The following is a 72089-nucleotide window of genomic DNA, read 5'->3' as shown; positions in this document are numbered from 1 at the left end:
ATATTTTTTTTTTTTACCATATATCGAATATTTGTGTGATATTTTTGATATATGGCGTCGCATATGAAAAACAAGCGCTATGATGCTTTTGAGTACCAAATACTGGAGCCTAGCAGTTTTTTTTGTATTTAAATAAAAAATTACTTGTTTTTTGGGTCGGATTATAAATTTATTGTGGGGAAAAAGTTTAAAAAAATCGATTTATCGATATTTTAAAAAATATCAAATTGATATTTTTAAAAACTTAAAATATCTTCGATACGATACTTTAAAAATATTGGACAACCCCAACCCGTAAGATTCTCTAATCGTAGAGTTTGTGTGGGGACTAGAATTTTCGTGGCAATAAGCATACGGACGCTATAAGCGGAGTCGCTATAGCCGGACATACATATATGTACATACAGTAGAATACATATAATAATAATATATTGTATAAGCAGCTGCTGCTCATATTTTTCGTCTTGATGAACCAACTCATAAAGCTTCGTAAGCTTCGACTTCTATGACTATTGCAATTGCTATGATATCAAATCAGTTCTAAATATTTATTTCTAGATATATGTATATTACTTACTTTTAAGAGTATTCAAAAGTCGTCAACGTCAATGCAAATGCTTCACACACTTTTTTTGCCTCCCCACATGTATGTAGATGCTTGTTGGCTTACAAATGTAACTGAATGGTCCTAACAAGCCACTGCACACACACCCACACACACACGCCCACACAGACACAGATAGGTACTCAGGTTGGACAAGTGCATATCAATTTGTTGCTGTCATTTGTGACGCGTTTCTCGAGCATCACTCGGCCGCACAAAGAGCTAAGTCCACTCATTAGGCTCCGGGGCGATGGCTGCTCATGCACACATTATTATTAATTTAATGTTAAGTATTTGTTGGAGTATTTGCCTGACATTGTCGAGCAACTGGCACACACACACGCACACACACAGAGCCAGCTCAGTTGGATTTAAATGCGCTAATTGTTTACGCATTTGAGCAGGCAAGGCTGGCCGAGGCGAAAGGCGAAAAATTCTAAATGAAATTTCAACATGCTTTTTGCCCAGATCTCGTTCAGCTGTTCGCTCTTGCGGCACTTGGCTATCTGTCTAGCTCACTTGCTATTGCCGTCTCTGTCTTGTTTTCTGGCCATTCATTCGCTTGGCCTCCATAATATAACAATAAACTGTAACAATAGCAATTAAAAATCGCTGAAAGCGGATGTCCTGATAAAGTTGCCAGACCCTGGCACCGTACCGCCTAGCACCCTAGCACTCTCCGCTCTCTCCACTCCCCACTGCCCACTCCTCGCTCTTCACTCTCTCGTCCTGCCACTTGGCAGCTCTATCACCCCGTTGGGCAGGCTTCATTTTGGTGGCTCGTCCTTGGCTCTGGCTCTGGCTCCGGCTCTGGTTCTGGCCCATTGTTGTAATTATGCATTATGCTTTCGCTTCTGCGACCATTTTGCCTCAAATCCTTCGGCTCCCGCTCGTTTGTGGATTGCATTGCCCAAATGAAATGCCATTTGCCGGAAGGCGTCCGCCCGTGGGCGTGCCAGACAGACAAAAATGAATGGAGCATTTCGTTATTCCTTGCGTGGCCCAAGTGCCACAGTCGCCCTACACAGAGCAGACCGCTCTGTCCGACCTGCTCGGGCTCAATGTCTTCCTTTGCCCAGATTGCTTGCTTGCTGCCCTGCAAATGTTGCAGTGTCACCTTTACGGGGCAGCTCGCACGGACGGACATTGATTAACGACAAGCGTCGCAGTGCCTGAACTTTTATTTTTGGAGCATATGATGTCAACATCTTCGCAGCTCAAGGACGATAAGTGCCATGGATTTAAGCTAGCAATTGGGGCTTCAAATAATTTCATTTTGCTCGAGTTGACTATCTCAATAAATAACTAGTATAAAGAGGGGGAGAAAGGGTGTACGAAGTAGAGAGACATATAGCGGATGCTTTGAAAATCCATACTTGATTTTATGAGAATCGCATATAAAGGTAATGTATACAAATGGGGTTAGTATAACTATGAATATATTAAAACATATATTCATACATTCATACATTCATTCATTCATACATTCATACATTTATACACTCATACATTCATTCATTTGTTCATTCTTTCATTCATTCATTCATACATGTATTCATACATTCACACTCATACATTCATTCATACATTCATTCATTCATACATTGATACATTCACACACATTCATACATTCATTCATTCATGCATTTATTCATTCATTCATTCATACATTCATATACCCATACATTAATACATTCATTCATTCATTCAAACATTCATACATTCATCCATTCATACATTCACACACTCACACACTCACACATACATACATACATTCATACATTCCTACATTCATACACTCATACACTTATATATTCATACATTCATACACTCATACATTCATACATTCATTCATTCATTCATACATTCATTCATTCTTTCATTCATGCATTCATACATTCACACACATTAATACATTCATTCATTCATGCATTTATTCATTCATTCATTCATACATTCATACACTCATACACTCATACACTTATATATTCATACATTCATACACTCATACATTCACACATTCATTCATTCATTCATACATTCATTCATTCATTCATGCATTTATTCATTCATTCATTCATACATTCATTCATACACCCATATATTAATACATTCATTCATACATTCTCACATGCATACATTCACACACTCACACATACATACATACATTCATACATTCCCACATTCATACACTCATACATTCATATTTGTGTACATTTATGCATTCATTCTCACACATTCATAAATACAGCCCTATGTGCCCTGCACCTACATAAATGTAAATACATTCTATATAGACATTCACATATTTTCTAACACACCCACACTCAGACTCATATTTGATTGTTCAATAATAAATTTGGCATTCTGGTTTCTGGCGGATGCTGTGCTCTCCCCTGAGCTGCGATACTTGTCTCTGGCACTTGATACGCCATCGAGCTTATTGCTGCATACTTTTAGGCATTCGCCATTTGCATATTGTGGCCGAGGTGGATGCGAGATGGGAGTAAATACTTGAGCAGCTGAGCGAAGCTAGTCGATTATTTAGCTATGTGTGTGTGTCTCGCATCGGATGTCACCTGTCAACTGTCCGGAGTGGTACGTACCGAGCATATGTCATTTCGAGCAATTCTTAAACAATTTGAATTTGTGATTTCAGACTTCATATTTGAGATTTGAGCTTTCGGATTTCGCATCTCGCATACCAAGAATCGGGACTCGTTTCAATGGGCACGAAAATTGATTAGACTACACATGATCAAACGGTCTATAAATCAAAACACTGTGGAGGGGCGCACATGGGCGTGCCACATATGCAAATTGGCAAGCATGTTTGTGCCACGCACACACACACACACACACATACACTCATACATCTGCTGTGCTCACTTGATGCCCGCAAATGTAATGCAGTCAATAAAATCGGGCCAACCATGTTGCATGTCCAACTGTCCAAATGTCCCATTGTGCACGTGTGTGTGTGTGACATTTGTTTATAATAATGCGCAGCAGTGTGTTAAACAATTACATTAGACTGAGTGCTGGCCACATACGACTTGGCATGCCAAATGCCAATTTAATTGACAGTTATGAAGATTGTCAAACATACAATTATAACACTCGCTGACTATCTGCCCACATTGATCTGACCAACACTGTGTGTGTGTGCGGGTGTGTGTGTGTGTGTGTGGCTGCATTCATATTGTGGTTACACACATACACACACACACACATACTTGGAGTGAGGCACGTCCACACATATTATTAACATGTTAATCCAAATGTAATGAGCACAAGGATAACTCATGCCGATGCCATGTTTATGGTCGGAGACAGCTCGAAGATGTCAGCATATTTATATATATGTGTGTCTGTGTGTATGTGTGCAGCTACAGCACAGGCCATATTAATGGGCTTGCTTTAAATGCAATTAATAAACATGTTCAATTAGCACAATTTGATGAAATATTTCACTTTTTATTGCACATTTGCAAAGCAGCTCAGCATTTTCCTCGCATTGCCAATAAATGTCAGCGCATGAAATTAATATGTGCATACGCTCTAATATGGCGACTCAATTATTGTCATTAAATGAAAAATGATTAAACCACATGACAAACTTTGATTTGCGTACACATTTAAAAGTTATCAAACTAATTTTATGTGACACCTGAAGCTATTAAGCTACCGGAAAGATTTACGTATATAGGCCAAGCATGGCCAGAGAGGCAGAAGAAACAAACAATGAGATATCTATTTATAAGCCATACAATTTATATGAAACTTTCATCGTTAGGTGAAAAGACTTTCATAGAAATTGGATTTATCCAAGCGCCAATTTGCTATCACTGTGATTTCTCTCTCTCTCTATCACTCTCACTTTCTCTCTCTCTTTGTCATCGCTCTCCTTGTCATCATTCCCCTCGTGCTTGCTTTCTTTGTTATATCTCTTTCTTTGAGCGTCCCCTCTGTGATCTCTCGCTCTGTCATCGTTCTCCCTGTAATCGCTATCCATGAAATCGCTCTCACTGTCATCGCTCTCTCTCTCTCTCTCTCTCTCTCTCTCTCTTGCTTTGTCATCTGTCCCTCTCTCTCTTTCTGATATCTTTCTCTCTCTCCCTCTCTCTCTTTCTCTGTGTCATCGCTCTCCCGTTGATCATTCTCTCTATGATATCCCCCTTTGTGATCGTTCTCCCTGTCGTTCTTTCTGTCATCGCTCTCTCTCTCTCTCTCTTTCTCTCTCTCTCTCTCTCTCTCCCATCACTCTTCTTCTTTCTTTTTCTACTGAATTTTCGGAGCACTTACGTCCCAAATAATGACTTCGATTAACTAAAGGCAATTAGAGGAAGACCGACGCTTATTGCTTTCGTTTAGAAAATCGAATAGAAATCAAAAAAAGTAGATTTATCAACTCAAACTTACTTATGAAGCTTTAAATACAAAACACCCATAAGGGGCTTTTCATGGCAAGAGAAAACTGGAAAAGTCTTAACAAATGTTTATTATATATAAAGGTTATATTAGAGTCCGAAAGAGTCTAAGAGCTGACGATGCGAATGTCTATCCCTGTGTCTAACTCCTCTCTCTCTCTCTCTCTCTCTCTCTCTCTCTCTCTCTCTCTCTCTCTATCTCTCTCTCTCTCTCTCTCTCTCTATCTCTCTCTCTATGGCCACACAAATTGATTTGCCTCAGGTCTGCTTAGAGCTTAAGGCAGTAAAAGCTAGCAATTGCCGTCTTGTAAGCAGCTGCATTGTTCTTATCACTCGATATTGCTCAATGGCTGTGAATATTTGGCCTTTTGTTAGTTAATCAAACGAGGCTCATGTGGTATTCACTCGCTCATTCACTCATTCATGTATTCACTCATTCACTCAGCTCTTTCATATATTAGTTGGAAATCATTTGCATTGTCTACATAATCTCTAGACAAGCAGCCGCTGCTGTATCCTCTTAGTATTATTATTGTAGTTGTTATTGCTTTTGTTGTTTTCATTGTGATTGTTATTGCTGTTGCTGTTGTTGCTGTTGTTGTTGGTGGAATTGGGCATATGTTTGGTCTGGTCAGATATGGCATTGCATCAATAGATAGCAGAGCGTATTGTCCTATAGATTTTCGAGTTTATCGAAATTCCAATGAAATTCGGTCTGTCTGTCGGTTCTTATCAAATTGAATTAATACGGCATATATCACAAAATCAAAACACGCACACACACACGCACACACATACACACATCTGTGGTGCCAGCAAGTTTGGCTTATCATTCGATTTGTCTCGCCCGTTGGTCCATCATTTCGGTATTGTATCCTGACATCAGGGGGTTTGTCTTGCTTTCATATATGTATGAGGCATAGAGCTATGCTATGCCAACACTTGTACACATACAAGCACATACACCCGCACACACACACACACACACACACACAGTCGTCTCTTTTCGTTGCTGTTATTCACACATCAAATTAGTTCTATTTGCGGCTCGTCTGATAGCTTTTAGTGTACGCCACATTTTGATGTGTAACTATGTGTGTGTGTGAGTGTGGGTGCCTGTGTGTGTGCGTGTGTGTGTGTTGTCATATTGCCGGACAAACACAAAGCATACGCCAAAGCAATGCAAACATAATGAACTTGTCAACATACAACTCAACTCGAAATAATTTTCATTCGATTTGATTTTGATTACGTTTTGTATTAACACTGTCCATAAGCACACAGATACACAGAGACACACACATGCACACGCTCACTCTCACACTCACACTCACACTCGATTGCCAACATATACTCTGACGATATTGTCTCGCATATCTCATTTGGTTGACAATTTGTCAGCTTATTGACATCTCAATGCTAAATTTTATCGAGAGCTGGCAGTGAAAAGCTCTTGACCTGCTTTATACCAGCGAGCAACGACAACCAACAACAGCCAACAGCCAACGGACAACGGACAACAACAACAGCACATCACAGCAACATTAGCAACAACAACAATGAGCAAGTTTTGCATCGCTTGCATTTGGTAAATGCGGCGAGAGTTATGATGAGCTTAAATGAAAGAGAAACAAAAAATGCCAAACACACAAATCAGAATGTTCGAGTGCGGAGTGACCGATGGAGAGATACCCTGCAGAGAGCAAAGCGATAGAAACAGGCAGAAAGATGGATAACTTAATGAAGAAAAGTCGTATGAATGAGTGGGCATTTGATGCTGATCCGCGAAAGTAAAATCAGAAGAGAGAATTGCTGAAGAGTGGGTGAGCGAGAGAGAGAGCTATATATGGAGAGAGAGAGAGAGAGAGAGTGAGAAAGAATTAGAGTAACGGATGGATGTGGAGAGATTGGTTTGAGATATGGGATGATGCAGAGGAAGCTGGACATAGGAAGAGAGAGAGAGAGAGAGCGAGAGAGAGCGAGAGAGAGAGAGCGAGAGAGAGCGAGAGAGAGAGCGAGAGAGAGCGAGAGAGAGAGAGAGAGTGAAAGAGAGAGAGAGAGCGAAGGAGAAAGCTAAATATAGACAGGAGCGGGAGGTAGACATAGAGAGAGATAATGAAAGAGAGTGATAAAAGTAAAGAGACAATGCGTAATAACGAAAAATGTGGATGAAGGAGGATATGTAAAAGCGAAAGAGAGTGAGCAAAGCAGAGCGTGAAAAATAATCATTGTGTTAGACATTAAATGGACAAAAAGAGGAAGGTTAGATAGAGTATCAGAAATGGAGTAGGGTAGACCAAATAACAAAATGAGACAAAGAAAAAGAGACAGAGAGAGATTCAACTGAAACATAGAATACAAGTGAAATAGGAAAGACTTATAGAGACACAATGAGAGCGAGAGAGAAAGAGGGGGGAGAGGGAGAAAGAGATAAAGAGCGAGAGAGTGAACAAGTGAGATAGAAAGAGCAATATTATCAAATAGGAACAGCTTTGAAAAAAAGAGAGAGCATGAACTATGAATACATTCCTTGGCATATCGATTTTCATTTAAGTTCTCTGATAAGGAAATTCATCTATCATATGATTGACCCCAAATCGCAAACGACTCGCTCTAAAGGTCTACAGGGTATTCCAATTGTAAGTGAAATGCGAAAGGGAATCGAGAATTCGAAACGTTGACGAAATGCGGGTGCTGACAAAATGTTAAATGTGCAATCGGCTACGATTCGTGACGTCTGTCACATATCACACACACACGCAAAGAGAGAGATGAGAGAGTGAGTGAGAGCGAGATAGAGAGAGAGGGTGCGAGGCGGCCCGCATGTGTCAATATATTTTGTGCTATTTACTCAAATTGTATGCAACAAGGACAGTGGAACCTAAGCCGATGAACTAAATTAGAATCCGAGCGTCATGTGCCAAACGTGGGCGTGTCTGTGGGCGAGCGGACGCTGCAGAAATGACAGTCGACTGGAAGAAATATAAAATAAATCGAAACCAGATTGCAAAAATCAAAGTCAACAACAATCAACGCCAGCCGAGTGGAGCGAGTGCGGGCAGCCAAGCGATGCTCTGTCTATACATATACTGTATACTGTATACTGTATACATATCAGTGAAATGTGAGTAGCCGTATATGCTCCAGTCGCTGGGCGATTACAGAGTATGATCAAAAAGAAAGCAGTGCAAAAACAACAAACAAGCAGCGCGCTGACTTAAGACAAATGCAGAGGGACTCACATTGAGGGCATGCACAAACACACACATGTACATGTATAGAAGGTATATATGTATGTGTGGTGCATGCATGCATCTTATAGATACGCGCATTGTTGACCATCATCAATGGTGGCCGACGGGTGCCGTTAAGCAGCTAGATATAGATTGATAGACGGATAGTTCTGGATGGCTAGAAGCTTGACAGCCGACAGCAGCGACTGCAGGAGCGACAGAGATAGAGCGAGAGTGTGTGAGAGAGAGGGAGAGAGTGCAGCGCACAAAGATAATGAGATTGTGCGATAAGCACGTAACGTGCGCTGCATTTGCTCTTTGGCAAACGATATAATCTGCCTGTCCCCAACCGAAGGTGAGAAAGGCGAGGGCATTAAGCCCCACCGCCAGCTGAGCCCGGCTCAAGCCCAGTTCAAGCCCAATCCCAGCCCAGTGCACGTCCATTTGGGCCTATTGGCAAATCTGGCTCAGCAGCTAATTCACATTCGCATTCGCCTGACAGATGGCATATTACTTGCCACAGGCTGAATGCCAACTAAATGAATAACGCAGCGTGCTGCAGCGACAACTAGCTGCAGCCACACACACGCACACACGCACACGCACACATGGGTAGCTGGTAAACAAACAGTGAAAACATCTGGCAACGCTGACGTTGGCACACTTAAAGTTTATATACTTATGCATATACATATATATATATAGAGAGAGCGAAAAGAGTAGAAAAGTCAAATTAAATCAAATTGCAATGCAAACGAAAGGCAGTCAGCGCGTGCGAGCGAGATGGCATGCAGATAGTTCCAGTGTTTGTGTGTAGGTGGCGCTTTGTGCTGCTGTTCTGTAGTGTGCTTAATGCGGTGCTTGGCGCGAGCGCGATTTCGTCTCTGCTCCTGCTGCTGCTGCTGCTGCTGCTGCTGCTGCTGCTTCAACAACTACTTTTCCGTCTTCTGCTGCTGTTTCTTGTTCTGCTTCTAGTTGCTGTTGCTGTTGTTGTTGTTGTCGCTTAACTTATTTCATTAGCTCCTAAATGTATGCAATTTGACATTTTTAATTTAAGTTTCTCTTTCGCGGCAAACCCGCTCAACGTGTGTGTGTGTGTGTGTGTGTGTGTGTGTGTCTGTGTATGTCTCGCAGGTGTGCATACATTTGATGGCATAGCTGTTAAGCAAGGCCACATCATGGATACGTGAGCTTGGCTTCAGGCACTTCAGGCCACTTAAAGACGCAAAGCAGTTAACAAAAAAAAAAAAAAAGAATTAACAAATGCTGCAAGTCCTTCAAAGGTCGCCAAGTGAGGCAGCATGGTATATATGTAATATATATTTATATAAGCAGTAGATCTGGCAATTGAACAATCTGAGAATTAAATTGGGCTCAAAGCATTGGCTGCCCTCTCTCTCTCTCTCTCTCTCTCTCTCTCTCTTTCTGGACTAACTTTAATGAACTTTCTTCAAGTTTCTTTTATTCACATTTCCGTTTAAGCAGTCTCTCACAGCATACATATACCTCTATATCTATATATATAGTATATGTTTATATATCTTCAATTCTTGCTGTTAAAGTTTCACTTCTACTTAGACAGACGACGGCAAATTGTATTATTAACCGACTGGCCGCAAGGGCATGCGGGTCTCATCAGCTGGGTTCATCATTTGCTGGCACTACTTTTATTTACCTTTCAGCATAATCCTTTCAAGCTCTCACAGCGCCCACCCCGCCCACCGCTCCGGCATTGCCATTATGCGTCAAGTGTACGTGCAGGCGACAATTATAGTGCTCTGCCGTCGGGTAGCATCATTTCGATGTGCAGCTTGTAACGCAGGCAAGTCGATCGGCTCACCAAGGAACTCGACTCGATCCATACTACTAGAGCTATCTGTGTGACTACTACTACGGCTATCTATCTAGACTCGACAAGGAACTCTACTTGATCCATATTACTACTACTATCTATGTGGATGGAATGGATATGGTTAGCTTGAGCTGGTTGTGAGAGTGGGTTTTTCACTCTTTGGGAACTTTGATCATGCAAGAGCATGATTTGGGAGACAAGCTTTATAACAGCAATACATGGGAAACGAGAATGCTTCCTCTGGCTTTCTCTATCAATGCAATAGTCTTCTCGAAATTCCCATAAATGGGTAGATGGGTAGAGCCGATTAGTCTAAAGCGAATTAGACTGGAAATTGACGGGAGCGAACTAGACATAAAAGAGTATCGAAGCTTCGGCTTGTTTTTAATAGCTTCTTATGTCTTGAGATAGTTGTTTGGTATTGCTGCTGCTGCTGCTGCTGCTGTTGTTATGGTTGTTGTTATTATTATTGTTGTTGTTGTTGCTGCTGCTGTGGATGATGAGTTTGCGACGTTGCGTGCCTGTAGCCCGGCGCACAGAAGCATGCCATATAATTTCTTCAATTTTATAGTGCACCTCTGGCACCGGCTCCTGCTTCTGCTCCGGTTGCTGCTCCTGCTGCTGCTGCCTCTGCTCCTGCTCCTGCTGCTCCTGCTCCTGCTTCTGCCCCTGCTGCTGCTGCCTCTGCTCCTGCTGCTGCCTTGTTCCTGGGGCTCCTGCTTCTGCTTCTGCTCCTGCTCCTGCTGCTGCTGCCTCTGCTCCTGCTGCTGCCCCTACTCCAGCTCTTGTGCGGCTGCTGCTGCTGCTGCTGCTTCTGCTCCTGCTGCTGCAGCCTCTGCCCCTGCTCCTGCTGCTGCCCCTGCTCCAACTCTTGTGCGGCTGCTGCTGCTGCTCACGTGTCGATGAAGTTTTGTGCTGACAATGCGCTCGCTGTTTTTGTCTTAAGCAGCGGAGACACGAGACAACAGCGCGTGGCATGTGGCATGTGGCGCGCGCTTGCCACTGGAGCAGAGCTGCTCTGGCCCAGTCACCTGGCAGGTGGGCACACGGCAAAATGTTGCAACAGTTTGACGCAGCTCAATTTGCATATCCATGCGCCGAGATCCGCCATGCGATTCATTCATGTTACCCAGCCAGCTATTTATTTAGATGACGTACATTGCCAATTGCTAGGCAATTTCTCGAATTCACACGCACACACACACACACATACTCGCATGCATTTCTGCTGCATTGGCAATTGCAGTTAAACTTCTGCATTTGATTGACGCCCCGAATGGCAGCCAGAGGCAGCCAGAAGATGACAACGCCTGCGAGCAAGCAACCAGCTTATTTTGCTGATTTTGATTTTGTCGCCTGACATTGATTTGACATGTGTGTGCCATGCATGCATGCGTGCGAGTGTGTATGTGTGTGTGTGTGCGAGTGAATTCTTTCTTGGAATATGTTACTTAAATAGCTCGAGGGCAGAACCTTTTAATGCTGACGCTGATTTGATGGCAACTCGATGTGGAACAACAAATTGTATTACTCGAGATGCTCGCTCGTCAAGCGAATCGGGGTATATGGGTTTTGTGCCAAGAGAGAAGACTATCATATACCAATTGTCTTTGAAATAGGCAGCTAAGCTGCCAGATGGCATGCTTTTCAATTGACATATGGCAACGCTCAGATTTTGAGAAATTGAAAAGTGTAGAGCGTAGAGCTTAGCTGGGCAGGAATTTCATTACATAGAGCGTGAGAGAGAAGGATATATTTTATTCTGCTTTACCAGCGTTGCCATTCGACTTTCTTAAGCTCAAGAATTTTTCGGCATTCGAAAGAGATTTAACGAATGCCTAATTAAGTGCTCAGTTGTACTTATGACAGAGCCTCGTTAGGGATGCCATCATAGAGTCTAAGAGAGAGAGAGAGAGACGTACTCACATAGAGTGAGCAGTTGAAACGGTGTTTGTAGTGAGCTTTAAAATCAAATTAAATGGCTGTTGACATGCCACACGGCTAGACACACCGAAGTTGAGTCTTTCCACGTTGTCCTTGTTAGCCATTGCAACTGGCCGAGTCTGGTCTGCTCTGGGCTGCAGTGTCCTGTAATAAATATCTTTCAAAACTTTGCACAGCTCTTACCAGCTGTGTAGCTCGGTTGCCCAGGTCTCTTCCTATCACACACACACACACTCACTCTCTCTCTCTCTTTCTCTCTCTATCTCTCTCTCTCTCTCTCTCTCTCTCTCTCTCTCTCTCTGTAAGAGCAGCTCATGTGTAGCGATAAAATGTATCTAATTTAAGATGTTTTTTGCCGCCCGAGCGACTGTCAGGCCACGCACGCACCCACGCGCCCACCCGCAACTAACTGCTAAGCACGAAGCAGTAAACATTTTCAATTTGACAAAACTTTTTACCTTTGACCACAGCGCAGCAGGAGCCGAGTCGGTCGGGTGGGCGGACGACCAGGCATTTGCCTGCCACTTGCCACACAGCAAAGCTGTGACAATGTGAGGTCACTGCGGCAACTGACTGACAGACAGTCTATGTGAAAATTACACACACACACACACACACACACACACCCATACACCCACACACACATTAGAGCAAACAAAGTAAATTTTCAAATTGCAGCAGCAGTTTTTGGAAATTGCCCATACGCCGCATGGGCCCTGACCGTTGCCCTCCCTAGACTGCCTGACTGCCTGTCTTGCTGGCTGTGCATGTCTGGGTGCGTGTGCGTGTAAGTGTGTCTTCAAGTATGAAATTGTTGTGTTCACACTAAACTTAAGTAACTGAATTAAAATGCGGCTAATAGAGTAGCAGCAAACAAATGACAACACAACAAAAAGGACTAGCGGCAGAGCGAAAGAGACAGGACACTCGACAACTTAGCAGCTTAGCTGACAACTTTAAGCCTACATGTGTGTGCGGTGCCTGAGAGAGTGTCTATATATAGGTGTGTGTGTGTGCATCAATGTGTTTGCCAATGGTCAAGGCTCAAAAACTAATAATACTAGTAGCTGCTGCTTCGCCCCTACATCTAGCTCAAACTGTACCTCTACCTCAAACTCTACCTCTCCTTCAAGCTCCACCCCTACCTCTACCTCAAGCTCTAGCTCCACCTCTACATCTACCCCAAGCTCTAGCTCCACCTCAATCTCTTCTACTAGCTCTACCTCTAGCTTTACTTCCGCCTCTAGCTCCCCCTCTACCTCTAAATCTGCCTCTACTTCTACCTCTGCCTCTACTTCTACCTCCACCTCTATCTCTAGCTCCACCTCTGCCCCTACCTCTAAATCTACCTCTATCTCTGCCTCTGCCTCTACCTCTACATCTACCTCTACCTCTACCTCTACCTCTACCTCTACATCTATGTCTACCTCTTAATCTACCTCTGCTTCTACTTCTACCTCTAACTCCACCTCTACCTTTAGCTCCACCTCTGCCTTTACCTCTATGTATACCTTTATCTCTACCTCTAGCTTTACTTCCCCCTCTAGCTCCCCCTCTACCTCTAAATCTACCTCTACCTCTAACCTTTAACTCTACCTCTTCTACTAGCTCTACATCTAACTGAAACTCTCACTCTACCTCTACTTCTACCTCAAGCACCACTTCCAACTCTACCTCTACCTCTACCTTTCCTCTTCCTCGACCAATACTTCCTCCTCTTCTGCACCCTCTCTCTGACTCACCCTCTCCCTCCCTGCTTTTAGCTTGGCCTATGTCCTTTTGAGGCAACACCTCAAGCTCAACTTAAGATATATGAAAGACATGAAACTGAAGCAACAACAGCAACAAGAGAAAACACACTTTGTTTGGCTGCTTGCAACCTGATGTTGCAGCAAACTGAAACCGTTTGGGAATTTCAGTGCTGAGCAAAGTTGCCTGCACTTTACCTTTTTTTTTCGCACTCAACTTTGATTGCAATTTGTCATTAGTTAAGCGCATTTATTGTTGTTGTTGTTGCTGCTGTTACTGCTGCCACTGCTGCTTCTGTTGTTGCTGTTGTTGCCTGTACTGGTTGTATCAAAGCTACTTTCCAAGAACAGCAAACAGTGAAACAACATCAACAGGAAGCGAAACTTTTGTCGCCATTGTTGCGAAAGTTTTGCAATCGCCAGAGCCTCATATACCAGCACACGCATGAGAGTGCGAGTAAGAAAAAGGGCGTGGGAGAGAGAGGAAGGAAGAGAGTGAATATATATCGCATAATATGCGTGCTGGGGCTGGGGCTGAGGCTGGGGCGGCAAACATAAATGAAAGTTATGCCTTGGCCGGCAAATGAACGCCAAGAGAGTTGAGCAGCCACGCAAATTTTAATGGCTCTCTTGTTGGGTGTTTGAGATTGGAATTGCGATTGGGATCGGGTTAGGCTGGATCAAGGCTGCTCTATCTAATTATTAACTTGCTAGAACTATTACCAACATGAGCAGCAACAACAACAACAACAAGCAGAAGATGAAGAGGAACTATGACACGCCTAAGCCGCTTAGGCCGCAAGCTGGCAAATGAAATTGAAGGGCCGCAGCAAATATTTTAAGCTAATTTTCTTATTTTCACTTAATTTGCAGCTGTTAGAGGCTTAAGCCTCCCACACATACACACATGCAAACACACACTCACTCGCTTGTTAACCATCAAGAACGTTGACGTCCTCGCCCTCGTCACTGAGGGTTGCCCAAAGTCAACGCCGTCTTCGCCAGTTAGACTAATAATAAAAACTTAATACGGTAATCCACTTATGCCGCAACCGACGCACAGTGGTATCAAATTTATTGCACAGTGACAGACAATTTGATTTGATTATATTAGCTTAAGCTCTTGCTCTTTATTCATCAGTTTCAATAGGAATCAACTTGCGTTTATATAATTATTTAAAGCGAACTGGAATATACAAGCTTAGTTTAAGCGATATTAATTTGTATTAAATTCTCATCACTTTGAAGTCCATCAATAAAAATTCCCCTTAAAATATCTTGTTTTAAAAACGAATTAGCTTAAAGAACATTAGTTCCAGTTTCAATTTTCTTAGAACTAGTTCCAAATTGCAATATAATCATTTTTTTTTTTTAACTTTTAAACTAACTGAAACTCGTAACTCATTTCAAATGTTACTAGTTCCAATTGCATTTTGCACTCTAGTTCCAAGTAGTTCCAAATTGAAATCTATCAAATTTCAATTCATATGACTTATGTAAAATCTAGTTCCAAGTGAGCTTTGATAAGCTAGTTCCAACCACCTCGGTTCCATTTGCATCTTCCATGTTCAACCCCATTCCAATTGGAATTCCAATTAGCAAAGCCAGTTTGGAGGCCACGCGAACCACTGTGCGCCTTAGCCACGCATTTGTCCCGCCAGCTGCGCACCGCATCGTGGCTCAACTGCGTCTGAGATTTTGCTACATTTATTTTTTATTTTTATTTTTTGTGGACTGCGGAGAAAAGGGAAAGCTAAGTGGAAAACCAAAGTCTTGCGGCGCGCACATATTTCGTGTTGCCAACTTAACACTTTTGCTAAGCACACATACGCAAATAAATTATGATATGTGTGTGGGTGTGAGTGTGTGTGTATGTGTGTGTGTGTGTGTGCAAAAAGAGTCAACGAGTGGCAAAAGCAAACACTTGGCCGTAAAGAAACCACTAAAAAATAAAAATAAAAAAATAAAGCAAGAAGAAGAAGAAGCAACAGCAGAAGCAGAACTATAAAGTGTTTGAAAGCTGAGACCGTTGACTTTGCGTCGAGCAGCAATTCAATTTGGCCTGAACTAACCGAGTGTATTACTGTGAAAAGGGCGATACTTAAAATAAGCGAGAGCACATTAGACGGCCAGACAGAGAGGGGGAGAGATAAAAAAAGAGAGCGAGATAGAGGGAGAGACTGAGATAAGCAGCAAAACTTCAGCAGACTGAAAAGAAAATTCAGTGCAGGCAAACATCTTTAAAGTAATCAAAGAATTTATTCTCGGTAAATGTTTTAGGAAATATTTTATTTATACAGCTACGAGGCAGCTGAAAGCATAAATAACGAGAATATATATTATTTTAGATTTTCAAATATTATATATATTTTACTTATTGGATTTTATTTATGGCAACGCTCAGAAAGCAGTTTAACGCAAGCAACTCTTTAGCATCAAAGGAATTTAATAGGATATACTGGATTGTTTGTGTAAAATATATATGAAATAAATGATACGTAGCTTTCTTACGTAGCTATGTTTATATTGCATATAATAATTGGTATAGAGATATGTAAGAAGGCTAAATAGAGGATATATACGTTGAGTTATTCCATTGGAGATACAGACTCTAAGATATTCTATGAGACCCCGGGAGTGTCAAGGATTTATTATATATGAGTCGTAAGGTATTTTATAAAGGATATATAACTCAAAATAATCTTTGAGAGATATAAGAGCTGAGATACTTTATTAAGGGTATATATGATAAATATTATAGGAGGAAAGATATAAGGGATATGTGATCAGATACACTTTATAAAGATTATATGAGATGATCTATAAAGGATACACGAGCTAAGATATTCTAATAAGAGTGTGTGAGTCTGTATCCTATAACAGATATATGAGCTAAAATACTTTATAAAGAATATATGGGTCGAGATATTCTATAAAGGATATATGAGCTAAGATACTGAATAAAGATTATAGGAGTTAAGATATAAAAGATATATAAGCTAATATGTTTTATAAAGATTATATGATCCTAGATAGTTTATAAATCATATATGATGATATGCACAAATTTCACAACACTGGAATACTATCCATTATACTTAGGTCTTCTCTCATAAGTAAATGCTCCTTAAGAGTTGTACAACTGCATGTTATACTAACATTTAATGTGATTCACATAAATCTACGACATATCCATATATATGTATATACATCCGATTAACGGTTTATTCAATACTTGAGCTTCTTTGAAATCTGTTAATGCTTGCCAAAGAGCTTTGATCCGCTTTAGCCAGACCGAAGGAAGCTGTTCGGCCCTTTGGGCCGCGCTAAGCCCAGTTGCTTAACAATTGTCGCTGCTTTAGTTAATTTTTGTTTTCCAGCTGGAAAATTGTTTGCTTTTCATTTGCTGTGCTCTTTGCCGCCTTCCACTCGTTGCGCTCGCTCTCGCCTCTGTCCGGCAAAAGTCAGCGCATTGGCTTTGAATGCAAATCGGCCAAGAGCTCCAATTTGCATGGCTTCCGTACAGCCGCACTTCTTCACCCCTCCATCCACATCATCCTTGTTGTTGTTGCTGTTGCTGCTGTTGTTGGGTCTGCTGTGGCAGCGATAAGGATAAGCCAGCGTTTAGCCAGCCGCGAATGGCGAGCGGTCGCCTTGGCGCCTATCGTCCTTCAATTAGTTTAATAACATTGCAATGCTCTTATCTGGCCAACACTCGCGCAGTCCGCAGTCCAGCCAACACCTATCCAGCTGTCCGCTAAGCCTCTTTATCGTCCATTTCCCCTTCTTTTCGCATTTCTTTTTTTTTTCCTTTCTTACCTCCTTTTTCTTTGTGTCTTCATTCGACTGCAAACGCCGAGCAGGGAAATTAAAAAATTAATTTCGTATAAAAAGTAAGACTCGTTCGTCCTTAAATCGGCGAAAATCGAGAATTAACTATACAAAAAAAAAAAAAAAAAATCTTAAGTTATTAAGAGAAATACTGAATCAGACAAAAATAGAGTAGTTTAATATATTTATTTATTCAAAAATGTGATGCATATGTATACAGATATATAAATATATAGCTTTATATTTGTTTATACTTCACAGGTTTTACTCACTTAAATCAATTAATTCAGCTTTGTAGCTTTTCAGCTCTTCTACGCAATTCTCAGGCTTCGGTTTTTTTTTCTTTTGTCTATCATCTTCTTATTTTTTGCTCTTTTTGTCTCGTTCTTTCTCCTTCTGCATTTGTTTGTATTTTTTAAGTGAAATTTCTGTTTGTCTCTCTCTCTCTCTCTCACTCTCTCCCTCTCTCTCTCTATCTCTCTCTCTCTCTCTCGTCTCCATTGTCTCTCTCTCTGTTTCTCACTCTCTCTGTGTATTCTCTGCGTGTCATCATCTGTGTCGCTCTAACTCTCTTCTGTATCTCCTTCGTCTTCCCTCGATCGCATTTACCTCAGCTATAAATTTATGTCTCTCTCTTTCTCTTTCACTTTCTCTGTTCAACTGATGAATATATGTCGGACTCCAATACATCCTTTCTATCCACTTGATATTCTCTCGTCCCCCACTGTGTTCATCTTTAATCAGGCTGTAGCTGCTGCTGATTTTCTTTTGCTAGCTTCGCTGGCCACAACAATGTTTGCCTCGACATACCTGCCAGCTGCCTGGCGTATCCTTAGCCCTTCGCAATCACCGTTCGCAAGTGCCTTTGTGTGAGTATTCCATTCCCCAGGCCCCCTATCTTCGCCTCCCCCTTGCAGATGCTCCTAACGCTGTTCGCGTTCGGCACGCGCCGTTGGGCTGCTGCTCATTTGGAGCAGCGCCAAATACCGTTGCCAGCGCGCTCCAAAGTTATTTCACTGCCAGCCTCTCGCTCTCTCTCTCTCTGTCTGTCTAACTTTGCCTGCCTCGCTCACACGCTCCCTTGACCAACTCCAACACACCAAAAGCAGGAGGCGGGCAACAGCAAAGAAAAAATAGGTAACTGTAATGCGCAAAGTGCAACCAAATGACCTTTTTAATTCGCGGCCATGCACTTTTCGCACTCATTCCTATCCACAACGGGCCATATTCCCTCTCTCTCTCTCACCCTCTCTCTCTCTCTCTCTCTCTCCTCTCTCTCTCTCTCTGCTCTTCTAGTTGCTGGCATGTCTGGCGCTTTGGGTGTTAAATGAAATTTGCTGCTTTTGGCGCAAAAGAAAGTTGCAAAGATTTTTAAGCGTGTCGCGTTTTGTTGTTGTTGTTGTTTACCGTTTTACCTGTCTGTGCCGCTGTGCATACACATACTTATAAAGCGTGTGTGTGTCTATGTGTGTGTTGTGTAAATGTGTTAATGCGCTTGCCGCGCTGCATTACGTGACACTTGCCCAGCGCCAGCTGCGCTGTCCACCTGCCTACGCTGGGCTATCGCTATCTCTTTCTCTCTCACTCTATCTATCTCATGCCTGCAAATGAAGTCTGCCCGCTGACTATGTATGGATGTGTGTGTGTGTTTGTTGAAATCAGCTTAAGCATTAGTGTGGCCATGCTACTGCTACTCCTGCTCCTGCTATTCCGGCTCCTGCTACTCCTGCTGCTGCTGCTGCTGGGCAGTCCCAGCGCTCACTCGCCCAGCTCGTATTCCTGTCTCTTTTCGTCTTTGTGGCTAAGGTCAAACCCATTTGACTCACTAGCAAATTGCTGCGCCACACTCCAGCTACATCGTTACACCTGACCGAACGACACACACACACACTCTCACACTCACACACACACACACCGCATGCAGCCCCAGTGAAATTAGTGCAAAAAAGTGTCAACGCTGCATTTAAAAATTTTAATGGTTTCGTATACGCTGCCATTTTCCTCAACTGACCGAATATAAAGCTGGCGAAGGGGGCAAAAGGATAATCCAAAATAAAATCAAATAATATAAACTGTCTAACTTTAAGCAGAACATTGTCCTTGCAGCACGCCAACATTTGCAACATTTTGCGTCTGCCGAGAGAACTTTATTCTCGTAACTCTACGCTCTTCACTCCTCTCTCTCCACTCTTCACTCCCACTCAGCTAATTGCGAACAGACAGAGAGCGCATGTTGCACGTCAAAGACTATTAATTATTCGAAACAGTTTTTTTTTTTTTTTTTTAATTATCCTTTTTATATTTTCTACTAATAGACATATTGATTGACGTGAATGAAAAAAAAAAAAAAAAAAAAAAAAAAAGAAATCATCGGCAGATATCTCTCTCTCTCTGATGAGCCATGAACTTAGGGTTAAACCATGGACAGCTCTGGACTCTGTTGGGTCTCTTGTCATTGCTGACTGAACTCTATTTGCTGTCCAATCAAGCAAATCTAACACAAATGTTTGTCCAACCTAAGACCTCTGTCTCTCTCTATTTATAAATTTCCTGATTAAGTTTCGATAGACTTATATCTATTGATAGCTAATCATGGTGGTATTCCCTCTAATCACTTATTGGCCTACTACACAATTATTATCAGTATTCATATTGCCTCTGCTCAATCAACTGCCTCCCCCTCCCTCCCACCTAATGCTATCCTTTTGCAATTTGCTCCTTTCATAGCATTCGTAATCAGATTATCCAAGAAATTTAGTTGGCTAATTCGATTTGATTACTTGACCTAAGAACCTAATACGCTTCACTCTATTGAAATAGAGCCAATTATTAGGAATAGCTCAAGAGTTTACCCAGCTAATTATTAGAGTTAACAGATTCGGCTTCATGCAGAGATCAAGTTGTCTCAGTCCTCAACTGCAATTGTTAGATGTGAGTGGCTTTGGATATAATGTTTGAGATAAATAGATTCTTGCGTAGAATAGAGTAGAATCCATATGACTGATCGTCGGCTACACTCTACTTACTTTATTTTTGGACAGCTTAATGCCTTTCAAGCTTTCAGGCAACATCGTCTGAACAGAAACGAACAAAATTTGTTCTATGGAGGATGAGGAATACAGAAAACAGAAAACTGAGGGTAAGATGGCATTATAAGCCGAAACTATAGCAGGTAAAGTTTAAGACAATATTGTATAGAACTCAAGTAAAGTCAAGTCATGGTACAGTAGTTCTTGAAGCTCGTGTCATCTGTGGCAATAGCAAAAAAAAAAAATAAATAAATAAAAAATAATACTTATCTATTATTGGATCATATGATCAAATAAAATTTATTTTTTATTTTTTCAAGATATTATATAGAAAACTAATTTGTTAAATGCTAAAAAAATATATGTGTATGCATGTAAATATTATTAACTCCGAAAGATAATGTTTGGTCTACCTGTTCCTCTTTTCCGTAACAGTAGCACCCGTTTCAGAGGTAAGGCACTCTGCTGGCACTGAAGAGCTTGCTGCTTTTCCGCGAAAGTCCTCTAGAGACCGACGCGATTATTGTTTGGAGTAATCGATTATGGTTTCAATTAATCACAATCCACTTTGCGATACAATTCAACTGCCAATGAAAAAAATCGATCATTGTGTGTGATATGATTTATCGTGTCATCACTACTCATCTGAATCTTTTGATATTTGGATTGTAGATGCTTAGTCACATAGGGCATTCTGACTCCAATTTCGACGCTTTACAGTCTTTGGTTCTTATGCATCAGACGCAGCAAAGGTGAAATTCTATGCGGAAGTAATTCGAAAGCTTGAAAAAATTTAATAATGGAAAACATCTTAGCGGACAGCCAAAATACAGTTTCCATAATCTACGGTTGTATATGCTTTTTCTCTCTCTCTCTCCTTTCCCCCTCTCTCTCGCCTTTCTCTGTTTCTCTCTCTCTCCTTTCTCTCACTCTCTCTCCTTTCTCGGTTTCTCTCTCTCTCTCAAACTTAATCCAATTGACTTTACACTGCTGCAGCTGTTGTACGCTTGGAGCACCTTCGTCTGCTCAACTTGGCCAGCAGTCGTGATCGCTGGCCAAGGCAGGTGTGGGCAACATTTTAGCCACTTCAGGTGCGCATAACTTTGGCGGCAACTCATTAAGTCGAAGGTGAGGAAAACGGAATTTATGACGCTGGCAAACGGAGCGCAGGTGTGGGCCAGGGCAGCGAGATCGTCAGCTGCAGTCAGGCATCTCAATGGGGTATTAAATGCGAATAGCATCACGTGAGCTGAGCACCAGCCACGCCCCGCAAGCAGCGGCATCAGCGCCCACGCTCACACACCTGTGTAATTGAGGTTCTCACGATTCGCATTTCGTTTTTATTATCCCGAAAGTCAAATGAAAATTCCACGGTGACGTTTTTTATGCTGTGGCCCGCCGAGCGGCGCTAATAAACAAATAAGTGGGCGTGGCAGGCGCAAAACAGACGCTCAATTAAGGCTATTAACATTACAGAGACACACAGGCACACGTACGCGCTGACGGACAACTGTTAAAGAGAATCTAAGAGGCAGAGAGAGAGGCAGCTAGAGGGCGCGAGTGAGAGGGAGAGGGAGAGACAGTCAAGCATTGGCAGCCATTTGGTTTTATGGCTCGCTCTATAAAAATTCCTTAGTTGAAATTTATTTGCGCCATTAGACGCGCATTAGAGGCAGTCCCCAGCGCAGCCAGCCACGCCCACTAGCCATGGGCACAATGATTATGCAGCCTAGTGGCAATTGTGCTCGAATATCAGAGCAACAAAGCAAAATGGGGCATGCCAAAGGCAAAGCCAAAGCGAAAGGCGAGAGTTGAGCAAAGATAAAGAATTTGTGAATTCTATAAGAATAATGTATAAAGAGAGAGAGAGAGAGAGAGAGAGAGAGAGCAAGAGAGAGAGAGAGAGAGAGAGAGGGAGAGTGATACATTGATACATCTATCTCCACTTGCAGCTCTCTCGAATCTATGAAATCCTAAGCTCATCATTTTTACAGCGTATCTGCCAGTTCATCAGTCCCAAGTCCAGAGCCAAGTCAAAGGGGCAACTGGAGCTGGCGCTTAAGCTGTGGTAACGTTACCCTCGGCGCAATTGAAGAAGTCTCTGGCTTGCAAATTCAATAAGTCAAGTTCAAGTTTCTGTCGCTCGCCCAATTTTGGTTTATTTATGAGCGATACAAACGAATAAATTAGGCGCAGGGCCTAGAGGAGGCCGCTCTAGAGGACGCTTATCGGCCTACAAATACACCCAAACCCACACACACACACACACACAGACAAACACGATACAGTTGAGACGTGCGTTAGGTTGTTCGGCTGTTTAGCTGGCCGCCTCGGACTGATTCCCGCTTAACCCATTTAGAGCGGGGCGTGGGGGTGATGGGGTCATTCGTCAAATTGGCCATAAAAACGCTTAAGCCCACAATAAAAGCGAAGCACACAGCAAACAAAATGAACGATAGGCAAAAATAACAGAGCCAAAGAAAAGAGACTGCAAAGCAGGTGGTGGGTAGCGGTAGAGGGGGGGTTAGAGGTAGGTAGAGGAAGATAAAGATGTGCGACCCTTCATTATGGCAAATCAACTTGCAATACGCCGAGATTGCTATGCTCTAACCTCAAAGAGTTCTTGGCTAATCTAAATCGAGGATTATTATATAGAGCATAGACTATATATAGTCTATAGTATATAGCATATATATGCAGGGAGAGCGAGAGGGAAAGAGTGAGAGCTTAATTCGACTTAAATGCCAGTTCGCCAAACCCTTAGCAAACCTTTCAGAGTCCAACGTCAACTGTAGAGCATGTCGGTCAGGGGGCAGGAGAAGAAGGCCACAGTCGGACAAATGGGATGGACTAGGGCTTTTGGTAGGGCTTACACGAAAGGTGCTTGATCGAAAGACAGCAACAGCACGGAGCACAATGCAATCGATTATGTCAAATCCTAAGAGCACATCATTAGCTCTCCCGGCCCAGAGCCCTTAGCCCAGTCGAAGCTGCTGTGGGTGGGCCAGAGTGCGTGCCTAATGTCAGCACATAATGAATATGGGCCGGGTCCGGAAATCCGTTTCGAAAACTGTTTGCCAAATCATCTCACTGGCCGCACAGACAGCGGCGACAGCTTAGGGCTAACGAGCTAGTGCGGCACAGTGGAACCACTCTGTCGCACATACATACATGATACTTGGCCATGGAGAACCTTGAGCCTATTTATCTAATTAACATTAGCTGCAAGGAATCACTTGAGCGAATTCACATGCATAACTCCTAATAGCGCATCAGTCGATGCTTGATGGGGCAATGCGAACTCATGCGTTCGTCTGGCCACATTACGCAATCGGGGAATTATTAGCCGAGTGGTAAATGCCCATATAAATGCTACTAAACAGTTTGTCCTCACACTCTCACTCTGTCTCTCTCCCTCTCTTTGTCTCTCTCGCTCTCCCTCTCTCTCTCTCTCTCTCTGTCTGTCTGTCTGTCTGCTTGCAGCACATTTCCTTTACACTGACCCACATGAGCTTTGAATTAGTTGCAGCAGACGGCTAAGCAAATATTGCAATGTCTGTATGACCCTACCAACACCGCCTCCACGCCACTCACTCGCTCTTACGGTTGCTGCTATGCACTATGTGGTTAGCATTAGTAGTTTAAGCCACGCGCATGCGATCGTAGCGGAAGGCGAGGATTTTTTGTTCCCTTTTGCATACCCTGTAGCTGGCAGACAGCGGATGACCTGGCCAGATGTGAGCTGCTCCTCCCCGGCTATAGGGTATCTCTGAGCTGGGCAGACAGCGGCACGGATAGCGACGGTTTGTCTGGCTGGTTTGACTGCAGCAAATGCGCCTGTCAAGCCATTGCCACAACAAACACTCAAAGGCTGAAAGGCTTTTCGCTTACAAGTGGCAACCGGAAGTGTTGTGCGACTCAAGAGCCCACTCAGCAGGCACACACACGCACACACACACGCACGCACACCCGCATGTGGATTGGGTAAAAATGCTAGCAGATGGCAGACATGTTGATAGGTGGAAATTGAGGCGATTTACTTTTCAAAATAGGCTTCATTCCGCACAAGTTTTTTTTTCTGCTTCGCTCCTTTTGCTACGTCTTCTTCTATTCACTTAAAGTACAACTAATGCACACACACACACTTTCGCACTCAAATTGTTTCGCAACTTGTTGAGGCAACCCTCGAAGCACCAGAGTCCCACTCAATGCCTGACCCAACTGAATAGCTGAATAGCCCATCCGATTTGCGGAGATGAACACCTCGGCCGGCTTAGGCATATAATTTGCAAAAAATTAACAACTCAAAGGCTCATCCCGAAAGCCAAATTAAGGACTCTCACATTATTTATTAATCCGCACCTTTCGGGCGCAAATCTTGCCGGCGGAATAATTGAAATTGTGATTAATATGCACATAACATAAATTATAATAGTGCAGACAGTAAAACGTTTACGAATGCTGCATAAAAAGGGGCAGAAAAAAGTGAAGGAAGACTGAGGGTGCTACAAGAGAAGGAGGCAGAGAGATGCTGATAAAGAGAGAGAGGGAGAGAGAAAAAGAGAGTAAGGCGAATATGTGAAAGTATAAATAAAGGAAAGGTGAATGAGTGTGCGTGTGTGTGTGTGTAGCTGTGTGTAGCTGTGTGTGCCAAAGAGCAATCCAATTGCCAGCTAGATATCTTGATAGGGCAACATATTAAATGGCCATAAATAAAAGCAAACTATAAACAATAACAGCGGGCAATAAAGGGGCAACAAAAGGGTATTGCCGTGTCGGCTAGACATTTCTGTTTCTCTTGTATTTCTTCTTGTCGCTTTTCAACAAAATTTCTCTTAATTAAGCGTCGTCTGTTTTATGGACGCCAATTTCCTCGAAACAAAACAGCCGAAGAAAAACTTGTGCCGAAATTTATGAAAATGACTTTGCCCAAAATAAATAAAAACGGGGGAAAAAGGCGCGCTAAGGCGAGAAATTTCGGAAAGGTGTTCGGCCAGGCAGGCGATGGGCGTCGTCTGGGCGTTGACCAACAAACTAATCACAATAATCACACTGAAATAAAATTAATAAAAATGCGTGGCCCGTTGGCACGACAGGCAACATTTAAGAACATAAATAAAAATTAGCAAAATCCAACAGCAACAACAACAACAGCAACAACAAAGACTAAGCAAATAGCAAAAAGTCGAGGCGGTGCGAGCTGCAGTTGGACACAGACTGGGGCCAGGGCTTGGCTCTGTGGCTCTGTAATAAAAGCCACAAATATAAAGAAATTACACAAGCTGCCGGCCCGAGTTGTTCCTTTGCCAGCCACACACCAGAGCACTCACACTCACACACACACACACGAACATTCACATTCACGGCGGAAAAGTTAAAGCAGCTGGCGAATAAACGAAAAACTAATAAAAAGCCTTTGACCAACTCGACGCAACAAAAATATGAACGCAGCGCGTAAATGACCCAAGATCCAGGGCCCAGGACCCAGAACCCAGACTCAGACCCAAACTCAGATCCAGACCCAGACTCCCCCGACCAAGCTGCTCACCTGGCGCCTAATGACGACGATGGCAACGTCTTTGGCTCCACTTGCTCTAATTGAAGTCAACGAAACTTCCGATCATAAAAATAATTAACTTTTAGTGTAAAATGCCAGCAAATGGAAATGAAAAAGATTTCGCATTGCCAGCCAGCCAGACAAGTGGGCGGCCTAGCGGTGCGGCACCTGGAGCACCAGGAATGAAACGTAGAGAGAGCCCTTGTTAGCTTTTTGTAAAGGAGTAAGAGAGGAGAATAAGGAATGCACGACTAGAAGATTGTATGATATATGATATATGATATATGATATATGATATATGATATATGATATATGATATATGATATATGATATATGATATATGATATATGATATATGATATATGATATATGATATGATATATGATATGATATATGATATATGATATATGATATACAGTTATCTCTTTCTACAATCCTATATCTACTTCAGCCTTTTCCACACATCCGAGCCAATTTAAAGTCCAATTGTAATGGATTTTAATGCACGACTAAGCCCATATAGGCCGTTCAGTTTAAAGTGATCAATGCTTTGCCGGGCAATTAATTGAAATGCCCAAACAGTTCATGCTTTAAGCCATAAATTTATAACAAACTACAACTTAATCAACTTAAAGACACAAATTGTTGGCCAAAGTCCAAATTCGAAGTCATTTTGCTAGCTCGAGGTAACTTTTGGCATAAATTGCACTTAATTTATGCACATTTTGCTGTGGCTGGCCCCTCCCCCTTAAATAAAACAATAATGTTGCAACAAGCTACTTGGTCTATTGAACAACAACAGCAAAAACAACAACAACAACAACAACAACAACAATAATAATAATAATAATTGACAATATTAATAAGGTTTGTGTCAAGGCCGAGCGATTGTAATAAATCCTGCAGAAGTCATAGATGGAGCAGGAGGTAAATGAGGATGCGGGACTCGAAGGCTTAATGGGCGCTCCTGCGTGTCCTGCATGTCCTGCATGTCCTGGCTGGATGGCTGGCAGGCACGTGTTCACTGGCGCGGCCAATTAGTCCTGAAATGCACGAAAAATTTAATTAACATTTTCAAATGCTTTGCATCCCCAGCTCAACTTTCTCACGCACACACACATACACACAGTGACACACCTGCACACACACACACACGCACACACACAGCTACACACCTGTGTATATGCATGTAATTTGTCCAACTGTCGTTTAGAGCTTAAGCAGCAACAGCAACAGCAGCAGCTCAGATGATTACTCTCTCACCAGTTTCGGCCTTAAGCCCAAAGTTCTCAGCACTGGCCACGCCCCCGCCTCCGTGGCCGCCCTTTGCCATACGCCCTGGCTTGGCTACACCTGTCGCATATAGTTGCTGCGCAAATTCAATGGAAACTAGTTTTTATGACACATAAACTGTTACATGGCAACAATTGTGCTGTACCCACACATACCCACACACTCATACACACACACACACACACACATACACAGTTGCGGTTGCTACGTGCTCTAATACGCCCCAAAGCTTTTGGCCCCGATGTTTGCCCAGCGGTTTTTGGGAGTAAAAAGTTCAAATGCAAAATGAAAATTAAATACAAATGCCAAGTACTCAACTACCAAAAACTGCGCCCAATTTAAATCCCTCCCTCTCTCTCACTCCCGCACTCTCTCTCTGTCGCTCTTACTCGTGTGTGCATGTGTGACTTTTAGCCAAACGAAATGTTATATTTTGACAAACATTTGTGCCGCCAAAATTTGGTTGAATACACGAAAATGCTCGTTCGTTCTGGTGGCTTTCAGATCCCAGCTCTGTCCCATTACCCCAGACTCAGAGTCATCATCAGCATTATCATTATCATCTTCATCATCGTCCAAATTCATTGGGCACTTCGTCGTTGCACTTATGTAGTCAATTTGTTAATCTCAAAGTTTAGTTTTTGCGGCCGGGCCAAGTAATTCAATTGCAATTGGAATTGTATGAGGCCAAGTGCCAGGTGAACTGCTTGATACTCTGTAATTTTCTAGAAAGCATGTAAAGACGCATTGTCATTGTCATTGTCATTGTCATTGTCATTGTCATTGTCATTGTCATTGTCATTGTCATTGTCATTGTCATTGTCATTGTCATTGTCATTGTCATTGTCATTGTCATTGTCATTGTCATTGTCATTGTCATTGTCATTGTCATTGTCATTGTCATTGTCATTGTCATTGTCATTGTCATTGTCATTGTCATTGTCATTGTCATTGTCATTGTCATTGTCATTGTCATTGTCATTGTCATTGTCATTGTCATTGTCATTGTCATTGTCATTGTCATTGTCATTGTCATTGTCATTGTCATTGTCATTGTCATTGTCATTGTCATTGTCATTGTCATTGTCATTGTCATTGTCATTGTCATTGTCATTGTCATTGTCATTGTCATTGTCATTGTCATTGTCATTGTCATTGTCATTGTCATTGTCATTGTCATTGTCATTGTCATTGTCATTGTCATTGTCATTATCATTATCATTGTCATTATCATTGCTCTCTATCCTAACTATCCTTTCATCGCACTAAGCCCAACATAACAATCTCACATATTTCTATTCGAAGTTTTCCAAATCTCCCAAATCGCTTTGCCAAACGAATCTGCGGTTAAGTTCAGATTTACCAAGTGAAGTTTGCAATTGATGGGGTCAGTGCAGACGCTTTATGATTGTCCAGTTCGTTGGTGTTCCCACACACTCCCCCACACTCGAGCGCACATTCTCGGTGTTTGTTTCGCCCAAGACACAGATAAAATTAAAATAACAACAAAAATAAGTAAAAGAAGAAACTTTACCTTGCCAAAAAGTTTTCCTGTGTGTGTCTACTGTAACTCCCGTTTACTTGCGCGTGAGTGTGTGTGTGTGCGCGTGTGTTTGTGTGCTTGTTTGCATGTGTCTACTGTACCAGCGAATGAGATTTTGTTAATATTTAAACAAAGGTCGCCGCCATTCGTAATGTTTTTGTTGTAGTTTGTGCTGTTATCGTCCCTTAGGCCTCACAATTTTTCATCTGGCATTGTCTGCTCAAAAATTTGCGCGCTTCTTGGGTTTGGGGTCGTTTTCGTGAAGAGCACATGGGTGGGGGGAGTGGCAATGGAGGGTCGGGGTCATGGATCTGAATGTGTTTTGTTTTAGTTGCTAGCTCCACCTGCTGCTCGCATCGCCTGTGTCTGATGTCCTTTGTTGTCCTGCTCCTCGAGCTGTGCTGGGCCATGGGTCTTTTATAGTTGTTGCCTGATTTGCTGGCACCATTTCGATGGTATTTCCAGCTCCAAACGTGTTCCCACAAACCGAATAGCCAAAGAAATTTGAGTACCCAACTAAATTGGGACAACTTTCGTTGCTTTGCTTGCATTTCCTTAGAATCAAATGTGAGGTTCGAGTGTTTTGCTTCGATTGGGAGTTTGGAGTTTCGGCTCATTGGAATGCTCAACCATGTAATATTTGTGTTGTGTTTCCACCTGTCTTTGTCTTCAGCTCTGCTCGAGCTGCGTCATTTGGCTTGGCTTTTATTATTATTATTTTTACGAGCGCGTTTTCTGTTCTTTCATTTTCATTCTCTTTGCGTTGTTTCTCACTTTTTTTTTGTTTTTCTTCTTGTTCTTCCTTTTTGCTTCCTTATTTTTTTTTTTTTTTTTTTTTTTTTTGTCACAATATAATGGAATTTATTTTATGGCCAACAGGTAGAAAATTTGTTGTCCTCCTGCGTTTGGCTAATTTCGCTTTTACTATTGCCCGGCCAAAGGCCAAGGGCCAGAGAACATCGTATATAAGTATAAGTACGCGCATAATGTTGGCCATATGTTTTTTTTTTTTGTCTCTTCTTTTTTTCCTTTCACTTTTTCCCGCATTTCTTTATGCGAGAGGGGGAGAGAGGGGGAGGCATGCCTTATGCTGCAATATTTTTTAATGCTCCAGCCGGGGGCGTAAAAGAAAAGCAACAACAACAACATGAAGAAACATCGCGACATCCGAAGACAATTAAAATTTATTCAACGCTCTTAAAAGCGTGACGGAAGAAAATATAAACATAAATATGTAATAAGCGAAGCTGGCGCTGAGGCCTCCCCCCCCAAAAAAAAAAAAAAAATAACAACAACAACAGAACGAGAAAGAACAGAAAGGGACGCTGCCCTAGGCCTGCCCCGCCCCTCACCTGTGGGCATTATGCGATTTACATTAGCGTGTTAATACAATTAAAAAGTCGGCTCAGGCAGAACAATGAATCTTCTGCTGCTGCTGCTGCCGCCCCGGCATGCTCTTCCTCTTCATGCTCCTTGGCCCACCTGTCAGCAAAATGAAATAAAATTAAAAATGCTTTTATTTTGTGCGCCTATCCCATGGGCCTATCACAATTTCCAGCTCAACTGCGGTCGGACCGAGCCGGCGTTGATTAGTTAAAGCCGCAGCTGAAAAATATGTGTTACGGCCTGTCTGAGCGGAATTGCTTGAAAATCTGAAAACTTTGCAGATCTTTGACTGGAATTAGAGATTGTTGAAGCTGCAACGAAATATCATTCATATGTACATCATATGAGCCAAGCGCTGAGCCGCTCCACAACAATGTAAGCTCGAAGACTCGATCTGGATATCTGCATTGAAATTTTATTGAGAAAATTTTCAAAAGATTTTGGGAACTCCAATAAAATATATATTGGAAGATATTAGAAACTGCCTGCTTAGAGAGCATCTGAGTTACTTTAGGCACTCTAGCAAGATTCAGTTTGGCCCTAAGTTTTATTTGAGCCAGCTACAAATCAGACATTCTAAAACTTGAAGCTCATCTGCAAACAGTCTTAGCTATTTCAATAATTGAGCCGGATTCTAGAGCCAACATTGCCAGACAATCGTAAGATTGTTCAGCTGCATAGTTGGAATCAGAATAAGCTTACAAAGGGCTGTCCATTTTTGATAGATCTGGCAGCCCTATGATGTTGACTATATTCGACGGAGTTCATTTATTTATTATTATTATTATTTTTTTTTATTTATTTATTTTTTTTTTTTTTTTCTTGAAGGAAAAACACAAATTTTGTTGATGCTGACGATACAAATTATTTCATTTGGCTCAAGTAGATTAGTTAACATTAGCTCTCAAATAGCCGCCTTGAACGTGTACGGCGTATTGTGTCACATGATATAGGGAAGCCAGATGGCTCCGTCGAATATGGACAACCCTGTACATATTAATCGAGCTAGTTACTTAGTCGTCAGAGGGTAAGGTTTCATGGCGTATTTTCTCTTTCTATATATATTTTTCACATGGGCTATGGGGAGACCATCAGAGATCTCTTAAGTTACCATATATGTCTATCTATTAATATCTCTGAAATTACTATATGATATTTGATAATAATATATGAAATCTTGATTAAGGAACTATATACAGCTATTATTATGTGATATATGATAATAATATAATCAAATTTAATTATTGTAAACAGTGTTTGGAAACTGCAGTTGGAGTGCTTCAGCTGACAGAGGAATCATAGGAGAAACTTCCGAGCAATGATGGCAATCTCTGCACAGCTTAGCTCTGGCTAAGCTCCTAGAAACTGATATGAAATACCATTAAGAGCATCCGGGAGTGAAGCTTGGCTGCGCGTTAAATGTAAACTCCACGAACATCTCAGCTAAATTAAGAACTTCATCAGAAATATTGAAACAGATGCTACAATGAAATAATATTTAGACTCTATCAGCTGAAAGCTGAGCTTTATGAATATCTGAGAAGTTTCGACAAGAAAGCGTAAATCTAAATCACTTAAATAAAAGTTAAGCCATCACAAAAAAAAAGGTAGTTGAGCACATGGCGATCACTTAAATGCATTTGGCCAGTAACTGGTTTGCGAGGCTTGGCCAAAAGTTGTTTACCAATGCGCTCGTCTTACACCGAAGTTGCCGGCAAATCGCAGGCGTTGTTAACTGACAACCGACTTATGGGCAACACCTTGGCGACCCGTTGGCCCGGCGACACTCGATAGCCAATTTATGTCTCAGTTTATAGTTAAAAGTTTAGCCAAGTAGAAATAACAACAGCAAGGAGGAAAAGAAGAAGAAGAAGAGGAAGAGGAGGAGCATGAGCAAGAGCAGGAGCAGCAACTAGGCAAATCGCCATCATCATTTTCATCACATTCCGTTTGGCAGCATCTCAGATTTTTGCCTGTCGAGCGAGCGAAGTGGCCTAAGCAAATATAAATAGAGTCTGTCCATCAGTCAGGCAGCTTGAGAAGTTTCTGACAGAGCGAGCTTTGCCTCACGCAGATTAATTTGCTTTAGTTTTATTCGCATTCGCATTCCCCTTCCCTTCCCGTTCCCATTCTCATTCTCTCTCGTTTCTCTGCTAAGCGCACAATTTAACCTTTGTGCTCTGGCGCTCATCTCTCAACTGCCATCCATCTTGGGCTCGTCAACTTTGTGTCACCTTTTGTGAACTGCCTGCCGTGCATATTTCATCTGGCGCCAATCTCGGCCGGGCCAAAATCAACAACAACTTTAAAACACTTTGCATTTATGCGACAAATGCTCGCGCGCCCTGCCTTCATCTAACCAAGGTATATATATATATATGTATATGTATGTATATATGGGCTGGCTTAACCGATTCCGGTGGCAGGCGCCAAGCTTTGCCATAAATCATTTGGCTGCCGCGTTTGCCGCAGAATGACACACGCTTGGACAGCATTGCCTATGGACAGCAGGTGCCCTGCCCGCTGCCCCGCTGCGCCGGCACCCCTCCAGCCAACAGCCTGCCACGAGCGCTTGTTTACAGTTTTGCTTTGGCTGCTGCGAGGGGCCACAAATTGTTTTGCTGTCGAGGATTCAACAAATTGGAAAGTGTTCACAAGTAGCTGCGCACGTGCCACCGAAAATGCCCGACGCCGCCCACACATCGCTCATAGCTCTGGCTCCCTCTCCCTCTCTCTCTCTCTCTCTCACTCTGGCTGTCCACAGCCATTTAATAATAAAAATGTGAACAAAAGTTTTCGGCGGCCTTATGGTGAGCTCTCCATTATTTATATAAAAATTTAAATTAAATAAGATTAATTCGTAGCCTCAACTGATGCTCCTGCTACTCCTGCTCTTGTACCACTGTTGCTGCTGCTGCTGCCAGCTCAACAGCTCTCCAAAAAAAAATTCACAAGCTTAGCTCGAGTCCGGCCATGTCCAAGTTTGTGCGGCAGTCACAGTTACGGCTTTCACTTTGACTTCGAGTGGAATGCCAGTTATTGTTGTGGTCTCTCTGCTCTCGGCTCTGTTCTGCTCTGTTTGTTGTCATTCTTGTTGTTGCTGTTGTTGTTGTTGCTGTGCGCGTGATTTTGGTCACTTTGAGGCAACTTTTGCATAATTCCACTCAACGCCCACTTGAAGATGACTAATGATGCCGCTCTCCAGCCCAGCCCCAGCTCAGCTCAGCTCAGCTCAGTCCAGTGGCAACAGCAGCAAGAGGCCAAATATGCCGCAAATATGTCACATTTGTCTAGTGACAGGCAGCCGCAGCGTCGACCACTTCAAACTTCAATTTAGCACCCGACAAACCCCACACACACACACACACACATATATATATAGACACACTCTCACACACACACACACACAGAGAGTGGGAGACAAACAGTTGGAGCTTACGTGACGGTGATTTTTCTAAGCTGTCATCTGCACTGGACAAAAGAGGCGCAGTCCATGGCGCTAATTGTCAGTGCCAAAAACTATGCCCATTTACAGTTGCTCTCCCTGCCGTTCCGTGATTTGTAAGCGACTGCATTTCGATGGGCTGATTTAAGGATTTGAAGTGATCGAATAATAATGGCAAATAATATCAAATATGGCAAATATGAGGGAAATTATGCTGCATGCCCCACAAAGTATGCTATGGAAAATGTATAACAAATAATTGGTGAAATTGCAATTGGAAATATGTTGGTTAAGCTGAAATAAATTAGAATCGAAACAGGAATTCGAATTGGAATATGCATTCCAATTGGTATTGGTATTGGTATTGGTATTGGAGCTGCAACGGCTGTGATTGATGTGCAAAATGCGAAAAATATTGCGACAAATCAAATTGCGGGGCGTGTGGTGGGGAAAGGGGGAGGAGGGGCGTAAAACAAATGCAGGCAGGTGCGGAAAATGAGTATAAAAAATAACACAGAGAGATGGAGAGAGGGCGAGGCAGAGAGGCAGAGAGGCAAACAGAGAAAGAGACGCAACAGAAAAGGATAGCCTCAGCTCGATGCAATTAGTGACAGCCTGCTAAATGCGCCGCCAGGTGGCGCCAGCCCATTTTTGGTGTCAAGTTTGTTGCGCTAATGAACAACAAACTTGAACAACTTTTACAGCTGGCCAGGTGGGTGGGCGGGCTACGGCTGGATGGGCGGGGCAAGGGCGCAATGAAGCCAAAGATGAAGCAAGTGCAACAGAAATATTCACAAGAAGGCGGACAAATTAAATGAAAAGCAATTAAAGCACTTAAATGCAAGTTGGCCAGGTGATGTTTCCACTCGCTCCACCCGCCCCCGCCCACCGATGTCATCTTCAGGCGCAGAAATGAAGATGAAGCAGCAGCAGAGGCTGCCAGGAAAAAAACAACAACAACAACAGCAACAACAGCAGCAGCAGCAACTAAACTGAATCGCAATTTGTTGCTGGAAACGAAATTGGAAACCATAACCGAAAAGTTGGACATGCAAATGAGTGGAAAGACTTGAAGGGAAGGCACGACAACAAGGGCTGCAGGTAACATTCTGCGCATCGATTGGTTTCGCATCAGCAGATGGGATTATGCCAGTTGCCTCCTGGCAGGAGGCGTGGCAGGCGACGACTGCTGCAATTTTCGATAAATTCGTGGCTCAGAAGATGTCGCAAGCGCGGACGAGATAAAGACAGCGAAAGCGAAGAGGGAGAGAGAAAGAGAGAGAGACAGAAGCTGAGGCTGAGGCTGGTGCAGAGGCTGAAGCTGAGGAAGCAGCAGCAGATAAGAATAAAAGTATTTCATTCATTTCCATAATTTTAATAAAATTGAAGAAAAATATTCAAGGCACTGGCACAAGCCGAGCCAAAAATAAAGAAAAATATCTGAAAAATGAAATGGAAAATGTGCGGCATGTAATGACTAGCTGGGAAACCCGTTTGACGTCAGCTGCACAGTGGTTCCAATTTATGATATTAAGAAACTATTCAAAACTATTCAAAATGCATTGTCACAGTGGTTGTCATTGTCATTGTCATTGTCATTGTCATTGTTATTGTCATTGTCATTGTCATTGTCATTGTCATTGTCATGTATGTCATTGTCATTGTCATTGTCATTGTCATTGTCATTGTCATTGTCATTGTCATTGTCATTGTCATTGTCATTGTCATTGTCATTGTCATTGTCATTGTCATTGTCATTGTCATTGTCATTGTCATTGTCATTGTCATTGTCATTGTCATTGTCATTGTCATTGTCATTGTCATTGTCATTGTCATTGTCATTGTCATTGTCATTGTCATTGTCATTGTCATTGTCATTGTCATTGTCATTGTCATTGTCATTGTCATTGTCATTGTCATTGTCATTGTCATTGTCATTGTCATTGTCATTGTCATTGTCATTGTCATTGTCATTGTCATTGTCATTGTCATTGTCATTGTCATTGTCATTGTCATTGTCATTGTCATTATTAATATGAAGACCTCATCCGAATGACGTAATATCTGTATATGTTGCCTCACTGTATTTTGTCTTAAGCTCCTACCAATCTAGCTCTTACCTGCCAGCTGCCCCCCAGCCCCGACCTTCGGTACGTTGACATACATGTGGCGCCGTTGCCTCTGAATCCGGATCCATTGCTGTGCCAACCGAGCTGCCGGCCACCATCGACTGCTACCATCGACCAGAGATCCAGCAGGCAGCCCACCTTATATCCTAACCTCCTCGGCTTCTGTGCACGCCCTGTCACCAAATGACATAATTCAGTTGCTGGTAAAGTTTTGACTGATGCTGATGCTGCCATACGTTGTCCTTGCCCCACTCTGCTGCTGCTTTTCCTAGCCCCATTCCTCCTCCTGCTGCTGCTGCTGATGCTACTATTGCTGCTGCTGCTGTTGTTGTTGTTGTTGTATGGTAAAGTTGAACGTTGAATTTTGATGTTCGTTGATTGCCATCACCCATCTGCACACTTGTTTTCGAAGATATGTCACCAGGTGTAGCTGCGCATTTAATCCGACCAAAAGTCGCAACATCAACAGCCAAACGTCAGACGTCAGTATTTTGCCCGGACCACGGCCCGGCCATGGCTGCCCGTCAGGCACTTGTAAATGTCAAAAGTCGAGTTGAGCCGGTGCTGTGGCAGCAGCAGCAGCAGCAGCAGCAGCAGCAGAAGTAGCTTGTAACATGTACCTGCTGCTCCTCCTACGGCTGCCTCTGTCCACAATGCAAACGACTTTCACTTGAACTTACTCGTATTTGTGTCATGTTACCCATACGCCGCATGGGCCATGCTCGAAAGCGACAACAAAAAAAACAATGGCAAACACAGAAAATTCTAATATAACACAAATTAAAATGTTCAAAAGTTCAATGACACACAAAAGCAAAGTAAGACTCCTCTTCTTCTTCTTCTTCTTCTTAATGCCCGAGCAGAGCTTCAAGGATCCAAGCACCATGAAAACCTTTTCGTGTACTTCCTGTGAATTCCGGCGCTTACAACTTAGTTACTAATTTGTCTTTAAGAGCGTAAATAGATTAGATTCGTAGAAATACAAAAAGAAAAAGTTAATAAGTTGTCACTGGATGGGATTTGAGACGATGTTTGAGGCAAACATTTCAAAAAAGTATGGAACAAGCTTAAAAAACCTTTAGAAATTTCAGTTAGCCTCTCAGGATATTGCCTTAGCCATATGAAATATATGTGTAATACACATTTGTGAAATGTTTCATGTTTCGAGAAATATCCTCGAAATATTTGTAATATTTTATAGTCAACGAAAGGTTTTCAAAATGTTATTAGAGTTTCAAGTTGTGATTATATAAAACTTTCAGAAAATTTCAGAATACATAAAGCAATACAAGTTTAAGTTTTATTAAATCAAGTTTAGATATTTTAACATTAGCTACAACTTTGAGAATATTTTTTTCAAGCTATACAAAATATTTCTTGCAGATTTTTAATTTTTTTTTTATTTTTTTTATTTTTAATTTTAATAATTTATTTAAATCTTTGTAAACTTACAAAAATTTTGAAAATGCTTGGAGAATTTCTTTTAATGCCGAAAATAAATGCTACAAATATTTTCCTTACCATAAAACTTATAGCTAATGGGATAATAACTATACAAATATATTTTAAGTTTCACGAATCGATATATATATATATATATATATATATATATATATATATATATATATATATATATATATATATATATATATATATATATATATATATCTGTTTTAGATAGTTTTAAGATTTCCCTATTCATAAAAACATATTCATCATATTTCTGATGGTGCAAAAAACATGCTAAGATTTCTGCAAAGACAAAGACTTGATAATCTGTATTGGAAATTTATCGTATATTACTATATAAGCCATCTTTTCCATAGTATTACTCATTTCAAGCGAAAGCAACTTTGGAGTGAGCAACTTTTAGCAGTCCAGAATTTGCCTTGTTTAGGCACTTAAGATTTCACTGAATTGTTGGCCCGTTCAGCTTTCTCTTTACTGAAGCCCTTACTAAAGACTTAGTACAGGGTATCACGCAGTCGTTCACTGTCCTTTCAGCACTCTGAAGTACATCTCCTATTTCTGGCTGCTTTCGCTTACAAGCTGATGCGCAATTAATATGGCAAATCATAAGACGTCGCCAAGCGCAACCTGAGCTGCTTCACACCCATTTGATCTTGGTCGTGCGTGCCATTTGAAGTTGGAAAACACACACCCACACACACACACGCACACCCACGCACACACTCGAGCACACGCATAACCCTAACCCGCGGCGGGTCAAGGTTGATGCCGCGTTGTGATGCCCTCTGTATATGAGCGACCCGCCTCGAGTTTGTTGTGGGCGTGGCAGTTTTTTTTTTTATATTTATATATTTATGGCCACTACGTGTTGTAATGGGCGTGTTGCTTTCTGGTTTTCCATTTTTTAGAGGTTTGTTTTTGCCCATTTCGTTTTTTTTGTTTTTGTTTTTTTTTTTTTTTCATTTTAAGAGCCAAAGCGACAACATAAAACAGTCGTCAAATTTATTAAGTGACATTTTGCCAAGGCAAAAAACAACAGCAGCATAAAAAAGACATTTGTCGGACACAAACACACACACACACATGTGCAGCTAAAAGTGAAAAAAAAAGCTAGCTAGGAGTTGGCTGGGGATAGAGGGAAAACGAAAAACTCATTTCAAGTTAATTAGACGAGCGCGGAATAACAGTATATGCAACGCAGCAGAGCAGAAGAGAGGCGAAGAGAATGAAAAGACGGAGACGAAGAAGAACAAGTAAAAATGGCCATAAAGGAAGATAAAAAGCAAGAGAGAGACAGAGAGAGAGAGAGTGAGGGAGACAAACCCATATAGAAACAAAATTTTCGTTACGCAGAAAAAAGCATATAATAAAATAAAAAAAGAGACAGAGCGGGAGAGATAGTAACTGAGTGAAAGAGAAGAGTATAATGAAATTGTTGGCAGAATTGCTCGGGCTATAAATTAAATATTAATTAATTGGCCAGTCTGTCTGTTCGTGGCCAAAAACAAAAACAAAGAAGTAAAAGAAAGAAAGGCAGCAACAACAAAAATAAATATGAGCGCAAAGAGAGCGACAGAGGAAGAGAGACAGAGCGAGCGTGAGGCAGAGCGCACAAACGGACTCGCTCGAAGGCCGCTCGGGCCTGGCCATGTCGCGGCGCTTATTTTGCATTTTCTAATTGCTCATCAGGCGTATGATTGTTACATTTGGGCCATGCCATCTTGGCTAATTGCATTTTATTTCATTTCGCTTGCCCTATTGACGACAATTTGCTGGCAATTCAATTCGCCTCCCCAAAAACAAAACACAAAAAAAAAGAAACCAAAGAAAATAATGGAAAAAAAAATGAAAACATTTTCCCAAGGCTTGTTAAAGAAAATTGTTGCTCCGCTTTGTCCGCTAATTGCATTGAAACAGTTTACATATTTAGTTGTCCCTTAGCGGGTCAACCTTCTCCTTCTCCCGCTCCCGCTCCAGCTCCTGCTCCTGCTTCTGCTTATGCTCCTGCCACGCCAACTCCATTGGCATTGCTTTCGCTTGGCTTGAGCATTCGATTTGTCGCTATGCTTTTCGCATTTCCCTTTGGCCAGCGATCCAATCAATCACCCCCAAACATCCTTTTATTGCATTGTTTCATTGCCCCTTATCCGCACAGACAGCTTAGAAAAATGAACAGCAAGCAGTCCACTTAAATAGCTTCATGACGTTTAACTTTGATCGATTGCCCAGTAAATATAGCCACGTTTATATGTATATAATATAATATAATCTGCGAGGCTAAGCCCGTGACAGCGCATATAATGGCTTGATAAAGTCTTAAATACTCGACTTTTAGCACCGTGCCACAGGCAACGAGCACAGCACGTGGGCTTAACCAACCCGAATTAAAGCCAAGACAATGAACATTTCGATAAATTACAATCAAATTTAATGAACCTATAAGGGATCGTTCCTTGAGGCTCTCACCGATTGAGCTTTATAGGTGGGCATCGATAGCTGAAGTCGCCTTAATAATCGCCCTAATAAAAATCGATATAAAACTTCAGTTTAGCTCACATTTGTATCCCATTTTTCTATTTCTATATCATCTCTCACTTAAACACAATTCACTTCAGATATTAATGGTCTTCATTTTATGCCGACAGCTTCTACCATTTACACCAAAGCGATTATTATCGATCGAGCTGAAACTAGGGCTGTAGAATATTTTTAAAATATCGGATCGATGATATTATAGGTTTTAAAAAATGACAATATGATGTTTGATGTGCAACTTTAAAAATACCGCTATATCAATATTTTTCCACTTTTGTATTGATTTTTTGATATATTTTCGGTAGCCCTAGTTGAAATATAAATATATTTTGTTTATTTATTCATTTTATAAATATATTTTTATGCAAAAAAAAATATCGATATATGGATTTTTTGATATATTTTCGATAATCCTAGCTCAAATTTAGCATTTCAGGTTTTCATTGGAATCGAATAATGAAATAACATTTCAAGATTTATCTTTACCATCAATTTCAAACTGATTTCATTAAGCCCTGATGATTTTCTTGAATTTCTTGATATGCCCTGAAATCGACTTACAGGTAATCAACACATATAAAAATCTTTTACGAAATCTATTAAAATCGATTTCATAAATTTGCTATTTCTGAATATTATCAAATTTTAAAATATATTTATCGATAGCTTGAAATAATACAACACTCATTCGATTAACCATTAAGAAATTCAGCTTTATTATATAATGAGCTGAAATAAAAGACAATTTTGTTCCAGGTACCGAAATTTGGATTTCATCACTAGAATTTTGAGTACCTAATATATATTGCACCATCATCCTACTTGTTAATCATCATCTGGTATATCATATTCGAAACAAAGAGATAGTTGCGTTATCGAATACTAAGATCCATTTGTTTTGTTGCCTGACTTCTCAGCTAGCTATAAGTGATTGATCAAAACCTTTCCAGCAATGCCTCGCTCTCGCTCTCGTTCTCGCTCTCGCTCTCGCTCTCGCTCTCTCGCTTGCCCCGCTTCCTTTTCCGTTCCCGTTTCCGACTAGTTCAGTGCCATTTTTACACTAGCTTCCGGAAACTGTTTACTGATCTCGTCGTACAGCGACTTGTGATCGCGCCTGATCTGAGTCAGTAGCTTAATAGCTCTGTGGTGCGTGTTTTCATCGGGCAGCTGCTGCTTCTCCAGGGACTCGAGCAGCAGCTGCACTGTCTCCCTGAGATGTGGCTCCAATAGGTTGGGATTTTTCTCGTAGAGACGACGCATGGCCTGAACAATGTATAGGTACGCACCAAATTCGCTGCGAAGGGGCAAATTGGCATAGAGCGATGCCAAAGTGCTCTCATTGGATATGGTGTCGACACTGAGCATCATTCGAGCCACAACCGCACAGACCAGCTCCCGCTCGGCAGACGACAGCATCGAGCTAGCGCTGAGCGCCTCTATGAAGATCGTGGAGGTTGCCTGCACAATGATATCCGCACTCTCGGTGTCAGGGACATGGCTGAGCAGCCAGTGCAGCACATCGATCGAAAACTTGCGGGATTGCGGCTTGCTATCCATCATGCAGTCGACGGCGCTGTAGCAGAGCACATCGTAATACTGTTCGGCAATGATGCCCAGCGGCTCCATGCAACGGAAGACCAGATTGTACAGGAAGTATAGATGGGGCGTAATCTGTCCGGTGGGCTTGCACTGGCGCAAGCTCTTCAGGAATCGATTGCTAATGCTCTGGAAGTGGGAGGCGAACTGGCGCTTGCTCATCGACTGGCCAAAGGCCGGCAGCAGGTCGCCGACGGCCTCCATCACCTGCATCTCGGCATAGAGCGCCTGGCTGCACTGCTGCAGCACGGACATCTTTGTGTCCTGGCCAATGTTGAACTGGCAGCTCAGCTTGCGCCGCAGCGTGCGACGCACCACGCTGATGATCATTTCGGAGAAGCCCTCGCCCTCCAACGCATCGGACTTGAGCAGCTTGAGGAACATCGTGATGCAGTTCATCACGCCAATCACATTGGCCGTCTCCTTGGCCGTCTCCACAAAGTCCACCAGGTCGGGCATCACCTCGAGCCACTGCCGCTTCGCCTCCTGCACGTCGCCCTGGTGGAAATGAAGCGCCGCCAGCTCGCTCAGCGCCTCGTATGCCGCCCGGCGGCTCAATTCGTTACGTGAATCGGCGCAAATGGCGACGAAGCGCTCCGCATCGGTCAGATATGGGATAACCGCATCGGGCACATGCACAGCCAGCTGCTTGAGGCACAGCAGTGCTTCGTCCGGTGCCACCGTTGTGGACATACTGTCGCTGGTCACGCTTCTGGTATTGCCATCGTTCTCCGTCTGGTCGCCATGGCCGTCGCCGATGCTGTCCTCCTCGGCGCAAATACTAGCATCGGCATCCGTCTCCACTTCCAGGTCATCGGCGTCCCTCTCCTCGTCGCTTGCCTTGTCGTCGGCACCGTCTTTGATCGCAGTGAAGACGCCACTGATGATGGGCTCAATATTCTCGTTGACCTGCTTTGGGACATGCTTGGCGAGCGCCCCGAGCAGCTCCAGCGTAAACACCAGCGGTCCACCCTCGATCTCCAGTATTTCCAGGACGCAGTCCATTAGCTCGGGTGCACGAAACTTGAATTTCTCTGTATCTACGTGGCTCAACATGTTGATAACCTTAAAGAAAAGCAGGAATTATGATGATAGAAGGAGAAGTGAAGCAAATAGAGGGTGAAACAAAGAGGGGTAGAGCAACTAGAGAGATGCCTAGATGAGAGGGATCAATGGGAGGAAGAGAGTAACACGAGAGAGAGGTAAAAAAGTGGAGCATAGGGAAATGAAAGTACATGAATGCAAAGGAAAGGTGGAGGAAACGTGGAGGAGGGAAACAACTGAATAGACATGACTAGTCGATCCGTTAGTGAGATAAAAACGATGAAAGAATGAGAGTGAGAGAAAATAAAGCGACTGGAAAAATTGAGAAAAAATAAAGAGAGAAAGATGGAGAGAGATAAAGAAAGAGAGTGAAAGTGATTAAGAAAATTATAATGATAAAAGTTGGCAGTCCAACAACCTAAAATAACCACGCAAAAGAAGAGAATAGAGAAAGGGAGAGAGAGAAGCAATAGAACAGATTGACAGAAAGGACAAACCATAGTGAAGAGTAAAAAGGATGAGATAAAAAAGTGAAAGTAAGATAAAGGCAAGAGAAAGGAGAGATGAGACAGTAAAGAATCAGCTCCAGGGAGGGAGAGAGAGTGAGAGAGAGAGAGAGAGAGAAATGTGTGAAATATAAAGAAACGTAAAATAGGTAAATGGAAGGCGAAAGAACGAGAAAGAGAGAAGCAAGAGCAAAGCTTGCCAGAGAGGAAACATGTGAAAGTAAGACTAGAGATAGAGAACATAAAAGAAACGGAAAATATGTGAATGGAATGCGAAAGAACTAGAAAGAGAGAAGCAAGAGCAAAGATTCTGATTGGAAGACTACAAAGAGAAGATAGAGAAAATTGAGCGAAAGCAAAGAACGGCAAATCAACAAAAGAAATGACACGACAAAGAGCAATGGGAGAAAGAAGGCGTAAGTTGAAGTTAATAAAAAAGAGTGCAAGAAAGGAAAGCAAGGGAAATCTCCAAGCAATGAAATCAATGGAAGGAGGGGGCAAGTCGAAGGACTTGAAGATCGCATAATTTGTTTCTTCAAGCAATAATATAAGAGGACTATCTATGTGGGCCAACAAACCTGTATTGCCTGAGTTCGGAGAATCGATTCGTCGTCATCGTCAATGTGCTTGGCCAGCGGCAAGGCAATGGCCATGACCTCATCGAAGTGGGGCTTAAACAAATCCTTGGTCATTTTGGCCAGAGAGGCGATGGCACTCAGCGCCAGTTGGCGCAGTGATAGGGAGTTGTGGTTGGGGTCGGCCGTGTACATCAGTCGCCTCATTAGCTCGGCCAGATGCGGCTGGAGCGCCTCCCGCCTCAGGCTCTCACAGTAGATCTCCAGGGTGCAGAACATGCGGGTTTGCGACTCGGTTTCATGATCGGTCATCCGCTGTTCCGGGGTCATCTGATCGAGAAACTCGCAGAAGAGGCGCAACACTTGCGGGGCCATCACCGTGATTTCCGGCTGGAGATTTTCGGCCAGAATGGCGAGCGTAAAGTACGCGGATCGACGCACCATGGGATCAACATCGTGCACGCCCTTCTCGATGGCAGCGACAAAGCTGCGCAACGGCTCGTCCGCCAGCAGGTCGGTAAAGCCCTTGGCCATCAGCGCCAGGAACAGAAAGCCGGCGACGCGCTGCAGTGCCGACTTCTGCTGGTCCAGCTTGGGCAGCATGAGGCGCAGGGCGCGCTGCGCCACACGATTCGTGTCCGACTGGGCGGCAATGAAGAGCACCGTTTGGGCGGCCTCCGAGAGCGGCGATTGCGATTCGTGCGTGTCCATCAAATAGAGCTCCTCGCCATCTGCGTCCACGGCCGGCTTGACGGCCATCAGGTGGAAGAGCGTCATCAGCAGCTTGTCCATCATTTTGAGACGAATGATGTGCCGGCGCTTGTGACGCACACAGCTCCTCAGCGAGATGATGGCCTGGACGCGTATCTCATCGCTCAGATGGGAGTCGCTGGTCAGTCCCAAGAGCTTGTTGATCACCACGTGCAGCTGGGGCCACACCAGCTCTGGCAGATGCTTGTTCAGCTTGACGAGCACATCGAATCCACGGTAGCTGCGCTTCGGATTCGGCTGGTAGGCAAAGGCGTGCGTCAATTCCATGATCAGCGGCAGCGTGGCGGCCAGCTCATCCTGGTCGCTGACATGATTGCGAAACAACGGTATGGCCAAGCTCCAGCCGGCAAGCAGATTTTCCGTTGCCTGCGAGCCCAGTTCACCGTTCTCCTTGGCCTTCTGCAGTGCGTTCATGAATATGCTCTTGGCGCGCAGCAAATACTTCTCGAAGACATTCGGCGCCGCCTTCATCAGCAGCTTGAAGCAAATGGAGCCCAGCAGCTGGGCCATCTTGTCGGGGCTAACGCACAGCTCGTCTATGTGATTCATGATCCGATTGTTCCACTCGGCCGTCTCGTCTGTCGCGTCCATCACATGCTCCATCACCAGGCCAACACAGCGCACGATTGTCGTCTGCAAGCTCTCGTCATCGCTGATGGACATCGATTTGAGGGCATTGAAGAGCGCCAGCTGCGTGTCCTGCTGCTGGCTCAGCGTCATCTTCTTCCACATGCCCGCCTGGGCCAATCGATTCTTCAGTATGTGACCGGAGCACTTGCGCATGGCCGGCAGCTTGCCCACATTGCCGAGCACCAGGCACAGCTCGACGGTGCTGTCCGGATCGGCATGGAGGCTGGTCAGCTCCTCGGTCGATTGATGCATCAAGTCCGACTGGCTGTTCATAATGTCGCCCAACAGCTGGACAATTTGTGTGCGACTCTGCTCAATGGCCATGGTCAATGTTCGAAATCTTCGCTTTGAATCTTACGCTGGATGTATCTCTCTCAAGTCTGAAGCCGGCTGTTGAAGCTAACTGAGCAACTGCACTTGGATCTCCGCAATTCTTCGCAAACGCAATTTTTATAATATGCTTAAACCAATACTTAACGTTTTGTATTGATTAGTTCAATAGTAAAAATATACAAGAACTATCCCTAAGGTGAAACTTTTTGATATTTTTGAAAAAAAAAAGAAAATAATGAAAAAATATAAATTTCAAAGCGCGTTTGTTTGCTCGACTAACAAATGAAAATGAACTGATGAACTAACGAAATATAACATACTCGACTTCCCTTTTAGTCGCCTACTCTGATTCCCAAAAAATCAGGCTGAGAAAAAATGTAGCGGCTGTCATCAAGAAAAATCGTCTCGATAATTTGTAACACGCTAAATCGAATATCGCGATTAATCGAAAAAAATGAATAAAATTTGTTCTCGATAATTTGATAATTTGAGTTTCTGTGTGAATCGAAAAAAAAAAAAAAAACGGATCCCCTTGCCATTTTGAACTATCGCGAGTCGATTGTATTGTTTTATATATCTGAAATTCTCTGTTTCCAATCAATCAATTTTATTATACTAAATAGTGCAAAATTTATTATTTGGAAATTCGACTTCCGCACGTCAATCAGCGCATCAATCATGTGTAAATAGTTGAATTAGTTTAAGTTAGTCAATCAGTTAGTTAGGCGAAAGTCAGTCAGTCCGTCAATATATCAATCAATCACGCACAATTTTGCAGTTAATCAATCATATATTTCTCTTAGTCAATCAATCTATCAGTCTATCTATCAAACAACTATTCAGTCAGTTTGTCAATCAATCTCAGTCAATTAATTTACCACTTAAGCCATCGGTCCACAAATCAATCAGTAAGTTAGTCAATTAATTATATATGTATATACATAAATGCATCAGTCAACCCTTCAGTCAATCACACGCATATATTACTCTGTCAATCAATGTGTCTATCTATCAATCAAATATTCAAGCAATCAATCAGTCAACTAATTATTCAATCTGTCAATCATTAAGCCAGTCAAGCAGTCAGTCAGTCAATCCAAGGCATATTCAATCAGTCCATCAGTTAATCCATCAGTCATATGATACTCAATCAGTCAGTCAGTCAATCCAAGGCTTGATCTAGCTATATGCCAATCAGACCATCAGTCAATCTATCAATCATATGATACTCCATTAAATACGTTTATATATTTTTATTATAACATTTAATTTTTTTTTATTATTATTTTCATTTTAATATTTTTTTATATATTTTTTTCACAGCAGCAAACCAAAGAAATATTTTCAACCAAAACTAAAACAATGATGCAATTATTTCCGAATTTAGCGTCTCAAATTGAGGCATTTGTCAATATGTCCAGCACGCGCTATGCACTGGGTATATTCGGCTTCATAGTCGGCGTCAGCTTCAGTTTCAGCTCTTTCTCTTTCTCCCCTCGCTTTGTCTTTTCCTCCGGCTCCGACTTCGGCTCCAGCTTCTGCTTCATTTCTACTTTTGGGATCAGCTCCGCCCGTGCCTTCGCCTCCGCCTTGCTGACCTCCTTCAGCTCGCGCTCCATCTTGGTGCCTGCCTCAACCGCTTTGCTGACTGCAGCGCTCTGTAGTTGAAGCTCTGGTATTGGCAATGGCAGCAATGAACGCGGCGATGGCGGACGCTGCAGCTTCCATGGATAGACACGGCCCGAGCGCTCCAGCAGCCCGCCCTTGGGCACCGGACGCATCGGCATTGCGGTCGGTAGCAAACCGTTCTGCTTCAGCATAGAGCTGAGCTTGCCCTCGCTGTTGAGGGCGTTGTAGATCTCGATCTTCTTGCGTGAGATTAGCTCGACGGTGGGCCACTCGTAGCCCTGGCAGATGCAGTTGTCGTGCCAGAAATCAAATTCCTCGGTCGTGAACGCCATGTTGGAGATGTCGTTGAGCTCGTGCTTCTCCACCAGATCCTCGTAGCGCAAATGGAGTACAATATTTGTCGGGGTTTTGCCCACATAATAGCCCTCGGCCAGCTCCGATGTGCCCATGATCTCGGCAATGCGATATTCGGCCGGCACAGTCATTGGATTGACATTCAGCCGCACAAAGCAGCTACGCACCGTCGCCTCGAAATTGTTGCAGCGCAACAGCTGCTCGAGCCGGTGCCGAGTCAAACGCAACGCGTCCAGCTGCACCAGCGTGCGAGCCGGCACCGTTGCGTTTGGCCCTCCCAGCTCATCGACGACCACGTTCACCTCACCAATATCATCATCGACGCGTACGGGCAGGGAGCGCATGCGCTGCAGCTCCCACACGATTTCCGATTTGGGCCGATGTTTCCGTTGCTCGGTTATTCCAGTCCATGGCAGCTTCAGCGGCTGCATTAGCTGCACCATATCCGATGCATTGTACAGGCGTGGCGAGCTATGCTTTGACTTTGACTTGGACTTGGTCCTGGCTTTTGGCTTTGATCCCGACATTTCAATTACTCCACGCTGACCCCGGTGTTTGCTCACTGCTTAGCTAGCTGTCTCTAGTCTCTACTTTTGCTAAATATGCCTCAGCTCCCTCAGTGTTTTTCGTTTCAACTGACTGCTGTCAGCCAAGGGCACGCCTACTTCGATGCGACCCTTGGCATTACATACGGACGGACGTAAGTACGTACGTAATGTCGTAACGCCGTTCAGCTTCACGACAGCTTACGATTATTAATTTGGAATTTCAATTGCTTTTGAATGGCGGCCAAATGTGTGGATGCTGCCAGAGAGCTGACTAAATGCTTTTCATTAAACGCAACCGTATGGGGTATATGCACTAAAGATATATGAACTCAAAGCTCTCCATTAATGTATTTGTTAGTCATATATATTTTTTTCTTAAGCTACATATATGATTACAGGGTATTATAAGACCAAATTAATTAATTGCTTATATATCCAATTCATTATAATTTACAGGGTATCATAAACTCTACTCCGTATGAAACGGGCCTAGGTTCTCAAACTTACATGAATACAGGATACTAGAGGGTATCTTCGATATATAATATTTTTGTAAATTATATCTTAAGCACTTCTATCATAAGTTATATTTTCTATAAAATCGTTCCAGGTACTTCAACTTATATGATTACAGGGTATTAGAGAATCCCGTCGAACAATATAATATTTCTGTAAATTCAATCCTAAGCATTTCTATATAACATAAGCCACATATATGATTACAGGGTATTGATTAGCACATAATTTCTCTATTTTACAGGGTATCATAATCTGTACTCCTATAGCACTTTTAAAATTTATTATAAGGTCTACTTCATTCATTACTTTTCTGTTTATTGAACGTAACATAATTACAGGGTATTTCATTGCCTACTACATATAAAATGTATGCGGATGCATTTAATGACTTTTCTTATCCATTCTCTCTCTCTCTCTCGCTCACTTTCTCTCTCTCTCTTTCTGCTGTCTGTCTTTCTGTCCTCTCTCTCTTTCTCTCTCGCACTCATCCTATCTCTCTTTTCCGCCCTCTCACGCTCAGCTTGGACCATAAATGCCAGCCAACTATTAAGTTTATATTAATTTGGTTTTTCTTATCCTTATTTTTCCTTTCCTTTTTTTTTTTTTTTTTTTTTGGCAACAATTACTTGGCACATACGCTGCTTGGCGGGCCTCTCGGCCGTGGCTGGTGTGAGTGGCACGCCCATTTGGAGCATTTGCCATTAAATTGGCAAAAGATTTATGGTACAATTGCTTTAATTACAGTTGCAGCTAATTGTATGCAGCCCGGGGCAGATGCTCTAGACGAGACCCACCCAGCTACAGCTTGAGTCGAGCTGGTGCTCCTGCTCCTGCTGATGCTCCTGCTGCTGCTGCTGCTGCTGCTGCTCCTGCTGCTGATGCTCCTGCTGCTGCTGAAATCTTTGCATGCTTTGTATGTGAGTCTGCATAAATAACTTAAATGTGAATCTCGATGAGCATAAGGTGAATGCGGAGCACATGGATGGTGGAGCCCATTGAAAATGCTGCTCACGCATTGATTCGAAACTGCCAAAAACACACACCCACACACACACACACAGAGGCATAGACTTCAGCTTCGGCCCACACACTTAAGGGCCAACTCGTTTATGCAAGCGCAGTCATCATCATCATCATCATCATCATCATCATCACGACCAACGCCATCATCATCCGCATCCTCAACCTCGTTCACATATCATCCTGGTCCAGCATCGTCAGCGTCGATGAGCTAGTCCAACTTCAATTCCTTCACAGACTTCGATCCTTGCTCTATGTAGATGTATGCGAGTGTGTGTGTGTATGTGCGTGCATTGGATTTTTGGTGTCGGCTTTATGATAAATTTATAAATTAATTTTGTTGAAGAAACTTGCGAAACACCTCTAGTTGCTCGAAAGGATTCAACACTGTCGGCTCGGCAATAGCGTTTCGGTCTCCTTGAATCACGTACCACATGAATGCTCATTCATCTCTGTGGGCGTGGCAGTTCATGTATGCATGATAAAGCATCAGAGTTTATGCATAAACGCGTCAGCCCAGAAGATGAACAAATTTATGCGGACTCAAGACTCAATAATACCCGATAGCATGGACAAGTATGTTAGATTGAGAGACAGCCAAAGCCCAAGCAGGTGGAAGAGATTGCGAATGCGAATGCGAATGTGAACGGGAGAGCGATGGAGCGGGGTGAGACGTTGGGGGACAAGACAGAAACCGCGAATGATAGAAGGGAAAACATTTAAGGAATCTCAAAAGCAGATTAGAGGAATACTCATGGAAAATGTAACTATAAATAGAACTACGACGAGAGACATGAACAAGAGAATGAGAGAGAGAGAGAGAGAGAGATAGAGTCAGAAAGAAAGAGAGAGGGAGAGGGAAAGAACAGAGAGTGAAAGACGAAGGAAGACACAAAGGAAACAGAGAATGAGAGGCGGATGCAAGAACGTAAGATATGAGAAAAAGAGAGAGATAGAGAGAAAGAGAAAAAGAGAGATGGAGCTAGAATTAGAAAGAAAGGAAAAGTTAATTAGGGGGGACACAGAGTAAAAGACAATGGAAGACACACGACTATATGAAGAGAGAGAGAGAGAGGAGAAAGAGAGAGAGAGATAGAGAGAAAGAGAAAAAGAGAGATGGAGCTAGAATTAGAAAGAAAGGGAAAGTTAATTAGGGGGACACAGAGTAAAAGACAATGGAAGACACCCGACTATATGAAGAGAGAGAGAGAGAGAGAGATAGAGCTAGAATTAAAAAGAAATGAAAAGGGAGATGGGAGGGACAAAGATTAAAACACAAAGGAATCCACCCGATTATATCTAGAGAGAGAGAGAAAGAGAGCTACAAAGTGAGATATGACAGAGAAACAAAGAGAGAGAGAGAGAGAGCTAAAGTAAGGAAAAGCAAGTCATACAAGGCCTTTTGGTCTAAGAAAACTAATGAAGACATTTAAAAAGTTTATGTCGTGAAATTGTTGTCATATTCAGTCGAAATTGAATTTCCTTGTCTTCTGTTCGTAATTTAGGCAAGTGAAATTCAATTTTATTTGAAACTGAGCGGAAAAAAGAAGAAGAACCGAATGAAAGCTGGCGGATAGAAGAGGAGAGATTATCCATTTGGTGCCGTGCGGCTGGTGCGCGTGGTGGACTCGTATGCGAGGCCAGCAAGGCGAGCGAACACCTTTCAAATGGCAAAGTTCTGCCCGTGGGCTGACGCGCAGTAGGCAGCAGCCACGCCTTGACGTTGACAGGCGCACACACTGAATGAAGAAAAGTTTGTCGGGCTACATGCAATCCAGCACCCTCATCCAGCTGGCTGACATGCCAGCCAGCCATCCGTCCAGCCGTCCAGCCAGCCAGCCAGCCAGCCAGCCGGCCGAGCTATAATGTACATACTACAAGTATTTAACACTGCTGGCGGGTATTTGGGAATCGGGCAGCCCTCGAGGTGGGAGGCGTCTGTCTAAGTGAAAAACAAGCAAATAAACGAGCGCCTGCTGCTGCAAACAGGCGAAGCTACAAATGAATCTAGGATACGGATACCCATGTCAAAAAATAAAAGTCCTGCATACGCCGCAAAAACCATCCGCGCCGCCCCTCCGGCCGCCCAACAACGTTTCACATCGCACCACTGGAGGTATGGGGAGGCGGTGCTCGTTCTGAAGCTTGACTAGGCCACGGGCAGCGGCTGTGGCAGTGGCAGCCACTGACTGGGCGCAAAGAAACTTGTTTGTTGCACAGAAACAAAAGCGTTTCCGCTTTTCATGTAAAATGACAGAAACAAGTGTTAATGGTTTTGAGCTTAGGCTTAAACAGAGATAGCTAGCGGGTGAGTCAGTGAGCGAGACAGCGAGTCCTAGATGGACAGGGAGCGATAGGGAGAGAGTGATGCAGAGACGAGCAACTTTTCAGCGTAGCTTGCAGTTTTAGTGGGCTCTTTTGTATACCCTTTAAAGGGGGCACACAAATATGTAGAGTATAATTAGCAGAGAGAACTTGAGGCACGCCAGAAATTTGCTTACCTCGAGTAAATCCAGCTTTGATTGATTAGACGTGATAAGTGGAAAAAGTATATTTAAATTTTTCAATGTAATTTCCCTAAATGTCATTCTGTCTTTTCTGATGTGTTTTTTACAGTCCATCTCGTCCATCTCTTTTGTCTTTTCTGCTTTCCATTTCTAACTCTCCTTCTACTCCTTAATCTTCAGCTCCATTCTCTCATGCTTTATTCCCTATTAGTCATTATCTGTCTTCTGCTTCTCTTTCTTCGCATACTAAAGTTCTTCTTCGTCTTCTTCGCTTTCTTCCCATTCTCTAACCCTACTTCGACCTTTACCTCTAGCTCTAGCTCTACCTCTACGCTTACTTCTTCTTTTGCCTCTTGATCTACATCTACCTCAAACTTCACCTCCACCTCTACCTCTACCTTTACCTCTAGCTCAATATCCACCTCATCCTCCACCTTTACCTCTAGCTCTACCCCCATCTTCACCTCTACCTCTAACTCTACCCCCATCTCCATCTCTACTTCTACCTCTTCCACTACCACTACCTCTACGTCTGCCCCTACGACTATCTCTACCTCTACTCTACCCACACATAGACCTCTACCTCGCTCTCTGCATTAAACTATAGTAGAGTTTTTCAACCAATCCATTGGTCTTTCACTTTTTTTCTTTTCGAACTCACTTTACTTAGATGCATTTTGTAAAAAATTATTGTATCTTTCACTATGATATTACCTTAACTTGTGCTGCATGTGTTCAGCTTGAAAGTTGAACTCAATTTCTGTTTGTATTCTTTTTTGCCATTTTCGTTTTTTGTTTATTTTTTTTTTTTTTTTGTGTTTTACATTTTTGGATATTGCGAATTTTGAACGAATTGCAATAGGAGTTGTGTCTGAGTCCGACCCACACACATCCGACTCCCTGAGTGGATATGTATGTATTTTTTTAAATGCCCAACCAGCAGACAGAGCCAGAGTCGAACCACATTCGAACCGCATTGCCCACATTTCAAATTTTACATTTCACATTTCGCAATTCACGTTTCACACGCTTCTCGCTCACTCTGACGGGCGACGGCGGCTTGTTGCTTTTGCTGCTTCGGTAGCTTTTTGCATTTTACCTACAGATTTTTCGTATATACATATGCATATGCAAATGCTCGGCCTACATGTGTCAGAGTGCCTGCTGCACTCCGTTTGGCCCTAAACAGAGGCGTGTCTCGGGAGGGGGCGCTGCCAGCGTGGAGGTGGGGCAGAGACTCTGCCAGAAAGTTTGCCTGCATGTTGCCTACTTTTTTGCGCTCGTTTCTTGACTTGTCCCTGCATGTGTGTGTGTGTGTGTATGTATTTCTACTTCTTTTTTTTTTGGAGGAGTGTAAAATTACAATAATGAAAATGTATTTGCGAAACTCTCCTAATTAGTTGAATATGAGGCATGTTGCTATTCAAATATGCACATGCTCGACCGCTGGGCGTGGCTGGGCTTACATTTTAAAGTTCATAGTGCACTGTTAACAGTCGGCACTTTACAGTTTAAAGTTTAGACTTGACAGCTTACAGTGCACTGTTAACAATCTACAGTTTACAGTGCACTGTTAGTAATCACAGTTTACAGTGCACTGTTAACAATCTACAGTTTACAGTGCACTGTTAACAATCTACAGTTTACAGTGCACTGTTAGTAATCACAGTTTACAGTGCACTGTTAACAATCTACAGTTTACAGTGCACTGTTAACAATCTACAGCTTACAGTGCACTGTTAACAATCTACAGCTTACAGTGCTCTGTTAACAATCTACAGTTTACAGTGCACTGTTAACAATCTACAGTTTACAGTGCACTGTTAAGAATCTACTGCTTACAGTGCACTGTTAAAAATCTACAGCTTACAGTGCACCACCAATCTACAGTTTACAGTTTAAACTCTACAGTTAACAGATTACAGCTAACATGTAAGATTCGAGTCAGAAGGAGGCAGCGTGCAGTTCAATGAAAAGAAATGGATTAAGAAGGAAAAAACAGAGTATAGAATTCGCAATTACTTAGAAGCGCTATAAATTTTTACGCAACGTCGCTTGCTAGGCGGAGTGCGGGGCGGAGGCGCAGTAGGGGCGGGGCGAGGCAGGTAGTCAGGGATCGAGTGGGGGGTGGGGCAAGTGGTGTGGCAAGTGTTAAAGTTGTTGTTGTCGAGCATCGAACGCACCTGCTGCCCAGTCTCGGCTCAAAGCTCGTTTGACTTTTGTCGAAAAACTTTCTAAATACACGCACACACACATAGAGAGTAACAGGGGAGGTGGAGAGAGAGCGAACAATGTTGTAGCTGGCAGCAGGTGAGAGCATAAATTTAACACATTAAAGCAAGTTATTGTAATTGGCCGTGGCTGGCCCACGCGTCGTATGCGCAATGCGGGAGCGTGGCACACAGAGAAAATAATAAAAAAAAAGGCGAAAAAATGGAAGAAGAAGAAGAAGCACCAGCAGCAGGAGCAGGAGCAGGAGCAGCAGCTGCCATCAAATGTCTGTCAAGCATGGGCAAATATAATCTGACGCACTTTGACAAGCGCATTTACACAAATTACCGCATCAAAGTGGGTAATGTGGGCGTGGTCACACACATGCACACACACACAGACATATGTACATATGATAATCACAACACATCAAGTGACAATTGAAACCGCAAACAGACAAACGGCGTGACAGGGCAGCGACTGCCTGTCTGTAACTGATATGCCTCCAAGGAGTAAGTGGCATGTGGCAAGCACCAATTGGAGTAGCACCTCTCATACGCTCTCCCACTCACTCCCACTCTCTCTCTCTGTCTCTATGCCGTCTCTTTTACGCATTGTGCATGCGTAACATGCGATTAACTGCGGCTGAGCCGCAATTAACTGTAAACAGTCGGAAATACGCAGCTGCTTTGTCAACCGGGCGGCCAACGTCGGCGTGGGCGTGGCAGAGCACTGGAAACTAAGCCTGGTCCCCTGCCAGCCGTTCCGCCGTTCCGCCGTCCCGCCCCCATGCCCAAAAGTATGCCAACAACATATACATACACACATACATACACACATATGTATATCCACAGAACCGTGTGGCATTCAATCATCACATGCACCCGCTGCCACAGAGGAGCCGCTCGCATGATTGATTTGCCCACTGAATAATGAATATGCCACACTATATGAATATATATTCATGATATATACACATGTGTGCATGATACATATCAAGCATGGCAAATATCAGCTTATGCGATCTCTAACCTACATCAATTTGAATTTGCAGCAAACGCATTTCATGCTTTTTGACAGCCAATACAAAAAGCTCAGCTTCACTTCACTGGATTATGTTTTGCAACTTGACTCCATATGTATGGACAGCATAGTAGTTAGCCATTGATTAAGTACATTCGTCGTCATAAATACATGGAGTTCATTTTATAAGTATTTTGATGGCGTGGTTAAGCGAGGCTGATTAGCTTTTCTTTAAAGAAATCTCCAGTCCAACTTTTGTCTCTATAGCTCTGTCTCCTGTCTCATTTAAGTGTAGATTTAAAATATAGGAGTTTGCTCTCGCTTTTATAGCAAAAATGTTGTTGCTTTTCTAATCTGCCAGCGATGGCCCAGAAACCCAAATCGAGCTATTGATTTTTTATCAATAATAAGAAAAGAAATCTCAATTATTTTGCTCTTACATAGGGGTAAGAGGCGGAGCAGGGGTGGCTTGAGGAGGATGGATATAAAAATATAGGGCTGTGGTTGTTGTTGTAGCTCTTATAACAAACCGAATTCTGATATCGATATGTATCGCTAATACAAATATATCGAAATTACATTCAATTGTGAAAAAGTTGGCGAACTAGGGAAGAGAGGGGGCGATCATCGTGGTAGTCACCAAATGAAGAACTCTATGGCACTTAACACTCCAGAACCAAGTTAACATATCGCTAATTATCGATAGTACTAATAATCGATAATGCTATATAACCATGTATTCCTCATTTTTCAAGTGTTTAGCCTAGACTGACATCAACTCAGCTCATCCTGCTGATCCTTCCCCTTCATTTTCAATTAGCTGGCAAACACTGTCTCTGGGGCCAGCTCTCTGCCAGTCGAGCGCTTTCAAGATTATTAAGTTTCAGTCTCGGCTGAAGTGCCGAACTGTCAAAGCAGATTTCTCACCTGCTCGCCCAGCGCTAGGAAAATGCTTCAAACTGGAATTTTACAATTTCTTTTTTTTTTTCATATATTTTTTGTTGCTCATTTTGGAAATATTAGCTAATGAAGTAAATATCTTTTAAGCTGCCTGCACACACACATACACATACACACACGCACACATGCACAGCTGGCTTCATTGAAATATCATCGGAGACAGATTCGCTCAGGCAGCAAGTGGCAAGCATTTGAGGCGCGCGTGTGCCACATTCTGTGTCACATTGAGTGCGAGGCCATTTAATAATAACGTAACGGCAAATTAGACAAACATCAGATGCGACAGAAGTGGGTGTGTGTGTGTGTGTACTTGAAGAAGAAGAAGCTAGAGAAAATACTAATAAAATTGTACATGGGTAAGGCATACGCCTTATGAAGTTGCCCAGCGATGGCAAACACCGTCTCACGTGCACTTGGCACATTTCTACAGCTATCACTCTCTCTCTCTCTCTCTCCCCCTCTCTCACTCTACCTTATCTGTGTCTCTATTCTTATTTGGGTAGCTTAGCCAACGGCGTATGACAATTGCAGCGCATATCCGCTTCCGGTTTGGGGCCAGGCCCTACCGCACCTACCGCCCTCCACTACTCGACTAACTCGCACTCATCCACGCATACAAAAGAAAAGGCCACATCAATTTGGACGCGTGCACATTTATCCTAATCACACACACACACACAGAGGGAGAAAGTAACAGAGAGAGAGAGAGAGAGAGGGCGGGAGTTAGATGAGGAGAGGGGCGAGAGCGAGAGGGGGCGAGCGAGCGCGTGTAAAGGAGTGGGACAGTTTATTTATGTGCCTGCTCTTCTTTTGACGTTCTTTTATTATTTTAGTCGCTTGGCATGTCACACACAGCCCAGGCACCGCCCCGCCCCGCCCCTTCCTCCTGCACCGTCCCGTCGTAGCCCCAAAACCTCAAGCTCGCATCCGCTGCTCACTTTTGTCGCAATTTAGCTAAAAGCGTCGTCTAAGAGGAAGTCCTTTTTATATACCTTACTGTCTCTGCTTCTACTACTGCTGCCTCTGACTCTCTCTCTCTCTCTCTCTGCCTTTCTCTTTGTCTCTCTCTCTCTCTTTTCCTCTGTATATCTCCCTCCCTTTCTCACTGTTACATTCTCGCATAAAAATGAGATGCACAAGTGCGCAACGCCCGTGCCCAATGCTACAGCCTTGCCATCATGACTTACTCCTCACTGAACCACACCCACTGCCTCATAGACCGCCCTCGCCATACGGCCCCACCCACCACGTTGCTTTGGCTTCTTGAGCGCTTTTCTAGCGCTTCGTTTAAGTGGATACGAGGATTTTGTCGAGGCATTTCAACTGCCTTTCATAATACACCTAATCAGCACCGGCTTCCCACATGCATTGCCTCCTCATATTTTCTCGTCAAGAAATTATTATTTTTTAATTATATCAGATTTGAGCAATTAGCCAAGTTAATGGCGACATTTCAGCCTTACAATTTGTGCTCATATATTTCATAATGTGCGTTGAAATTTAAAGAATAATATGTATATATAAGTTAAGACTATCGTCCATCTAAGGAGGCTCAGACATTTTTAATAGTACTTATCTTTATATTTATTCTTTTTTTGCTTGTAAAACTTGTCAATATTTTTATTTACTCTTTTCACTTATACTACAATAAGTGTTTTTATAATTAAAAATAATTTGGTTTAATGTCGAGTCAAATCTATAGAATTTTATTTTTTTTTTTTTTTTTTGCTAATTTTAAGACTGTAGATAATTATTTTTCTATACAAATTTGATATAGAAAATATGCAATATTTTAATTATTTGTATAATAATATAGTAATATACTAATATTAATATTATAATAATAATATACCTCTATTACTTTTCTATTAATTATATTATTTTACAATTTGTGCGTATAAATTTATTATTATAAACTAATTAAAATTTAGAAAACATTTTTTGTGTTTTTTGGTGGAACCTAAAGCGAAAATTGTATGATTATATTATGTAGTTTATTATTATTATTTATTTTTTTATCGAATTCAATTTACAGCTGGTGCATATCTATGTAAAAAAAAAAAAAAAAAAAAAAAAAATTAAGATAAATATAACAATAAATAATTTAAAAAAAAAAATCAATCTTTACTGCTTGCTGAAAATAATTTAAATTAAAATGTAGATAAAATATTTGTAATTTTTTTTTAAGACAAATTTGGTTTATATACTATGCCATAAATATTAAAAAAAAAAAGAAATATTTTTCATTTATTGCTTACTTTTTACTTTAGAATATGTGCTTATATATTTAATCATCCCTATTTAATATTTAGTATTCTTTAGAGTTTCCTGGCTATCCTAAATATACTTAGCGGCATTTTATATTGTATATCATTATATATGTATATACTTAATAAATAATAATAATAATATTTATATAATAATATAAAATATATATAAAAATATTTATGTAATATTATTTAATATTTATATAATTAATATTTATAATAATATTTATTTTATTGATTTTACATATATATATTTTTTTTAATTTGTGTCCAATTATAAAATATTTATATAAATATAAATATATATATATATATATATATATATATATTTTTTTTTTTTTTTTTGGCACTCGCAAATCTTGTTGGAAAGTCAGCCAAAGTCGCAAGAATGTTCGCTTCCTGTCTGTATGTGTCCGTATATATGTGTGCGTGTATATGTGTGCATGTGTGTGTATGTGTATACATTTGACACATGTCGCCACGATGCTGGCAAGGACAAAAGACAACTGTTGCTGCTGTTGCTGCTGTTGGCTGTTGGCTGTGGCTGTTGGCATTGCTGGTTCGTGTCTCGGTTGTGGCGGCCGGAAATGGCATCAATGTCAACGTCGACGCCAAAATTGCTGCCAGACACATGTCTTCATGTGCGTGTATGTGCAAGTGTGTGTGTGTGTGTGCATGTGTGTGTGTATTTGACATGTGCGTATGTGGTTGCCAGGAGCACGTTTATGTCTATGGCCGCTGTTGACTGTTGCTTCACGTGCTCGTTTACAGTCATTTATCATAAAAATATTTTGTACTCTCGCATTTTTATACCCTGAACCCATTGAAAATGGGAAATCAGGGTATAATGGTTTTGTGAAAAAGTATGTAACGGGCAGAAGGAGGCGTGGCAGACCCCACAAAGTATATATATTCTTGATCAGCGTGACGAGCTGAGTCGATATAGCCCTGTCCGTCTGTCCGTCCGTCCGTCCGTCCGTCCGTCCGTCCGTCCGTCCGTCCGTCCGTCCGTCCGTCCGTCCGTCCGTCCGTCCGTCCGTATGAGTGCGTCGATCTCAGAAGTTATAAGAGCTAGAGAGCTGAAATTTGGCATGCATACTCGTGTGTACCATACGCAGTACGAGTTTGCTTTATTTTTTCGATAAATCGTCCGATAACTTTTTTATCGAGAATAATCGAAAAATTGATTTTGTTTTTTTAGCCTAACTTGAGCATTTTTAGACCTGGAGTCTTCAAATTTGTGTTGTATATAAAGTTAATCGATACAAAGATTTTGTAAGTTACAGTATTTGGATACCACGCCCCCTTCTCCCCCAATTTGTAAAAAACGCATTTCAAGTACTAGAGACTTGTGCTTTGGAATGTACACACATATTTACCATATGATTACACTCTGAAAGTTTCATTAAGATCATATGTTTACAAAAGAAATTAATCGACAAATAAATTCTCATAATATTGCCCGCACTGCAGCGCAGCCCAAGCGCAGTCGCTGCTTACTGCGCAGTTAGCAGAGCGCAGGCTTATGCGTGCGTGTGGATGCATGTGTATGTATGTGTGCATAAAAGAAGTGCATAATGATTAGAATATCAGATTAGAGGGTTCAGGGTATCTCCTAGTCGAGCAGTCTCGACTAGAGCTTTCTTACTTGTTATAAACTGTTTTGTTTCGCACCCACACACACACACACACACGCACACGTACATACCCGCACACCCACACCCGCACCCATATAGTCGCTAGCGCGACATTTTTATGAAGCTAATTTGATGTTGTCATTCTTCATTTCTTTGTTGGCTTTTTGTTGAGCCATTTCCATGTTTTACAGCCACGCTCCATCCGGATGCCGGGCTGGGAATTAAAATGGAACTGAAGGAGTCGAACCACACGAGGCTACGGCCCGCACCGTAAAGCGACACCTAACGGCCAGCGACTGTAGCTGCGCAGTTGATGAGTGCCGTCACACGTAGCCCTTGGCACGATTTCGATATAGTTGCCTGTTTGCGGTCAATTTCGGATTGAATTGAGTCAATTGATTGATAACATCATGGTAATGAGAGAGCGAGAGAGGAGAAGGGAGAGAGAGCGACAAAGAGAGGGAGAGCGAGAGAGAGAATGAAGCATAGAGAGATAGTGAGAGGGAGAGGGCGAGAAAGAGAGAGAAAGTGTAAGAACTTAGATGAAAGATTGATAGAGAATGTAAGCAAGAAACCGAGAGAAAAAGTGAGAGAGAATGATAAAAATAGAGAGTCAAACAGAGAGAGAGAGAGAGAGAGAGAGAGAGAGAGGAGGGAAAGATATAGATAGAAAGTATGAGAGAGATGCAAAGAGAAAAAGAGACACAGATAGGGAAACATTTTGCTTTGATAGGGAGTAAGACAGGGAGATAAACCTATGTAGCAACCTCTTTCGAGAGAGAGAAAGAAAATTTTTGCAATATAAATGGAAAACTGTGAAAGTGCGAAAAGTAAAAACAAATTAAGTCCATACATGCAGAACATATAATAAAAGATCGGCAGACAAAGAGAGAGAGAGAGAATGATGAAGAGTGAGTGAAAAAGGAAGATTGAAAAGAATGAGAGATTGCGAAGGATAAATACAGATTAAGATCCATTTGTAACAAACCAAAAAAACAAAAGTAACATCCACATAGAGATTGAGATAGAGAGAGAGAGAGAGAGAGATCGAAAGAAGAGAGAAGAATGGATAGTGAGTGAGAAAGGGAGATTGAAAAGAATGAGAGAGTGCGAAAGATAAATAAAGGATAAGATCCATATGTAGTAAAACAGAGAAGCAAAAGCAACATCGACAGAGAGATAGAGAGAGAGAGAGAAGGAAAGAGAGATGGATAGAAAGAGAAAGAAAGAAGCTAAAAAACAGAATTCGGCATGTTTAAATAATGAGAAGACTCGTTGAGCCTTGCAAAGAAAGATCATTCTCAAAACTCTTCTCACTCATTAACCATGGTGTTGCCACCGCATGCAACTGCTGTCTGGCGTTGCCGGAAATTCAAAGCGAAGCCATATCGAAGTCAAGCCAACCCAAGACTAAGCCAAAATTCGAAATGGCAATTCATGTGAACTTACATCCTTCAAAGTCTATACAGGACTAAGCAAGAGCCATGACCTACTGCCACTCCTCAGGACGCACTTGAAGACCTATCCTCCGAAGGGGAGCAACACTTAGCAACGCTTAGCCAGATCTCCCATTGAGCTGAGGAGCGCCGCCTGTACAAACTCTTAAATGCTCGAGAGCCTTGAGCGGCTACTTCTAATCATAGTTTCATTATTAGCTCTTATTGATAAGTGGACAGCCTCTTCAGGCAGCCACGCCCCCGTTGCCCCGCAGCGTTCTATTTTTAGCATTTCGTCAGCTTGGCTTGACTTCCGACATCGCCTCGGGCCTGAATGGCCGCAACTTAGGCGAGCGCTAAGGGTTCGAGACCGTGGGGGAGGAGGAGGAGGGGGAGCGGTTACAGCATTGTCCTGGCCGACTGCTGCTGTCTGCCGGCTTTGTTATTTTGTTATTCGTTTAATTAGATTTCTCAAGTAAACCGCAAAAACCGCACATTTTCTCAAGCAGCACCCGTTGCGGAGCAGCGGCCAGCGGCCAGCTAGGGTCACGAAGGGTGTGGAAGGGGCAGGGGGGGAGGGGCAGGTAGCGGCTTTTCAAGAATGTTTTGCTTAGCTTCAGTGCAGGCTGCAATTTCAGAACTGTTGCTCCACACAAACCGCACAGAGAGAGAGAGAGAGAGGGAGAGAGGGAGAGAGAGAGAGAGAGAGAGAGAGGGAGAGAGAGAGTCCTGGCCATTTTCTTATTGGAAACTTGCCGCCGAAAGGCAATTTTTCAACGGTGAGAACAACAACGGACGCCGAGCCGTATCTGCATGCTCACCAAACTGTATATATAGGTATATGTATATGTATGTGCATGTATATGTGTATATCTGTTTATATGCAACTCCAACTTTTCATTTGTGCACTTTAATTTGCGGTGGAGCAACTCGCAACTTTGCCGCCCGACCGCATCAAAGCAAACTTCATGCTCGGCTTTTCCACAGCTCTCAGCAATTTGTAGGCAGACAGAAAGCTAGCAGCTGCAACACACACACACACACACTCCCTCACTCATTCACACACACACACTCCCCCTCAAGCTGTGCTGCATTTTGTCCAGTTTCATGGTTCATTTGCCATACGCTCGCGTCTTTAGGCCAAATTGTCTGGGCTAATAAGCCCCCAAACAAAACTCAATTAAAAATTCCCTAAGCGCCAGCTAATAAGAGCACAACAATGCCTTGTCCTTGCCACGCCCACGAACACGCCCACGCCCGCGCTGGCGAATGCAAATTATGCAAATTGCATGAAACTAAGATGCAGCAAGGCATACACACACACACACACACACACCCACACCAACTCGTGTCCTTCGAGCTGTTGACAACTTTTAATTAGCAACGAACATAAAATGCTCTAAATATCTTTAGCTGGAGAACTTTTTCAGCTTGCCTAACTATTATGTATGCCTTAAGATAGGTATAGGTATAGGTAGTAACATAATTATTAGATAAATGGCCTATAGATAGTAAATGTATATTAGTTAGACTATAGATAGATGTAGATAGATATTAGATGGATATTACATAGATATTAGATAAATGAATATTAGGTAGATAGTTGGATAGAAAAAAGTAGATATATAGATATAGATAGTAGGTAGATGGACAGATTGATAGACAAATAGATAGATAGATAGACAGATAGATAGATAGATAGATAGATGGATAGATAGATATATAGATAGATACATGGATAGATAAATAGATAGATCGGTATACAGATAGTAGATAGATAGGATAGAATATTAGGTTAATGAATAGTAGATAGATATATATATAAATAGATGGTAAATGAATGTTAGATAGACGATAGATAGATGTAGTAAAGGGATATTAGATAGATGAATAGATAGATAGATTGATAGTAGTAGATGTATATGGATAGATAGTAGGTAGATGGATATATAGATAGATAGATAGATAGATAGATAGATATATAGATAGATATATAGATGGATAGATAAATAGATAGATAGATAGATAGATATATAAATAGACGGTAAGTAAATGTTAGATAGACAATAGATAGATGTAGTAAAGGAATATTAGATTGATAATTATTAGAGAGATAAATTGATAGAAAATAGTAGATGTATATGGATAGATAGTAGGTAGATGGATAGATAGATAGATAGGTAAATAGATAGATAGATAGATAGATAGATAGATAGATAAATAGATAGATAAATAGATAGATAGATAGATAGGTATATAGATAGTAGATAGATAAGATAGGATATTAGATAAATTAATATTAGATAGATAGATAGATAGATATATAAATAGATGCTAAATATGTTAGATAGACAATAGATAGATGTAGTAGAGGGATATTAAATAGATAAATATTAGATAGATAGATTGATAGAAATAGTAGATGTATAAGGATAGATAGTAGGTAGATGGATAGATAGGTAGATAGATAGATAGACAGATAATATTATCAAGACGATAGATACACATTGATAGATGATAAATGTATATTACATAGATGAATAGTAGGTAAATAGGTAGATAATATTATATAGACGACTATGGATAGTAATTACTTAAATAGAATAACTTCCAAGCAATTAATAGCAGTAGAGCTGAATTAGGATATATAGTACGGGCATATACATATGTATATAGAGTCGCGATTCAGAGGCTTAGCATAAACATAACAAGCATTAAGAAGCTGAAATAGAAGGTAAAGGTAAAGATCTACGAGACCGTTTTCACATCTGCCCTCAACTACAGGGTATTCGCAGTGCTGGCATTGCCTCAGCATTAGCAGCTCGCCAAATTCGCTATGAACTAAGCGAATTAAGTATGAAGCGCTGCTTCATATAAGCGTTTAGCTTAGCCAAGTAAACCGCAGCATAAAATCAAAATATTAAGCTAAAGTCTGCCGCCCTCTGACCCCGGGCTCCCCCCCCCCCCCCCCCCTCCTTCACCTTCATTGTCATACACTCTTTATATTATTTAAACATAGCAGCTGCAAAGAGGCAACCTGCGCTGTCTTCCTCTACCTCCCCCACCCCCCTCACCCTCCGCTCTCTCTCATCTACATTCCCTGCCCCGCCCCGCCCCCAAATTAAGGTCGCTGCCTTTGTAGTCGCTGGCTCGTGACTTTTCCGCCTTTGTTCTGGTTACCTTTTTCCATTTCTTTACTGTTGTTGTTGTTTTTGTTGTTGTTCTTTTTTTTTTTAGTCAGGCCTGAATCACCTTGAGTTGGAGCTTGTGTTTGGGTCTTTATTGAATTGTCCCTTGGCCTGTGGCTCCATCTGGGGTGTCTGGCTCCACCCAGCCCATTCCCTTCAAACTGTGCCGCTTGTCATTTTCTTTTACATTTTTCGTTGTTTTACTCTGCCCTTCCCCCTCCCCCGCGCCACGCCTGCTGCTCTTCCCTTTGCCGTCTCCTGCTCTCCGTTGCATTGTTGTAATTTTTGTCGTCTGCTTTAGTTTGCTTTAGTCATTAATCTTCTTTGACGCGCTTAAATCACATGAATAACAAATTAGCTGGCATATTAGTCGCTGCAGAAAGGGCTGCCCCGCCCACACACACACACACACACGCACACACACACACATTAGGGTGTGCCATGTCAAATGTAAAAAAGAAGAGAGAAAAAGTGATGAAGAAGCAGAGGTAATATATGTATGTATGCATGTGTGTATGTATGTATGTGTGTATATCATAACAAAGGCAGCGCTCTGTGTCGCAGACCCTTTGGGTGTTGCGGGGCCTTCATTGTCATTAGATATTTTGCATAATTCATTGGCTTGTCTAACGGTGCGTATGCTTTACACTCCCTACATACCCCCCTCTCTCTTGTCTCTCTCTCTCTCTCTCTCTCCCACTGTCTGTCTGTCTGTCTGTCTAACACACATTTTTGCTGTTCTTCCCTTTGTGCGCTAATTAGCAGCGCATTTTCATTGACGCCTTGCGGCATTACAATTAAATTTGCTTTTCATATGCATATTTACTTTATTTTTCTCCTTTCTTTATTTATTTTAATTTTTTCTCTTTTCTTTTTTTTTAATGCAATTTAATTATTTTATTCCCAGCCCCAATTAGAGCGGGGCGTGTGGGGCAGGCTGACAGCTTTGTGCCGCTTTCTGGCTTATGTCTTGTGACATGCCAAAGCCCCTTCTGATTAATCAAATCCATTATTAATCGCATTGAATTGCCGCAACAGCGAAATCTCTCACAATCTCCAGCTACTTCAACTCAAAGCTCAACATGCCACAAACACGATATAAAAATGTATGCAACTAAAGAGGGTGAGGGGGGAGGGAGGGGGAGATTTTATAAATTGTTTTCACACTTGCAACATTTCTGCATTTGCCTGCATTAATCTTCAGCTCTCGCATTGCAATTGAATATTATTTTAAGTTGTTACTGGAAAAATTAAATAAAAAAAAAAAAACTCATTGAATTGCTTTAACATATTAATGCACTCGTATTGATAAAAAAAATAAAATAAAAATAAAAAAAAAATTTACATATGTATATATGGATATGTTATATGCCTACTTATTTGTGTATTCAATGTTGCAATTGACATAATATCATTCAGAGAGCTTAAAGTAGAGCGAAAGGAAGGAACGAAAGGTAGATGGGAAGAGAGAGAGAGGGAAATAGACTGGTGGATATAGAGGGAGATGGAAGGGAAAATAAAGCAATACATATCAGAGAAACGGGGAGAGAGAGAGAGAGATGAAGAGACAAACAAGGAGAGAAAGAGACGGAAAGATATAGAGAGAGAGTGAGACAGAAACTGATAAAAACCTGAAGAGTTTTTGACACAAAAAAAAGGAAAAGAAAAAGGGGGAGGGGGAGGGTAAAGACAGAAAAGAAGAAAGAAACTGATAAATGAAAATGGATGGAAAGAGAGGGGGGAAAATGGTAGAAATATAGAGGCTGTACGAGAAGTAGGAAAGAAGAGATGGAGAGCGATAAAGAATGTAGAAGATATTTAGAGATTAGCTCTAAGATAATGTGAAGGATAGAGAATGGGACAATGAATAAGAAAAGAAAGAAAAAAACGAAGAGAGAAGCCTAGAGAGAAAGGGAGATACCAAGAGAGCGAGAAGAAAAGAAAGAAAAAAGGAAGAGAGAAGCCTAGAGAGAAAGGAGGATACCAAGAGAGCGAGATTCATATAGAGACAGACTGATATATACATATATATACATATATGGAGAAAGAGAAAGATCTAGACACTGATATAAGGATATATAGACAGATCTATTGAGAGAGAATGATGGAGAAATATAGATAATCATGTATAAAAGCAGAGAGTGATAAGATAAAAAGAGAAATAAACTTGCATGTAGAGTACAAGAGAACAACAGAGAGACGGAGAGAGTGAGGATAAATGAGACATACATGCGAAGCAAGGCAAACAAAAGGAAAATAAGGTCAGAAAAGTGATTAAGATAACCACAGAGACAAAAAGAGTAAACAGAGAGCGTGCTAGAGGAGTAGGGTGAAAATGAGGCAGAAAGAGGCAGAAATATGAGGAAGGATGAATGAGGAGAATGAGACGTATGCTCTTTGAGGCAATTTAACTTACATACGTATTTAATTCCCAGATATAGTTTATTCAAATTTCCTTTCTGTCTGTCTGTCCTATATATTCAGCCCCATACTAATACTTAGTATATTCTAACTCCAAGCTTCCCTCTTTGATTAATCGCAATTCACAATTGGTTGAGCCACACAAATCAGAATATTATCCCAAAATTGATGTAATGAAATGTGCTGAAGTGCGATTACTGGAGTCTTCTTCACATTTAGGAAAAATGCACTTTCCACACTCTTGATTAGATTCGTTAGCTCAGCGCTTGGCAGACTGAGTCAAGTCTCTGAAGCGGAAAATCTGAGTGAGCCAAAAAGTTGGAGATAAAAAATATAAAAATATATAAAAATATAAATATATAAAATCTCCTATATATAATATATCCTAAAGCTTTCTTATGTCTTATGCTGTCTACAGAACTAGATCCAATAGATCCGAAACAAAAATACAAAAAATTAGGAACATCAAAAATAGAATTTTCAGTTTTTCTCTGCTTCTTCTTTTAACTTTTAACTAGAAAGTTTTCTTCACAGATTTGCAAAGGAAAATCTTGAAGCAGCTGAGAGTTTTTGCCCAGCTGAACTATTCACCTTTTATGGCTTCCGACGAGCAGCACGAGGAGGAGGAGGAGGAGGAGCAGGAGCAGCAGATACAGATTCACATACACTCGCATGATATTCATAAGTTGCAGTTAGTAACTATGTAGGCGGTTGGCGGAGGGGGCGTGGCCAGCTATCAGAATGCGGCCAACAGGGCGGCCATAAAGCAGCGCAACTGTTGCACGATTCGAGGCGGAAGCCACTTGGTAGCTAGTTGTGGCTAACTAGGCGAGCATGCTCTGGCATAGTAAAAGTATGCGAGTCTCCGTCTCTGTCTCTGTCTCTGTCTCTACTCAGGCCTCTCTCTGTGCCTGTGCCTGCGCCTGTGCCTGCGCCTGATGCCACATAAACAGCACATTTTATTAGATTACACATACGCCGCGTCTGCCGCGGCAAGACAAAAGTTTCGCTGCCTGCAACAGCGGGCAAAGTGCAAAATTTTTATGACTCCCAGCGGATGTTTTGATACGTTTTTATGAGACGCGCGCGTGCTGTAAGCGGCAAATTCGTAGGCGATTCTCCAGCTCTGTTCCACACTCTCATCTCACTCTACTCTACCCTCTCTCTCCCTGTCTCTCCCTATCTCTTACATGTTTCTAGCAGTTGTCCGCCCGCTGGCTGAGCTCTGCCTTATCTGCACAGTTTTGAACATTCGCTTGATGCGCTTTAATAGAAAAATATGCCGCTGCCATTCGGTTTTATTGCAGCCAGCGGAGCACGCACCGAAATGGGCAATCCTCAATCCAAAGTTCTCAGTCCTCAGTCCGTTGTCCTCAATCCTCCATCCTCCATCCTCGAGCAACCCTTGCCCGGGCCGCCCTTTGCGTCAGGCAATCGAAATACAGCCCCAGCGAATTGCTTGACAATCGCAATGCATTGGCGAGCAGCAGGCGAAAATATCAAATTGAAGGAAACCAATTCAAGGCCTGGGAGCTTAAAGACGGTGACAACTGGAGGAACTTGCTTAGAAATGGATTCATATAGCTGCGAACTGAAGCAAGTGATGAAGACACATTTGAACTCTGAGAGGTGTCAAAAGATCTTTCAGATTGAAAAAATTGAAATGCTTTGAGCTCACATAATAATGAAAGGCTGGGCTCACAGTACATGGATGAGATATAAGGAAATCCTCAATGAACGGGGAAAGTGTCGAATAATAACAATAAGAAGGAATATTTTATATAGTGCCGATTTGAAAAGCCTAGGGCTTTCAGCTTCAGCTTATGAAGATCTTAAATACAGTGCGAGGCAAAAGTAATCATATTCTGGGTCATTAGGGTAATAAACAAACGGTTTATTCCATAAGAAAGTAAATGAATAATGACTCTCGACTAGATAGTCTGATTCTTGTACTAGGATATCTTGAGGTAGCGGACTAGATAGACGCTTGAAGAGCTTAGCGAACTTTCGTCAAGAATGCAAGATCCTATCACTAGAAGCTCTGCGCAGAGTATCTAATAGAGCTTTGCATATAGAGATGGGAAATATGTATACTCTTCAATATATATACACTTACATATACGTATATCGATATATACAGTAGAGTTTGGTTATAGCAACGCTCAAAGGACAGACGATTTTTCGTTATGCTATGCCCAAGCGGAGGTCCTTTCACATAAGTTTGTGGGAACCAGCAAAGACATCGAACTTAGTACAGCAATATCCGGACGAGCGCTATGGGTAGAGTCGCTATAGCCGGGTACTACTGTTTATGTATACATATTTCCTGTCTCTATCTCAATGTATCTCTATATCACTCTATTACTTATTCTATTCAATTTCCTGATTGACCGATCCAAAAAAAAGTTTTTCAAAGCTCAACTTTTAGCTTTATGCAAGCGGAGCTTAGCTTAAGTATATGAAAATATACCTATAAATTTATTAATATTTTTCATCTCACTATCCAGCTCTATATATAGTTACTCTAGTCAATTTCCTGATTAACTGATCTGAAAAAGCTTTTCAAAAGCTCAACTAAGCTGCCAGAAACTCCACTAGAATTATATGAATATCGCTTCAATTGACTTGCCCTCATATCGAATGCATATTTAGGTATATTTATATATATGTATAACCTATATATAACGCTGAGCCTCCTTTGAGTTGTGATTTGCTCTTTAGCCAAAAGCTAAGCATGTTTCTGTCCACACACACGCACACACACACACGCACACACTTAAAGCGCTTGTCTGCTCTCGCTGCATTCCCTTTTTAAAGTTTTGGAGCAGCGCACACACCCCTTCACACCACCCCACCCCCAGCTCACCCCGCCATCCCTTACCAAGTTGCGCCCAGCAACTAACTAACTAACTAACTATGAATCTAGCCCATGAAGCATTCCTCTTTAAAACTTCTCAAAGTTTAGCACGGGCCAAGGACCACCCCCCCCCCCCCCCCACCCCCTCTTCCCTTCGCACCGTCTCCTTCGTCCGTTCACATAGATCCTAACTCAGGCCCAACTCCAATTCCCATTCGTCCTGCCCTTCGTACCGCCCCCGCCTTCGCTCCCGCCCCCAGCTGAACATACTTTTGGGGCATGGCAAGTGGCAGCGCTGATTTACTTGGCAATTACAGCCAGTTGAGTGGCTGCTTGACGGACGAGGCAGTAGCTGGCTAGACCCAGGGCGGCAGCGGGGCGGTGGGGCGGTTGCGTTTACAGATGTGGGCGTGACGCTCGTTCAATGCAATGAACTAGAAAGCTGTCTGATTAGCGTGGCGCTTGGCATAAAGTTGGCGCAAACCAGGCACAGCAAAAGTTGCCACACACACACACACACGCACACAGACACACACACATACACAGATTTATTGAAGCCGCTGTCCGCGTCAATAATTTGCATGGGCTAACGCGTTGCATGGGCGGGCAGTCGGCATAGTGGGCGTGGTGGGCGATGTGGGCGTGGTGGGAGGCTCTCGCCTGGGTGGGCAGTTAGAAAGTCTGGCTATTGAGCAGGGGTTAAGTCATGCTCAGCGTCAGCGCGAGGACAAACTCACGCTGCAAACAGCTCGCCCAACTTGATTCCAAAGTGTCAATGGCCGCTTTACCTGTGTGTGTGTGTGTGCGTAGAAGAGAGAGAGTGTAAAAGCGTGTTAGCGAAACTTTCTACGCTTTTTGCTCGAGTTACTTCTTTGCACTTTTTGCTTTTCACATTGCAACTTGCAAGGCACAAACAATGCTGCCAGCGTCGACGTCGCCGTCGCCGTCTCCATCGCCATCGCCATCGCCATCGCCATCGACGCCAGCAGAGTGACAATAAATTGTTAAGTGTAAAAAGTTTATAGCATTTGAGTGAGTAAATGATGGCATCCGACCGGGGCGGAGCAGCGGATGGCTTAGCAAAAGTTCCACAGAGATTTTGTGTGTTGCCCCTGAAGCGGCAGAGGCTGAAGCAGAGGCAGCAGCGCCAGCGTCACATGCAGCAAATTTGTGACACTTTAAAGCAGCAGCAGCAGCAATAGCAGCAGCAGAGGGAGAGTAAGAAGAGTGCAAAGAGAATGAACAAGAAGAGCGAGCACAACAACAGCCACAAGTGCCGCTACTTATGAGCTTTGAGTTAGTTTTGTTGTAAAAGTCGTTTCGAGAGTCTGAGTTCAGCTGAAAGCGATCAACGAGGAGAAGGCGCACGCACGCACACACACGCACACAGAGAGAGAGAGAGAGAGTTGAAGGCACACACACATTCACACGCATATATTAAGACACTGTGCAGGGCACAAATTAGATGAACGAATTTTTTTAGTTCTCGCCTTAGATCAGCAAGGAAAAGAACACAAGTATGCCGATGCATCAACTTATAAATACCCTGTAAATAATTTTGGAGTAGAGTAATTGGCTTAAAGTGTGGATTTATTAAGCTGCAATAGAATTTTCCGTTTGTTATGCAATTAGTATTATTAAATTATATTAAAATTAAATAAATATTAAATAAAATAATATATCCTTTTTTTTAAATAAAATTTTAGATTATAGTAGTAATATATAATTATTATTATTTTATCAATTGTATCGATATTTATCGCTTAACACACAGAACAAACTTCATGCAAAATATCGATTGCTCTTTCACCCTAACGATAGTTATCGAGTAGTAAACTGTTGTCGATAATTGCAAATATTAAGTGCTTTTTAATCCAATCAACTGAAATCGGGTATACCTCGACAAACTTCTGATTAAATAAAACAGATGGCTTTTTATCGATAATCACACTGTTATCAATGATCCAACAGATCAAGTGACTTATGAAATAGTCCATATTTCCATAAACAATCAATATGAAAAAGAACA

The 72089-nt window shown here is 42.2% G+C and overlaps 2 protein-coding genes across 2 annotated transcripts; both read right to left on the bottom strand.

Moving 5' to 3' along the window:
* Positions 1–40720: 40720 nt before the first annotated feature.
* On the bottom strand, positions 40721–45811 carry LOC108620191 (importin-4-like). The gene is made up of 2 exons (XM_089474075.1): positions 43753–45811; positions 40721–42689 (listed from the first exon to the last, which is right to left on the bottom strand). The coding sequence occupies exons 1-2, from the start codon at positions 45472–45474 to the stop codon at positions 41067–41069; spliced, it is 3345 nt and encodes a 1114-aa protein (XP_089330201.1). The 5' UTR covers positions 45475–45811; the 3' UTR covers positions 40721–41066.
* A 927-nt stretch (positions 45812–46738) lies between these two features.
* On the bottom strand, positions 46739–48124 carry LOC108618471 (uncharacterized). Its single transcript, XM_018014494.2, has one exon. It carries the CDS (start codon positions 47991–47993, stop codon positions 46911–46913), a length of 1083 nt encoding a protein of 360 aa, XP_017869983.1. The 5' UTR covers positions 47994–48124; the 3' UTR covers positions 46739–46910.
* Positions 48125–72089: the final 23965 nt, after the last annotated feature.

This window comes from Drosophila arizonae, chromosome X (genome assembly GCF_054131065.1).
Source record: "Drosophila arizonae isolate 15081-1271.41 chromosome X, UAZ_ARI_1.0, whole genome shotgun sequence".
Taxonomy (NCBI): domain Eukaryota; kingdom Metazoa; phylum Arthropoda; class Insecta; order Diptera; family Drosophilidae; genus Drosophila; species Drosophila arizonae.
This window is presented reverse-complemented; position numbering and strand designations above follow the sequence as displayed.

Bases quoted from the DNA above. Each gene is read 5' to 3' on its own strand.
- LOC108620191 (XM_089474075.1), bottom strand. From the start codon at position 45,474: ATGGCCATTGAGCAGAGTCGCACACAAATTGTCCAGCTGTTGGGCGAC. The intron at 42,690-43,752 runs GTTTGTTGGCCC...CTTTTCTTTAAG, and splicing joins TCCGAACTCAGGCAATACAG to GTTATCAACATGTTGAGCCA.
- LOC108618471 (XM_018014494.2), bottom strand. From the start codon at position 47,993: ATGTCGGGATCAAAGCCAAAAGCCAGGACCAAGTCCAAGTCAAAGTCA.